Here is a 62803-nt window from a genome sequence, read left to right as displayed (position 1 = left end):
GACCTTGCGCTTGCCAGGCAGGAGCTTATGCCACTGAGCTATATCCCCAGCCCTCCTTATCAAGTCTGAAAGATGACTTGGGGGCTATGTCAGTCTGGATTGGAAGTTGTTTTCTTTTAGGGCTTGAAACACTTCTTTCCAAGCTCTCCTTGACTTTAGGGTTTGTGTTGAGAAGTCTATTGTAAAAATATATGAAATGCTTCATGAATTTGCATGTCTTCCTTGCACATGGGCCAAGCTAATCTTCTCTATATCATTCCAATTTTAGTATATGCACAGCCAAAGCGAATACTAGATTCTGCTTTGTATGTATCTTTCAAATATTGCTTTTTATTGGTCCACCTTCATCTCAGTCCAACAGATTTTTATTTTAGCTGTTATTTGAATACTGGTTGTAAAAATGAAAAAAGAAACTTCCCTGAGGCCTTTTAGTTATAACAAAGATAAAACATGCCATTTTTGAATAATAAACACTAGGATGTACATTCTGTATTTGTTTTGCAGCATACTTTTGGGTTGTTTGTAATGAAAGACAGGAGCTTCCAAAAGGACTGAAAGGTAATTATACTAAAAAAAAGTTAATTTGCAATAAAGAGGAGCAAACTTAAGAAATTCTCAGTCTGAATTAGGACTGAAGCAATAAAGGAACAAAATATTTTCTATTCCAGTTTCTTAAGATGACCAGCTGTTCCATGTTTTGCCGTTTCCATTTTTGCAACATGGGAGCAATCCCATGTAAAGTGTGTTTAAGCGAGATTCTACAAAGCAGTGCAGACAGCTTGCACTTTTTCTATCATTTTATCTGCATGAGACCTGGCAGCACACAGTTATCTGAAGTATTTCAAATGAGCAGGTCTTTCTTACAACTTTTTAGCCGTAGTCACTGGTTGCTGGCTGATACCACAGAATATGTTGAAACAATCAAAACTGCTTCTTTCAACCAAAGTTGGCATCTCTGTTTCTCCTCTGTCTCTCAGCCTATATTCACTTCATAAAAATATGTCCAATTTAAAGTTGGGTTATCTCAGAGAACCAAAGAGATAAAAAAAAAAAAAAACAAACAAAAAAACAAAACAAAAGAAATCTTACTCTTGTGAAAGGGGAAAGGAGACCCTGTAATTAGAAGACAATTTATAAAGTCATTCAACTGACCCAGGGGTTTATCAGGCCACAATTAAGTCTTAGTGAGTTCCCCTCCAACTCAAATTTCTGGGGATTAGGGGCTCTCCCTCTGCTTTCTGGTAAGTGGTTTGAGCCAATTACATTTGACTCTTAAAGGATGTAGGTTGCATACACTTCTGATCAAATGTTTACATGTCTAAGTAACCTAATTTTTAATGATCCAGATAATTTCTGAATCTAGATAATAGTAACAATAGCATTAAATGGGCTTGTATAGCTTACATATAAATACTTTCATATATTATCTAATTTTGATTATAGAAATCTTATGTCTAAAGTGGGAAATAGCTTTATTAGGCCTTTCTGTGAAAAAAAAATTTTTTTTTTTGGCAGTCCTGGGGGTCAAACCCAGGGCCTTTGCATTGAGCTACAGCTCTGGCCCTTTTTAAATTTTTTTTTTAGACAGGGTCTCACTGAGTCTCTAAATTGCCCAGGCTGGGCTTCAAGTCGTGATCCGTCTCAGCCTCCAAGAGTGCTGGGACTATAAGTTGCTGTGTGTGTGTGTGTGTGTGTGTGTGTGTGTGTGTGTGTTTGTGCTCGAACATTGGATGCAGGCTCTTTACAAAAAATTAAGACCCTGCTGCCCCCCTTGAAACTGGGTCACTAAATTGCTAAGCTGTCCAGGATGGGCTCTAACACGTGACTCTTCTGCTTCCTCAGGGAGCTGAGACTACAGGCACTGGTCTCACACCTGGGTGGCTTTTCAGTCTTCTTAGGAAAAATACCACATGGTTAAGTCCCAAATTACAGAAAGTAGCAATTAAGAATGGGAAAGAAATAATTACATGGATAATTGGGAAAGTCTACTTAAGAACCAGGGAGTGGTGACCTACTTTATATTACATTGAAAATCATTAATGTCTTTACTTTGTCCCATAGTCTGCTAGGTTTAAAGGTTTCTAAAGTGGTTAACCATAGGTCCTGCCTTTCAGAACTTTCTATTCAGAAGGGCAAGTCACAGTCTCCTGAACTGGATCCTGAAGAACTGACTAAAATTTACATAGGCAGATGCTCAGAAGAAGAGTGGGTCAAATAATCAGATCAAAGAGAAGGCAAAAGAACATGTGAAACATGGATTTTTTTAGAACTGGAGGAACTGCTCATATTTTTATAATTTAAGATATTTGCATAAACACATTTGAAAATGATGGAAAAGGACTGGAGTTGTAATTCTTCCTCCCACTCTCTCTTTGTAAGTTTTGAATCTATACCTTAGGGGCCACTTTTGAGGAATACTCTTTCTGTAACAGGTGGTTAACAAACCTGTATTCAAGCCATACCAGTGTCACTACCTGGTTGCATGAGGTTGACCAAGTTACTTCTCTGGACGTCACTTTTCCCTCCTCTAAAACAAATCTGACCCAAAGGTCCACCTCACGAGATTTTGTGGGAATGATTTAAAATCAACCCCGTGAAAATATTTCCTCTACCACACATAAGGCGGTTTTATTTCCTCATTCTTTCCAAAAGTCTTGAGATTATGAGACGTGGTCCATCGCGATCCAAAACGCCTTAAAGGTCACCACGAAAGTGTCGCTCACCGGTCGGTGCAGCTTGGCAATGACTGAGCCTACACAGTACACGTTCGTATTCGCCCTCACAGTCTGGCATTTAGGCGTAAGCGGACGCATCCTATGGAGGAAGAACTGCAACGTGCCCACGTCGTGCGTGCTGACGTCCTCACGTCGTGCGTGCTGACGTCCTCGCGTGCGCCGCCGGCCGGAGTCCTCAGGTACTGCGCGTGCGTTGCGGCCCGCTCTGTGTGCGCCGCCTTCCTCGCCCTGAGAGGGCGGGCCTTCCGCTTGGCAGAGGCGGGCACCTCACCTGCGACGCGGGGGTAGCGTTCCTGTGCAGCTCTTCCAACTTTAGTGGGTTGGTTACCTGGGAGTGTAGCGGCGGGACAGTCTTCTCTCCTTTACGAGACACAGTCCTTGTCATGTCGAACTCGCGGCTCAGGGCCCGCCGGGGCGCCGGAGATGGCTCCGGGGCCGCCGGGCGGGACGAGCTGGTGTCGCGGTCCTTGCAGAGCGCAGAGCACTGTCTGGGCGCCCAGGACTTCGGCACCGCGTACGCGCATTACCTCCTGGTGCTCAGCCTGGCGCCGGAGCTGAAGGACGCCGTGAAGGTGAGGTCTCTCCGTGCACCTGCTAGCAGGCCCTCTGTTCTTGTTAAATCAGAACAAAATCAAACAAAAAGCAAAAGCAGGAGGGAGTCCTACATAGGCCCGTGGGTTGTGGCCGCTATTTACTGCTGTTCGTTGTTTACTCTTGAACTAAATTTATTTAGACCCACGACAAGCCTGACTGCTCCACCTTTCAGGCTACTGAGCTTGTTTTTCAGTTGGCATTATGGTGAGGAGCTGTCCTGTCTATTCTGGGTGTTAGCACTTTTCACCACTTTCTCCTTCACCACTCTGGTTCAAGCCTCTGTCATCTGCATGGTGTTTTCAGTAGCTTTTCTGCTGATCTCTGTCTTTCTCAACCTAGCCGGCGTTTTGTAACAGGTGAAGGCATCACTTCTCTATTGTAACACTTACCTCTCACTGAAAATTCCAAAGGTCCTCGAATTGCAAGTGAAGCCTTAGGTAATCCTTTTCCTCACCTGTATTTAATTTAAGCACGCCCGGTCTTCAAGCCTTTGCATTTGTAACCACTGTGTGTAGCAGGAATACTGGGTTCCTTCTAGTTGAATAAAATATATCTAAGCTAAAGTATTCTTTAGTTCATGATACATCTTTAAACGTCAGTAATTGGTTATTTGCAAGTTTTCCTGTTGGAATACTGTACATTTTTTCAAGTAGTTTTAGAATTCAAATTTCTAAAAATGATTTAAATTCACAGTTTTCAGCAGCAGGCTACTGAGCTTGTTTTTCAGTTGGCATTATGGTGAGGAGCTGTCCTATCTATTCTGGGTGTTTAGCAGTGTCCCTGTCCTCTACCTACTAGATGTCAGTAGTGTAGACTTTTACAGTTCACAAAAGGAGATTTCTAACTATATGTTGACACAGTTTTCCCTTCTATAAGCAGCAGTGGATCAACGCAAGTGCTATTTGTTAGTTTTTCTCTTCTATAAACAGGGATAACACCTGTCTTGAAGATATTTAGTGTATATTAATAAATGTGTAAAATGTTCATTGCAGTGCTTGGCACTCAGTATAAGGTTCAGTAACTTATTCTGTTTCCTATAGAACTAAGTTTATATATATATATATATGTGTGTGTATATATATATATATATTTTTTTTTTTAAATGAAAGTCTTGTTTCATGCTACTCCCTCTGTTCCCCATAACCAGAAGCCAGTCACACCAAGCTGCTTATTTTTAGAGCCCCTGGTCCATTTCAAATAGTCTGTTTTTCCTTCACACCCTAGAGTTTTGTTACTTTGCTTTGTCTCTGTAGCAAACCCCATCAGAGTTGAGTTTCAGGTACAACCCTTCTGTATCAAGCAAATGAAGGTGATTAAAAATGTTTGCTGTGTGAGGTGCACCCTCTGAACAGCTCGGCTTTCAGGTAGTAAAAGAATTTACCAACTGTCAGGGAATATAGAAAAGTTAAAAGTGTATTGACACACTACAAGAGACCAGCAGGTGAGTTCCAAGAAAGGAATGTGATGCCGGGGAGAAAGTAGCAACCTTTATGTTTGATTTTAATGTGAGGAGCGGATCTAGAAAGGTCATACCAGGAATGCTTGCATCAGATTATGCTGGTTCTATTTTCCATCTATTTCAGTTCTAAGGATAGCCAGTTGTTGTATGAAGGCTGATGTAATGTCTTTTTGGCCCTTGTTATTTCTAGAAACAATCCTACCAGGTGCAGTTGATAAATATGTAAAGAATAAGGTTTGTGGTCAAGGAAATCAGGAAAGTAAATATTTTATCTACACACACACACACACACACACACACACACACACTTGAAAGGAACTTTTGACATTACACCGGGATGGGGAAGAAATGGTATTTTTAAAGACATATCAGGCAGTTAGAACATCTACTGATGCATACATAATGTGTGTATGCATGTTTGTGTGTGTGTGTTACAAGGTAGAAAATTAATGTTATGCTACAGGCTCAAAACTTAGCTGCATTGTGGCCTTTAAAGAAACAATGATACAATAACCAGGATTCCCCACAATGTTTTATAGGAAAGCTGGGATGTGTAGAGCTTGCCCACTTTCCATGGTATTGTAGTGCAGGGAGATGCACCTGGAGCTTGGGAGATAGAAAGCTATTGTTGTAGTCCCGCAAGTGGTTTCAAGGGCCAGATTAGGTTGTAATAGTAGGGCGGGAGAGGAGGTGAAACTTGTGCTACCTCCCACCTGCATACTGTGGATTGAGCCCAGAGCCTTGGCACTGAGCTACATTATCTAGCTCTTTTTAAACTTTTGTTTTGGTACAGTGATACAGGGTCTTACTAAGTCACTAAGTTGCACAGGCTGGGCTTGAACTTGAAGGTTTCCTGTCCCAGCCTCAGAAAGTTCTGGGATTGCAGGAAAGATTTAAAGATACTGAGTGAGTATTGGCTGGATTTAAAATATTGTATATGGAGTTAGGGTAGCATTAAAAGATGACTTCGTGTTTGAGGTTGAGTGGTACCTTACTTAACATTACATGCTATGAGAAGACTCCTTTTCAATATTGTGTAGTAAATTTCCTTTTACAGTGCCCATGTGAGCATAGGAACAGCATTTGTGGTGTTCATCATGGAGTTCTAGCTCCTTTTCTTTTCTCATTGATTGTTGAGGACATAGTTCAATTTGACTGAATTTGAAAGTGTCTGATTGAGATGACCAGTAGGAAGTTGAATTTATGTGTTTGAGGATCAGAAGAGAAGGACTTAATTAGACGTGTAGATGTAGCACCATTAACAATAGATGATAATGCACTAGGGATAGATGAGAGTAGAGAAGAGGGCCAAGGACAAAATCCTGAAACACAGGAGCCCACAAGGAGGTGGGAGGATGGAGGGAGGGAGAGAGAGGGACAGAGAGGCAGAAGCAAAAAAGAGGTAGGAAAGAATCAGGGTGTGCTATAAGAATGGAAGGAATTTCCATAGTCAGATTAATTCTGCACATTACTGCAGGTAGGTGGTAAAAATAATTTGTGTGTGTGTGTGTATGTATGCAGCAAACATTGCTTACTAAAATTAAATGAAATTTAAGGTGATCATTCAGTAATTGTTAAGTTTCATTTTCTGGAAACTTCAGCTAGTGTTGGATATTCTTTCCATCTTATCTTATTCACTAATTCACTTTTATTTCTTATAAAGGAAACTTTTCAGTATACACTGTTCCAGTGGGCTGAAGAGCTTGATGCCCTCAATCGAATACAAGACTTACTTGGTTGCTATGAGCAGGCCTTGGAACTGTTTCCTGATGATGAAGTGATCTGCAATAGTATGGGGGAACATCTCTTCAGGTTTGTAGTGACTTTAGTAGTAATTGTTCAGAATTATTCTGTATCCTGGATTGGGAATACATTATAGAGTAATTTGAACAGGCAAACTTTAGTATAGGGAACAATTTACAATAAGAAGGGATTGTAGTAATGAGGGCTTTGTCAGTAACAAGTAAGGAGGATGCAGAAGAATATAGAAATAGCACATATAAAATGTGCTGTAATAGCAGACTGAATATTAAATAATAAACTGCCTAAAAATCATTGCTTCTAGGGCTGAGATAAGAGTCTACAAGGAAGAGTTCCCCCTAGTGGACTGAGAGCCTGTCCTTGTTAGAGAAGACAGCCATGGTCCACAGGATGCCAGGGAAGTCACTGGTGCTTTACTGGGGAACTTGAAAATCTGTCTTGTGGAACTTGATGGACTTTTGCCTTTTAGGGTCCCAGAGAAAGCTTCATTTGGGAGGTGTCAAATGAGAGGCACTCTGTTACAAAACCACCCAGTAGAGTGGAGTCCTTGGGGATGCTGCTGGCTGCCACGCCCCTCAGGAGCCTGGTGCTGGAGAAGCCTAAGCACACTGGAAACAGGAAGCAAAACCCTTACTCCTGTTATGTCTCCAGCACTGTGTGCTGACCACTGGAAAAACATTAAAGGGCCAGATATACTTTTCACACAAGCAAAAAGGGTGATTTTGCAGTGTGTTAATAATTGACTATATTAGGGAATCTCTAAGACTATTCCCAGGTTTGCGGATATGCTAGGAGGTCCACAGGACTCAGCATGTATTCATAATCATGGCTTAGATTTGTTACTGTGAGAGAATAGGAAGCAAAATTACCAAAGGGAAAAAGTGCATCGGGCAAAGTCTGAAGGAAACCACGTTCAAGCCTCCTGAGGATGCATTTCCTTTCCCCAGCAACAAGTCATCATAACACTTCTGAAATGTCAACCAGGGAAATTCATTAGAGGTTAGTACCCGGGGGCTGTGCCCTGCCTGGCACATGCCAAAATTCTAGCCTTCCAGAAGGAAAGCAGGTGCCTTGCAGATTGTCCTATTTTCAGTTGTACACATAATAGTGGTCATAATAATGCAAGACTGAGTTTCAGGATAAACAGTGTCACAGAACATTGTAGCTCTGCCCACTTTAGGAATGTAGTACCTGTGTCTTTTTCTGTAACCCTTATCTGAATAGTTACCAATCATTTAGCCAAAAATAACTGTTATTAATTTGCTTTGGGAGATGTAATAGCAAAATTTTTGGTTCAGACATTGATAATTTAGAACAGTGTGAGTATTGCTTTTATTACATTTTGTCCTCATTGTCTAGGACAATAGTTTTTTTTGTTCTGTGCTACTTTTCTCAAAAAGAGTGTACATTCACTCCCCACCAAAATAATCATTGTTCTGAGAAGGATTCCTGAAGTAAATTGGAGCTTTCTTTCATGACATTTATTTGTGAAATAAAAATTATTTAGAGTGTCTTATCTTTACAATCTTCTGTTAGTCTAGTGGCATCAAATTTAAAGAAAATATATTTAAATTGCTAATGAGATGATTTTCCTAGTTAAAAGAAGAAAAGTCATTCTTGCAGTTCCTTGATACACACATGTTGAGTCTTTCAATATGAGATATATTGAGTGGAGTATATAATTTTTATTTATTTATTTTTGTTTTTTTTTCCGGTACTGGGAATTGAACTCACAACCTTGCACTTGCCGGGCAGGTGCTATGCCGCTGAGCTAAATCCCCAGCCCCCAATTATATAATTTTTAGATTAGCCTTGCAATTTAAGGAAATGGATGGTATATTAAATGTTAAACCCAAGGGAAACACAAACTCAGGAAATTAATTAGGAGTATGTTTGGCATTGCTTGAACAGATTGATCATTGATACTTGGAAATATTTTAATATACATTGGTCAGTTAGTCTCAACAAATTGTGATTTTATATAGTATATTTCATACTATGGCAGTTGCATAGTAAGCTCTAGATAATTCTCCCTTCAAAATAACTTAAAATGAATATATGTTAACCTCAACATTTTAACTTTAACCTCAAATATGGGTGCCTATCATTTGATGCAGCATTATTTTTTATTAGAGTGTGGTCCCCTGAGTTCTAGAATGTCTTTTTTGCTTAAACCATACCCAGAATGAATAGTTTGATTTGTTTCTTTAAAATTGACCATGCTTAAAGAATGCTGTGAAATAGTTTGAGTAAAAAGAATTCTAGCTCAATCCTGTTCAAATTACTGATTACAGATAAGTATAGAATTTGAGTGTTTAAAAGTACATATATAGCAGTGATGACATTGCTGGAAATCTAAGCAGATGGTTGGTTGGGAGCTCTCGCCCTGTACAGAGTATAGACTGGTTTGGATGCTGCTGATATCGCATGTTATGTGAGCTACATGGAAACCAGGTGTAGAGCAGCCACATTGGTGTACATGTAATTTAATATTTTAAAAAGGGAGGAAGGGATCGTCACCAGATAGTTTGAGAAACACTGTTCTAGATGATTTGGTAAGTTTTTCTCCCCAAGTTTTTGTTCTCATATCTAATTTAGTATTAATTTTTGAAGTGCCTTGCCTTTGATTTTTTTTTTCCTAATTCTTAAGAACATTTTACAGAACCAAGCTTTACGTTGTTTTTATTAACCTATGGTTCATTCTGACCAGAAATAGAATTTATCCATTAAATCATTCTAGTTGAGACATTCTCAACAATTGAGCAATTTTAAATATTGAGTAATTTTTCACTCATATCAAAAAGTGATGATTATTCTTCCAGTTAACTTGAGATAGAAGCATTAAGTAACAAGAATCTTAGTGTCCTTTAGTCTTAGTGTCCTTAGACTAAATGGTCATCTTTTTGCAGTCATACTTATTTACTGCCTTTAAAAATTAATGAGAATGTGAGTTATAATAACGATGCAATTGGAACAAACTGGTTTGGCAGCAAATACAGCTGACTTAATGACCATTCCACTCAGCTGTTGAGAAAAAAATGCAGGTACATTGGAAAGGAACCTTCTAGCCATGGGCATTGGTATGTGTTATGGAAGGAATGGTTTCCAGGAAGAACTAGTGTTCTAGCAAGTTGGCTAAATGGAAGAGGACTATAAGAGCTTTCTCTATACCTTAACTCAATATTAATTCATACTCACGTACGTGTTAGTGACTTAGGGTACATAAATGTAGTTTGGACTCGGGGAAAAGAAGTCATAGGGGTTGTAGTCCTTGCAGAAATCTTTCCAAAGGAATTAGCCTCTACCTTCTGTGGGCTTTGGCATCCAGGTAAGTGATTCTCAGGCCTGGTGATCGGCATGAACAAAGGCGTTGTAGTTGATGGCATATAGTTGAGTATATTTTATCTTTATCTTTCATTGTCTTATTCCGCTTTAGAATGGGCTTTAGAGATGAAGCAGCTGGGTATTTTCATAAAGCAGTGAAGCTAAACCCTGATTTCAGTGATGCAAAGGAGAATTTTTATCGTGTTGCAAACTGGTTGGTGGAACGCTGGCACTTTATCATGCTTAATGACAGGAAGAGGAATATGATTTATCATGCTGCAATCCAAAAGGCAGTTTCTTTGGGGTCCAAAAGTGTTCTGGACATTGGAGCAGGAACTGGAATTCTGAGGTTAGTTATAATTGTATTTTAATTATATATGCATGTATACTAATGTAAATAAAAGATTTGCTGGATATACTAAATTTTAACATTGGAGTTTTAAAATGGTAGTTATTTCTTATAGTCTTGTTATTGATCATCAGCAACTAATTTTTTTCACTACTTTATTAAGAGCTAATGAACAGTTAAGACTGCTAAGAAAAGTTTGGGATTACTGAAATTTTAAGGAACATATTTTAAGAATATTTTTTGTATTAACATTCCTGTAGAATCTAAAAAGCCTGTTAGTAATCTTCACACCAGTAGTGTCTTAATAGAGTCAGTGTTGTGATTTATTGAATGATTTGTTTCAAGAATATTAGTTCATTTTTGAATGCAGAATTAAGTTAATGAAAAAATCTCAGGTTTAAAGTGTCCTAATTCCATTGAAATTTGGAAAGTTACTATTTTTGGGTTACTATTATTATTTGTGATAGAGCATTTTTTCCCTTTGTAGCATGTTTGCTAAAAAAGCTGGAGCACAAGCAGTGTATGCCTGTGAATTATCCAAAACAATGTATGAACTTGCCTGTGATGTAGTGGCTGCAAACAAGATGGAAGCAGGGATAAAACTCCTACATATGAAGTCACTTGACATACAGATTCCAACACACATTCCTGAAAGGTATTCTACTGTGAAGTGATTTTACTGTTTATAATTTACAGTTTTATTTTTAAAAATTAGGATCTACTTCTAGTTTCTACCCCTAACAAGAGCTCTAACACCCCTATTTTATAAAGGTATAGAATAGTTTAGATAAGAGCCAGATTTTCAAAGTAATGTTGTATGCTCCATGAAAAATATTTAAAGATCTTGAGAAAAATATGTCAGAAAAAGTTAGTAAAAAAACCTTCATTTTAGCAAGTTATCTTATTTTTGTTAATTTCACTGTTCTGATTTGAAAAGATGAATAATTTCATATGATGAATAACTAAAAATTATCCTTAGAAATTAAACATGAACAGATCAGACTCAATGAACTTACTGTATTTTATGTTAATATTCATGTTTAAAATGAAAGCTTTGGCAATATCAGTTTTCAATATATTTTGACATTGTATTGTTCAAATACTTTGAATATGATTCCTGAGTTTTGGTTTTTTAATGTGTTATCTTGTGATCCATATTACAAGGGTGATGGAATTTTAGAACCAGAAGGAATTTAAAAATCATCTGTTCCATGCCAGGTGTGGTAGTATATTCCTGTAATCCCAACACTCTGGGAGACTGAGGCAGGAGGATCAAAAGTGTGAGCCCTGCCTGGACAACTTAGTGAGACCACATCTCACAATAAATATGAAAAGAGCTGAGAATGTAGCCCACGGCAAAGGCCCTGTATTCAGTGCCTGATACAGCCAAAAAACCCCTAGCAAAAACAAAACAAAGAACTGCACACAGAAAAACCAAAATTGGCTCAACATTTTTTTTTTTTTTTTGAGACAGGGTCTTGCCATGTGGTTCAGGCTGCCTTTGAGCTCACTGTGTAACAGAGGCTGGCCTCAAACTCGCAGTGGTCCCTCCTACCTCAGCCTCCTGACTGCAAGGATTACAAGTGGCCTCAACATTATCATTTTAGAGACTTTTGTTTCTCTGTGTCCTCATGAAAGAAGCATATAAGATTTCTAAAGCAGGTGTATGCCCGTTTTAGAAAACAAAAACAAAACCATCCTGAATTGTCTTATTCTTTTCAGGTTGTCTAACAAAATACCATAGACTCAGTGGCTTAAATGAGAACACACACTTATTTTCTCAGGCGAGGGGGTTCTCTTCCTTGCATATGGCCCTCTTCTTGCAGTTTTGTCAGGTGGCTTTTCCTCTGTGAATGACAGTATGATCTCCAGTGTCTCATTCTTTTGGAAGGACACCGGTTTTGTGTTGGTTTAGGGCCTCACTGTGATGACCTCATTTAACCTTAATACTTAAAGGCTCTGTCTTTAACTATAGTCATTTCGGGAGTTGAGGTTTTAACATAAGAATTGTGGGGGACAAAAGTCAGTCCATGCTGTGAATCTAAAGTTACTTTAATTCTGTTTTTATTTTTTTCACAGATAAAATTGTAGACAGTTCTACTGACTTTGAATCAGGAGATATGAATTCTAATTAAAACTCTTACCGATTTTGGCTTTTAGCAGACGACTAGACTTTAAGATGTTAGATTAGATAGTTTGAGATACCTTCCACATTCTCAATATGAACAACTGTAAATACTACTGTATTTTCTTTCTATTCAAACAGTACTGGGTTTAGGCACTGTGAGGGATACAAAAGTTATTCCCGCTCCTCTCGGAGCTGACAGCCTGGCTGGAAGATAAAGAATGGTGGTGAACCTTGGCTTTATCTTTAGGTTACAAAAATGAATGATACTGGCAGTAACAGCTAAAGTAATTCAGAGAAAGGAGAAAATATTTTGGTGTGTTTGCAGGTAGAATTTTCTTGAAATAAGAACGGGCAGAAGGATGGACTGGGCTTTTGTAAAGATCCAAGGGAACTGATAAGTAGGTTCAGTTCACTATAAGAGCAAACTTGGGTAATACGGTATCATAGAAGATAGAAGCTGAATTTGAGAGGGAGGGCTCTCACCCACTTTAAATTTTACTTGTAAATAAAAAAAGTGACAACTGGAAAAGGTAATTGTGATAAGCATGGAGCTGTAGTGATAGGGAATATTCTTAGACCAACTGCTTGGCCTTAAGGAAGGAGCCTGGGAACATTAATGGGTATGAACTCCTGTTGAGGATTTGGGCAGTGAAAGAATAGCTGAAGGAGGCAACACTGCCAAGTGAGTTTGTTTCCTCCTGCCTGCAAACCAAGGAGAAGGAGCCAATGGAGTACAGAGGAGCCTGAGGAGCATTCGAGTTCTTTAAGATTCAGGGGTAGATATTGAAATGAAATGTATTACAACATTTTACCTGTGGATTGTTTCTATAACATATTTATCTCTCTTCTCTCAGCTTTAACATCTTTATATAAATAGCATTACATTTTACTCACTTATGTCTTTAAAAAATCATTCTATAGAGTGTCCCTAGTTGTAACAGAAACTGTCGATGCAGGTTTATTTGGAGAAGGAATTGTGGAGAGTTTGATTCATGCATGGGAGCATTTGCTTTTGCAGCCAAAGGTAAGCAGCACAGAAACACTTCAGTTTGATTAAGAATTCATTTTCTCTTGGGAGATGCAGATAGGAGGATTGAAAGTTTGAGAGGAGCCTCGGCAACTTAATGAAACCCCTGTCTCCAAATTTTAAAATGGGTTAGGGATATAGCTCAGTGGTAGAATGCTTGGCCAACATGGGCGAGGTCCTGGGTTCAATTCCCATTACTACCAAAAAAAAAAACAAAACCCACAAACCCCCCCCCCCATGATTTTTAACAATGTTAATTGAACATCTAGATTGTCTGAAAAGCAATGTGAAATATTTTTCTCTGTCAAGGTACAAATTCTGTAGTTGGAAAGAAATCCACGCCAAAAACATTTAATAGCAACATAATGCAGTGTATACTTGTGTGTCCAAAGGAGGTATAATGGCAAAAAATACTCTTTAAGAAGCAGCTAGGCGTGGTGGTGCATGTCTGTAATTCCAGCACTTGGGAGGTCGAGGCAGGAGAATCTCAGAGTTTGAGGCCAGCCTGGACTACTTAGTTCAAGGCTAGCCTAAACTATATAGCAAGATCTGTCTCAAAAAACCTCAGGAAGGAATTCATAGGAATTGAGGCTACCTTGTGGAAGGACTGATGTAGAATTCTTGAGAATGGTTGTAAAAGGAAAGGAATTTCAGTTTCATAGCCCTCATTGCTTGGAATTCTGCCAAGTCATCAAAAGGGAGTATAGTGATACAGGCTTAGTATAACTTTAAGGGACTTGTTGAGCCCAGTCTGATTGGACAGGACCAACCCTGATGTTTGCATTGAAGTCCTCTGCTGTAACCCCAAATCTTAGATTTATAATATATAATATGTATTACAATGAAAGGATTTTAATGTGTAATAAAGATTCTCTACTTATGGAAAACAATTTATATTTAAAATAACTAGTTAAATGGTAAAAAGAACATTCTTTTGAGTAGACAATGATTACTTTATACATGCAGGCATATCCAGCGGTCTTTTGTTACAGCTCTTTCCCTCTGTCCTTTGTAAAAACATAAATATATATGTATATACATAGTAGTAAAAGTATTTTTTAAGTAAAAAGATGCATAACCTACTCAATTATTATTTTTAAACTTTTTTCTAATTTTCATAGCTTGTCATTATGTACACATTTTTTTCATATCTGTAATAATATTTTTGTTGGTATATTTTCAGATCAAAGGTGAAAGTGGTAATTGTGAGAAGTATGGGAAAGTTATACCAGCAAGTGCTGTTATATTTGGGATGGCAGTAGAGTGTGCAGAGATAAGAAGACATCATAGGTAATATAACTAATAAATATTAAAAAAAAGGGATTTTAAGGAAGAATACTATATGACTGAAAGATTACTTAGTGCATATTTATATTGATGAGGATTTGTACTTTTCTGAGCTTTAAATTCCAGATGTTTAGTCTTATAGATTTCTGCATGTGTTTTAATTTTGTTTTAAAGTAGAGCTCTACAGTTAAAGCCAACTTTTTAATGGAAAGTTAATTTCGGTACAACTTAGCATTTAGTTATATAGTAGGTTCATGTACAAAGATACTAAGTTCAGACTGACTTTAGGTGAAGTTTAAGTAGCAATTTCCAATGTGTGAATACATTATAATTATTTTTCTTGATAGCTTCATTACTATTATAAAGGTAGTTATATTTTTATTGCATGTCACAGGGAGTAGTAGTGTTTAGGTTTGTAGGCTGATCAGAGCAAATTGGATAAATGAGAATTTGCTGGTTAAATATCAGCTTTGTGTAAATAAGTGTATGTTTGTATAAGTTCAGTGTTTTTTCTTTTTTTTTTTTTGTCTTTTTCAGACAGGGTCTCACTATGTAGTTCAGGCTGGTCTTGAGCTCACTTTGTAGTGCTCCTCTTGCCTCAGCCTCCCCAGTGGTGGGATTACAGGCGTGTGCTACCACACCCAGCTAATTTGTTTCACAATATGAGTAAATATACTTGCAAGTTTGTCCATGTGAATAGAATTGGTTCATGATCTCTTTTTTTTTTTTTTTTTGCTTTTTTTGGATTTTTAGATGGGGTTTCATAATGTTGTTCAAACTGTTCTTGAACTCACTATGTAGCCCAGGCTGGCCTTGAATTTGAGGCGATCCTCCTGCCTCAATCTACCACTGGAGTGCTGGGATTACAGGCATGCACCACCATACCTGGCTTGGTTCATGATTTCTTAAAATCAGTTTCCTAATGTTGTAAGTTTAGAATTTTAGGTTTTTCCACATTTCTGCATTGAAGAGCCAGATAAACATCTTTGTTCTCATGTATTTTTGGACTTTTGTCTTTATTATTTTCTTAGGATAAGTTCTTTGATAAGAGATTGCTGAGTTAATGGGTGGTACATTTCTAAAGCTACTTAAACACATTGTTGCATTACCCACCAGAAGTGAGGTGGTATCTCTTTGAGATTCCTCCTTGTGTTTTATAGGAAAACTCCTAAAATTGTTTGCATAAGCAAAACAGAAATCTGGGGCTGGTATCTATCATTTTGAAAAAGGATAACTTCATCATTGATGTGTTTTTGTAGCTGACTGTACAAAAGAAGCACCAAAGGAGCTTTTGTACATTTGGTTGAGTTGTCTGTGTGAGTGAGGCCCTGTGTCCTCCTTCTGCCCCTCAAAATTCAACAGTTTGGGTTGGGGACTGTGAAGAAATGTGCTATAAAGATATGTGTGAGTGATACCGTTTTATCTGCTAGAAACATTTATAAGTTATTATTCTAAAAATTTCCATTTGGATCCTAATGAATTGAATCTAACGCTCACCCAAATAAGCAAATAGTTAAAAATAACTGAGAAAACTATGAAACTTGAGTTACTAGATATAAAAAGTTAGAAGTAAAGTCAGGAATATATTGATGCAGAGAAAAACACATCAGTGCAACACAATAAAGAATCTAGATACAGACCTTTGAAATTATATGGTCTGTGTAATATGATATAGATGTGTTATTTCAGATCAGTGGGGAGAAGGTGAACTGTTTAGTAAATGGAGATGGTATGCATCATTTGCGGAGAAAAGTTAGATCCTTTTCATTCTAGATGAATTGAACATCTAAGTGAAAGAATCCATTAAATGATGAATGCTTTTCAAAGCAAAATACATAGTATAGGCTCCAGAAATCATGAAAGATATTTGACCTCTTTTTTTTTTTTTTTAAATTAAACATCAGACTAGTGAAAGATACAGTGTTACAAAGTTAAAAGACAAGGGAAAAAGTGAGATGCAACTTTTACAACAAAGTATGAATATAATTATGTATTAGTCAGAAATTGAAATTAAAATCCATCTACTGATAACCTTTTTAATTGCTTACAGTAGCAAACATTAAACATCATTGATATCCTGTTGGGGAAAATTTACACACTATTCATACATTCTAGTAGCTCACTTTGACATCCTCTAACAAGAATAGAGATGTTTATTATCGTCCTCAGCATAGCAACTCCCCATCTGGGGTCTGTCCTGACAAACATGCATATATGTGTGTGATGGTATGTGGTTAAGGTTGTTGACTGTAATACTGTAATTGAACAAAACTAAGAAGTTATCTAAATGTTTATTAACAGGAAAATATTTTAAAAAATATAACTATGTCACCCAGTGCAGTATTACACAAGTGTCTGCAAGAATTAGTTAATATGTATATATAGTCAGTGGTATAGTATTCATGTGAGAAAGGTACAGCATAGTCCCAGCAGCAGTGAATGTATCCAGCACCCAGATCCTGGTTTCTAAAAGACATCTCTCACCAAAGGGAACTGTAGGTCCTTAGAGAAGTGGTTTGTTCCAGGACTCGGACAGGATCGATTCAAGGTGATTCTGGAATATCTCTTATCAGAAAGTAAGCAAGTACTTTAAAAATAAAATACTATGGGATATGTTTAAAGGACACAGGAGCATGCTTGCAGTGTCTGGACACAGCTAGGAAAATGTAAGCACCAAGATAAATAAGGGCTAACATTTAAGGGTTAGAATCCATTAAATAACCCACAAATGTGACTAGTAATAAGCAGATTGCCTGAGATGAGATGAGAGAGGTTAGAATATTTTTCTATTACAGAGTGGCTGTTTCTCTCCCTTTCCTCATTGCTGAGACAAGGAAACCTGACACCTGCAACTTCAAAGAGGCGAGGTTTATATTGGCTCATAGTTTCCGAGGTTTTAGTCCATAGCGGGCTCCAAAGAGAAACAGCATGTGGAAAGGTCCCTTGTGGAGGAAAGCTCATGTCACAGTGGCCAGAAAACAGGAGAGGGAGGACACAAGGACAAGAACTATACTCTTCTGGGTCATGCCCCCAGTGACCTGCCTCCCGCCAGGCCCCTCCTCCTAATGGCACTCTGAACTGCTGAACTTGTCAGAAGATGAAGCACTAGTGAGTATAGTGCCCCTAGATCCAGGCACTTCCTCACAGTCCCTCCTCTGAACTCATGAGGCTTTGGGGGGTACTTCTGATCTAAACCATAACAGTGGTATTGCGAAATGGTCATAAAGTGTTTTTTTAATGTAAATTTTTTGATGCAGACATTTTAATAGCAAGTGCATAGACCATAAATTAATGGTTCTGTGAGTTCTCATGAAGTTGATACACCTGTCTACGGAGGAATCAGGTCAAAGACCAGAACATTACCACCACCACCACTGTAGGAAAAGACCACCCCAGAAAGAAATCCCTTCCTGTAACTAGTGTCCTACTCCCCCAAGACTGGCCACTATCCTGATGTCCAATGTGGTATGTTAGTGTTGCCCCTTTTGTGAATCATATAGTTTGATTTTAGTGGGCATGAATCATATAGTTTGATTTTAGTGGGCATGCATCCATACGCCTGGGTTCTTTTGTCCAACTGTATATTTTGTTATATATAGTTTATTCATTCTCATTGCTGAATAATAATAGCCCATTGTATGAGTATACCATAATACATTTGTCCATTTTACATTTGTCTGGTTGGTGGATATTTAGGTTATGTCAGTTAGCTATGTGAAGCAATAGAGCTACAAACATCTTACATATTCTTTTATCGATAATATGTATGAATTTCTGCTGGCTGTTTTCCCAGAGGTGGAAATGCCAAGCACTGTGAGGCTTCTATATGTAGAGTGAATCTGGTATCGGCGTGCTCACCTTGAGTAGGTACCCTAGACAGTCTCCCAAAGGGCTCTTACTGCTAGTATGAGACTGTTCTTACCAACACATGATGTTGACTGTTGACTGTTTTATTTTTCTGCTCCTGTGGGTTGTGCATTATGCATTGTGAGTTTTATTTCATTACCCAGATGATTACTGAAGCCAAGCAACTTTTCACATGCTCACTGGCTGTCTTCTGATGTGCTTATCTTTTGCTCATTTTTATTTGTGTTTTATTAGTTTGTAGAAATTAAAAAATAATGTACTTGGATATGAGCCTTTTGTTAAATATGTGTTCTACAAATATTCTTTCAGTGACTTGTATTTTCACTTGTACAGTGTCCTTATGTGAGCGGTTCTTAATTTTAATGCAGGCCCATTATTTTCCTTTATTGTTAGTGAGTGTGTATGTGTGTGTAATTTAAGAAGCCTTTGCTGGTGAGATCTTATTTCATTTTTATGTTTATGTTCCTCTGCACTCAATATTAGATGGTGTTACTTGATTCTTAGAAAACTTTTCTTCTTTTGCCTCTCACCAGAGTGGGTAGTAAGGACATTGCTGGTATTCATTTGCCAACAAATATGAAATTTCAGAGTCCTGCCTATTCTTCAATAGATACTGAAGAAACGGTAGAACCTTATACAACTGAAAAGATGAGTCGAGTTCCTGGAGGATATTTGGCTCTGACAGAATGCTTTGAAATTATGAAGGTAGACTTCAACAATCTTCAGGTAAAAACAAAAAGTTTGATTACTATTTTCAAGCTTTACATCTCATGAATTCCTTAAAATAATCCATAGGATGGTCTTACAAGTTTGGGTGAGTTTCTACTTAAGAATATGTAAAAAAATTGTTAAAGGGAATTAGAATTCCTTCTGAAAAGTATTCACTTATTTAAGTAGAAATAAAAACTCCCTAAGATTTGTTGGGAATGGATACTGTGCCTTTTATGTATATCTTAAGGTGAAGAAAGTATGGCTCACATTAAATAATTTTGGCCAAATTTTTCAGCATGTAAATGCAGAGGCAAGCATTCTAACCAGTCTGCCATTTTTTTCCCTATGTCATGGTGCCTTTTCAAATTGACAGTATTTTGTTGAAATGAACAGTCATTCAAATCTCAGGGTTGTATTTGTTTTAGGTGACCAGCCATCCCAATTTGCCCAGGACTGAGGGGTCCTTGAGAAAAGACTTAGTTTTAAAACTAGAAAAGTCACGAGAAAAGCAGGGTAGGTTGATCAATATACACATTTGTAATGTGTATATTGATAGGTGGTAGAAAACAATGCTGTATCAAGAAAGTGCTCAAAGAAATGGAGAAAGTTACATAGATTCCTTTTCTGAAGGTCTTTAAGGGTTAGCCGGGCATGGTGGCACATGCCTGTAATCCCAGCACTTGGGAGGTTGAGGCAGGAGGATCGTTGTGAGTTCGAGACCTGCCTGGGCTACAAAGTGAGCTCAAGGCCAGCCTGAACTGCATAGCAAGACCCTGTCTCAAAAAGACAAAAACAAACAAACAAAAGGTTAGATGTTAAAATACACTTGTTTTAGATGAACCTGCCTGGGAGCAGAAAACTTTGAAGGTCTTTTTAGCTAAAGTTTCTAAAATTAAAGACATTTTCTCCTGCTAGTTAATACAAGGTTATTCTTGAGAGGGTCTGCAACTAACTTAGTAATCTGGCATTGCTTACTAATTGCCCTGAGCTTGAAGACCTTCCCTTACCTGGCATAACATTCCAGTAGGAAAGCAGCTGCTAATTACTCCAAATCTGTCCTTTTATTATTTCAAGCATTGTTATGTTAATTTATTATTGCCCCCATCTTATTAAGATTTTAATTTTAAAAATAATGTCTGCTTTTTTATACTTTCAAGTAATATGGAAGACTAGAAATGAAAAGATTCCATTTGTGCTTCTTTCTCCAGGTCACCAGTTCGAAGGGCTTTTTTTTTTCAGACTTGCTTTTCTGTTCTGCAAATACATATTGAAAAAAAAAAAAAATCATCCTATTACCCTGCCAGTTGCCTTTGTCTCCAGCAATATATCGTGGACTTCTTGCTGTGTCAGTAGTTTGTATTGGCCTCACTCTGTTAACCAAGCGTGTGCTGTCCCAGTTCACCAGGTCAGAGCTTCCCATCCAGTGCCGTAGGTGGTTGTGGGTATGCCAACGTGTTGATTCCCTGTGGGTGCTGCACAGAACCGAGCACTTCAGAAAAGGACAGTGGTATGATACGAAGGCATGTGAATATATAATTTATAAAATCCTCTTATTCCTTTTATATTTTTTCTCAGGAATTAAAAAGTCTTGCAACCAAAAAACCCGATAAGCTTGGTGTTCCTGTCACGAAAGAAGGCACACTCGATGCTATTGTAGTTTGGTTTGTGCTCCAGCTTGATGATGAACACAGTTTGTCCACAAGTCCTAGTGAGGAAACGTGTTGGGAGCAGGCTGTGTACCCTGTGCAAGAACTTACAGGTACATCTTGTCTGATTTTGTATTTTTCTTTCAAACTTGTTGCTTTAATCCGCTAAGCATTTGAATCAGGCTCAAAATAACATTACTTTGGGTATGAAGTTTTCAGTCAAGATAGGTTGGTTCAGTCTTTCAAAATTTTATTTTTCTTTTTCAAAAGCATTCTTTAGAAACACAACACACATCCTTTTAAAACACAACTCTGTTGCATACCCTTCAGAAATATTTATCTTTGAATCGTTAAATGGGAAAAACTGAAATTTAAAGATACCCTTAACTTTTTCTAGTTATGAATAGATGAAAGAAATGCCGGTCCATTTTTAAATGGAAAGCAGCGGAAAAGGGATGTTCTTAACCCTTGGAGAATCTGGTGACATCTGTGTCACCCCAGGTAATAAAAATGTACACACTAAAATAAGTACAAAACTGTGATTTCAGGGGAGTTCTATATTAAAGATATTTTTGTATGGAAATTTTTAAAATAGCTATTTGGTAAGATTCAGTAAATTTTTTTTTTTTTTGGTTTTTCTCTAGTACCAGGAACCGAACTCATGACCTTGCACTTGCCAGGCAGGTGCTTTGCCACTGAGCTAAATCCCTAGCCCTAAGATTCAGTAAATTCACAGCTGTTTAGTTATCTAGAAAAAACCTTTTCAAACTGGAAGGTAAGACATTTTTGTTGAGTCTCTGGCAGGGTCATTAAATCTGCCACTTAGTGACTCCCTGCTGGCCAGCCTTGCTGGTCATTTCCTAGAGCTTTTGTATATCATATGTAAAACAGGACTGCAGTACAAATGATAGGTATAAAATGCCTACCTTTAGTGATTAGTATTCAGTGACATTTTATTTTTTAATTTTAATTTTATTTTATTTTTTATTTTTTTTTATTTTTATTTTTTATTTTTTTTTTGGTTTTTCTCCGGTACCGGGAACCGAACTCACGACCTTGCGCTTGCCAGGCAGGCGCTTTTGCCGCTGAGCTAAATCCCCAGCCCCTCAGTGACATTTTAAAATCTGTATTTATACTAACTCTCTTATAGCCACTTAAATGTCCTTTTTTTTTTTAATCCTGAGAGAAAGGGTATTTTAAAGCTTGTATTTTTAAATGGTTCTAGAACAGGTGAGAAGTATTTGCAATTATACATTTATACATTAAAGTCTTACCACATGTGAAAGCTCCTAGAAAGGAGCATGGTATAGTCTTTATTTTAAATCTTAGTCCATCCTTAAATTTTGAAATTCATAAACGTGTGAGTAACATAATGGTTAAGAAATGTTAATGACAGCATTCTGTTGAATGCTGTTCTCTTTAGTCCTGTTCTCTTCAGAATTTCTCTTTAAGAATGCTTCTGTAAGGTAAAGTGGAGTGTGTTACTGATCTCTGAATTTTATCTATCTTTGTTTTTGTTAGCTTAAATACAAAGGATAATACAGAATCCCCTGCAGTAACTCTATTCCAGGCCCCTCAACTCTCCCCTCCTGATTTGGTGACATTGGACATTTGATGATACTTACTGATTGCAATAAAAAACAGAAGAAAAAGAAAAAGAAATACTGTTAGTCTTAGGATTCAGTAGTAGAGCTGTTGAATATTTTCATTGTGCTAAAAGTTAAGGGAATCTTTAACTTTCCATTTTTTCTGAGTAAAGGGGTGTGTGTGTGTATTAAAGTAACACGTAATCTTTCTTGTAGCGATTTAAAGATTAGGGAATTAGGTGGGATGGAGATTTCTGTGTGATCCTCAGGCATATTACACTCTATATTAATCAGTTGCTTTTTCCTTTCTTACTAATGAAGATTATAGGGTAAAGCCTGGGGCCCATGTTACAATGGAAGTATCTTGTCAAGACTGTTACCTCAGAATCCAGAGTATCAGTGTTTTGGATTTGGAACATAAAATGGAAGTTTCAAAAAGTTGTACCAAGGATAAAGACTTACTGTCTTTAGGAAATGAGGCTGAACTCTGTAGCGCTCTGGCGAACCTTCAGACCAGTAAATCAGAAGGTGCAGAGCAGACATGTGTGTTGGAACCCACAGAAATTGCTTTACTTAACAACATACCATATCATGAAGGCTTTAAAATGGCAATGAGAAAAGTGTTGTCTTCATTGACCCCAGAGAAATTGTGTCAGGTCATGGATGAGATGAGCTCTGAAACTGGACAGAATACTACTACCGCGAGAACCCCTGAACCTTTCTATGTGCTGGATGTGTCTGAAGGCTTCTCTATTCTGCCTATAATTGCGGGGACACTTGGGCAGGTGAAGTCTTACAGTTCTGTGGAGAAAGACCAACATCGGATTGCTCTAGACCTCATCTCGGAAGCCAGTCACTTTCCTAAAGAAACACTTGAGTTTTGGCTGAGACATGTGGAGGATGAATCTGCTGTCTTGCAAAGGCCTAAGTCAGACAAATTGTGGAGCATAATTATATTGGATGTCATTGAGCCATCTGGGCTCATTCAGCAGGAAATAATGGAAAAAGCTGCAATATCCAGGTAAAAAAAAATAGAAATTTTGGATTTTGGAGTTCTAATGTGAAATTCTTTTAGCTCTTTAGTGATACAACCATAAAAATCAATCAAGATCATTGTATATTCCTTGAGCATTGCTTTTCAGGAATTGTGACTTCACACCTTTCTTTTGTGTGTATGTTATTACTGAATATTTTGTCCATAAAGTAATCCCTGCACTGTAGGTGTGAAGAGGTTAGCCTGCCTTTGGATTTGGATATCTTGTGTAGAATATAGGGAATTAGGTTTAGATGTATAAAAACAGATAGGATGACATTTCTGGATAAGAAAGGAAAAAAAAATCAAACTTCATCTGTTATGGTTTGTCTCCAGATGTCCCCCCAGAACCTCATATAGTTGTGGAGGGAGCTTTTTGGAGGCATCTGAAGCTAGAGTTTGTGACTGATTCATTGTCTAGTGCTGGGATTATGGGTGTGAGTGCTATACACCTACGCTAAAGGTTGGTGGCTTACATACAATATGAGGGACAGAAAGAGTCTTCTCTTGTACTTTTCCCTTTTTGCTCTTGTTGCTTTTGCTGTCATCTGCTGCCATGAACTGTTGCCCCTCTGTCATACCACTCTGCCTTGGAGCCAGCCAATTATGGACAAACTGTGAGCTAAATAAATCTTTCCTTCCTTAATTTTGGGCATCAGGTATTTGTCTCAGCAGTGAGAGAAAAGTAACAAGACATCTTTATGATGTAAGAAACATAGCTCACATTTGATGGCATATTATATCAGAATGCTTCTTAGGAATAAATCTTAGTCTTCTTGGATCTTAAAATCTTTTCTCCTTAAAGCTATTTTTCCTTTGGTTTAAGCAGCTTGATGTAAACTTGCCCCTAATATTTAGTATTGAAATCGGACATTAGTATGGAGAACGGCTGAAGTATGTATACATTTTTTGGCAGAGACTGTGTGTGTGTGTGTGTGTGTGTGTGTGTGTGTGTAAGAGTGAGAGAGAGAGGTTTAAAGCCAGGGCCTTTGCACTGAGCTACACCCCCAGTCCTTTCTTATTTTTATTTTGAGACAGGGTCTTTATAAGTTGCCAAGTTGCCAAGGCTGGGCTTGAATCCTTCTGCTTCAGCCTCCAGAATGCTGGGATTATACACATGCCCTCATGCTCAGCTGACTTAATTTTAAGCTTAAAGACTGCAAGAGTTTTCATACTTTTATGCAGATTTTCTAGTTGTTTATTTTTTATTGCTTTTCTTTTTGAGAATAGGTTATAGGCATCATACCCTTTTACTACTAAATAACTGAGTATTTTTTAAGAACAAAAAATTTGCTTACAGGACTATAGCAAATGATTAGAATCAGGGAGTTAACCTTGATATGATACTATTTATTTATTTATTTTTTTTTGGTTTTTCTCCGGTACCAGGAACCGAACTCACAACCTTGCGCTTGCCAGGCAGGCGCTTTTGCCGCTGAGCTAAATCCCCAGCCCCATATGATACTATTTATTTCACAATGCATATTTAGATTTTCTCAGTTGATCTGCTATACTTTACAAATCTTTTTTTCACCCAGTCTAGACTCAAAGGCAGGATCATGTTGCATGTAGGCATCTGATTCCTTTAGGTAATTAATCTGGAGCAGTTCTTTACCCTTTGTCTTTTCCCTCTCTTCTCTCCTCTCACCTCTTTTCTCTCTTCTCTTTTCACACCAGGGCTAGAACTTGGAGGCAACACTAAGCTTCTTCATTGCCCTCTCCTGCTTAATGTACCATGAACTTTAAAGTGTTTAATAATTCATATTTGATTTCACCATCACCATATACACATACACCACTTTTATTACAGTTAGGATATAAAAGTTTTCATTCTATATGTATGAATTCCATTTACCATTTTCTAACTGACCCAAATACATGTTTAAAAATGCATAAAAATTTAGAATTTAACTAGTATTTTAGATTACTAAGTTACACTTTAATAACTGCTTGGATATTTATTTATTTATTTATCTATCTTTTTGAGACAAGGTCTTACTATACAGTTCAGGCTGGCCTCAAGCTCACTTTGTAGCCCAGGCTGGTCTCAAACTTGCAACGATCCTCCTGCCTCAGCCTCCCGAGTGCTGGGATTATGGCTTTTCTCCCACTTAGTTCTAAGGAAGCGTTTTGCATTTTGTTGCCATGTGTTGTCATTATAATTTAGTCATCATTATTTAAATATTTTTAAGGGGTTAAGAAATTGAGACATAGTAATTGGTTTAGTAAAAGCACGGAGAGTTAATAAGTAAATTCAAGAGCAGAAGTGTCAAAGTAGTTTTGAGAAATGTTACTCTAGTTTGTCGAGTTTTTAATTATCTATTTAGGGAAATCACATAGCACAGAATTTTCAAAATTTGTACAGATTATTTTTTAGCTATGTAGATTGTTGAGATGTTCCATCCTTTGGTGCAAGACCTTTGCACTGAGCTGCACGCCACCTCCACCCTTTCCCTTTTCTAAAAATTTAAGACAAGTTCTCACTAAGTCATGGTATTGTGCAGGCTGGGCCTCAACTTGTGATCTTTCTGGCTTTGGCTTCCAGAGTGCTGGGATCACAGACATGCACCATGCCTAACTTAGTCCTGTACTGTTACAAATAGATCCATACATAAATATTTGACTTAGGCATAAAACGTTAGTATAAAAGAGAGAAAGCCCACCTGTGCGTAGTATACTGTTCTGGAAATTCAAGGTTCAAGTTCAAGGTTCAAGTAGGAACCAGCCTGGAATATTTGTAAAGAGAAGAGATTTGATGTTTGACTGTAAACATGGCCAACAAAAAGTTAATTTGGTTTAAAGCACCTTAGTGTGCCTTCCATTTATGCTTCATTGGATGGCATAGGAGGTTCACCCAACTCTTCCTCAACTCCCACATGGCAGGAGTGAGAAACAGGCTACATGGTAGACAGGGGAGCTAACTTAGCTTCCTGAAGGAATGGATTCTGTCATGGCACAGCCTCCAGGTCTCAGCAAAAAGCATTGGTTACAAGTTTCCACGCACTCCAGGATTCTCTCAGGTGGTGTATCTTGTCACCAGGCACTTCCTGTTCATTTTCTCATGTAGATGCAGTCTGTGTGGGAAAAGGTTTTTAGCTTTCCGTAGGTGGTATTGCTGATTAATGTACAAATGGAAATGGAAATGGGATTTCCTGGAAATCTCTTGGTGGGATTTCCAGGAAGATGAAGGAGAAAATGTTTTGCTACATTTGCTTTGATTCTTCCCTTGAAGGATTTTGAAAAAGTTCTAGATATCCTGTCCTTTTACCCTTGATACTTTGTATTTCCTAAGAACAAGACATTCATTTATATAATCACTGAGCCGTTATCACAATCAGAAAATGGACATGGATGTAATATTTCCGTTTGTCACAGTGTCTTCCATAGCTTTTTTGTAACCGGTCCAGACTCAAACCAGATCATATAGTGCATTTAGTTTTCATGTCTCCGTTTCTTTTATTCTGACAATGCTTCAGTTTTTCATGACATAAACAGTTTTGAAGAGTATAGGGCTTTTATGGTATAGAATGTTCTTCACATTTTCTTATGAGGTCCACATTAGCCATTTTAGAGAAGAATGAATACCATAGAAGTTTCATCACCATTTGGAGTCACGAAGTGTTGCTTTATCCCATTATTATTAATGTTAGTTAGATCTCTTGGTTTAAATTTTCCACACTTCACTGGAGTTTTCACAATAAATTGCTATTTTCTCCTTTATTTTTTATTGTCATTTATGGGGGTAATCTATTTTGAGACTATGTAAATACCTTTTTCCTAAAATCATACTTCCACCTGCGGTAGGTTGAGGATCCTTACCTGAAATGCTTGGGACCAGAAGTATTTAGATGTTTTTTAAAAGTTTGGAATATTCACACTTATATGAGAGACCTTGGTGATAGTACCAATCTCTACACATGAAATTCATTCATATTTTATATACACCTTATGTACACAATAAGGTAACCGTATACAGTATTTTCAGTGTACTTGCATTTTGCGTAGAACGTGTACATGAGGTCAGGTGTAGAATTTTCTAAACATGGCATTCTATTGACCCTCATCTGGAGCATTTCAGATTTTGGATTTCTGGGTAGGGATGGTTGTAGTTTTTGTATTCGTTAATGGCTCTTGGCTGCATTGAGAGATATATTCCCATCCAGCTAACTGATTATTTTTCTCTTTCACAGATCAGCAGTCACTTTTTGAGTTGTTGAAAAATTATTTTCAGTGGTCTACATTGTGAACTTACCAACCAAGAACAATACACATCCCATTAGACTGCCCTTTAATTCATGATTCTTAGTTATTGATAGTTGTAAGTTGCAGGAAATCAAGTAGCTTTAAAAAATATGTAATCTCTTTTGTTGGGAGTGTGTTCTGGGGGTTGAATGAGCTACGTCCCCAGCCTTTTTTTTGAGACAGGTTCTTGCTGGATTTAACTTTATTCATGATCCTCCTGCCTCAGCCTCCCAGAGTGTAGGGATTATAGGTCTGTGCCACCCTGCCTGGCAAAAAATATTTATCCTTGTTTAGGTGTTTACTACAACCTGGAGGGAAGATCTTTCCTCAGTATGTGCTGATGTTTGGGATGCTTGTGGAATCACAGATGCTGGTGGAAGAGAATGCTGTTCAAGGAACAGAACGTACTCTTGGGTTGAACATAGCACCTTTTATCAACCAGTTTCAGGTAAGTGTCGGAAAAGAGAAGTTCTGTCTGGATGCTCTTCTCTACCTTTTCTCTGTTTAGTTTTAATCACAATGTGTATGGGTGAAAATCACCCCAAGGGTTGGAGTCAGTTTGTGGATTCCCCAGTCACTGTTACAAATGCAAAGTAGGGCACTAGGTTTTTGTTTTGTGAAAAGGGTTTCTCCTTGTTTGAAAAAGAAGCACCCAGATTTGTGTTCTAAGTGGAACTTTACCTTGAGACCTCAGGTTGGCACCTGGTAGATGTGACAGCCAAAGTCCAGGGTCTAGCAGTGATGGTGAACCTTTTAGAGCCTTCAGTGATACAAACAGCCCACTGTGGCAAGTGTGTCATAGGTTCGCCACCACTGGTTCAGTCCATCCAACTGCAGCAAGCAGCAACATAAATGCCTAGGAAAACGGAACTTTGGGCAAAGAGGTTAGTTTCAGTTTGGGAAACAAGGAGCTTGGATTTATAAACAAGGCGAAACTCATCTGTACTTCGCTTCTGTACAAATCTGTGAGTTTAAAATTGAAGTGGTGGGGAGCCTAGGGAACAGGTTTGGGGATGGAGATGGGAAGCAGGTGGGATATTACCGTATAGGCTAAAGCAGAATTTGGTAGGTGTGCTATTGAGTACAGAGGTAAAGAACTGATATCTAAAACTTTTATCTAAAGCCTATAAGTAGTAAGGTCTTGAATATGCATGTTAGATCTTTCTTGAAGGGTACCTACTGAAGTACACATCATCTGTGGAACTACTTTTTAAAGAATTAAGAGTTAATCTTAGTGTTTCTGGGGGCTTAGTAAGGAGAATACACTTACAAGAAGACAGAGAATTTTAAATTATTTGTATGGCCCCAAAATATTGCCCATCTTTGTCATAGTTTCTCTTGATCCTGGCATCAGCCCTTCTTTAATTCTCCTATGCTCTATATCTTGATTCAGTCCCATTTCATATCTTCCTTAAGTGTTTATATCTTTACATAGCTCTTCATACATTTTAAGTGTAAATTTCTCTTCACCCTTGGAAGGCCGTATCTTGGTCAAATCATCACTTTGTGTTCTCTATGTCAGCGCCGCGTAGTTGGTCACCACTACCGTGGTCTCACTTCCATTCTTGACCACTTACTCAGCAAGAGGAGCTCTATACTCTTTCCTGGTTGGCCACTATAAATGTTGCCAAGGCGGAGAATCCCTGCCTTACAGAAATAAACTTTTTCAGATGAAATATATTTTGTTGAATTTGACACCTTTGTGAAACAATATTGTTTCTTAGTTCATAACCAAATCCTATGTTTAAAATTTTTTGGAGCCATTTGGCTTCAGTAAAAATTTATTCTGCTGTCATCCAAGTGTAAGATGTACCATGGAAACCATAACAGAGTACCTGACCTGCTTAGAGCTTGGTTTGTTATTCTTCCTGCAAAACAAACAAGGAAGGCCCTGTGCTTTAGGCTGACGTGGGAATGTAAATGAGGCTGAGGCAGGTACAAATCAGAAAGAAATACAGTGATCGCTGACTACAAACAGAATGTGTAAAAGTGGGAAATTTTACACTTTTTCTAGGTGCCTATACGTGTATTTTTGGACCTGTCCTCGTTGCCCTGTGTACCTTTAAGCAAGCCAGTGGAACTCTTAAGACTAGATTTAATGACTCCGTATCTGCACACATCCAACAGAGAAGTAAAGGTACAGACAACATGCAAAATGATTGTGCTTATTCACAACAATTATCTTAAACTTGGTATTACTGTATATACCTTTAAAGACTTCCTTTGAAGGTTTAAAATTTTTTTTTGAAAAATATGTAAGAATGGATTTGAATAAATATTAGAGAATAAAGTAGATTAATATTTCAATCAGGTAACTAAATGTATTTTTAAAATTTTTACTTAAAATTGACTAAACAGAAAAAGAAGATATACTCCAAGTCTATTCTATTTACCCTGAAGAAATCTTTGTAATTTCTTAATTTCCATAGGTACACATTTGTAAAGCTGGACAAGTGACTGCTATTCCCTTCTGGTATCATATGTACCTTGATGACGAGATTTGGTTGGATACATCAAGTGAAGCCTCCCACTGGAAACAAGCGGCAGTTGTTCTAGAGAATCCCATCCAGGTTGAAGTGGGAGAGGAACTCGTTCTTAGTGTCCAGCATCACAAGAGCAATGTCAGCATCACTGTCAAACAATGAGGAGCAGCTTTCTACTGAAAACATCATTTAGACCATCAAGTACAAAATTCCTGTTTGAATTGCTGGGCTTATAGTCATCAAATGTATAAAATCTAATTCTTTGTAATGATCGGATATTTTTCAAAAGTGACATTAAGAAAGCACATGCAAAAGATTCTAAATTAAATAGCGTTATTTTTATATTATTGCTGCAAACTTGTTTTCTGGAAAAGGATACATCATTAGTTTTTCAAATTAGTAAACCACGTTTCTTTATAGAGATTTTAAATCAGTAAGTAAAGCAATGTTATAATTTTTTAGGCATCTTGACTTACAATTGGGAGACATTTAACAGAAGGCCTCCACAAAAGACTTGGGATTATGCTTACCTGTAAATCCCAACCCTACTTCTTTTAAGTACTCAGAATGTACTTAAAGACTAAGAGTTGGGAAGAAATACATCATTAGGAGGCATTTTTTTTCTGATCTGTTTCAGTACAGAAAAATTAAAAGGCTAATAAAATTAAAAGACTAATTCAAACCAGTATGTTTGACTTGGATGCAAAATAAGAAAGAAGGAAAGAAAAGAAATCCCACTTCAATAGACTTTCAAAATAGGGAAATAAAACTGTCATACCTTTTATATTCTGTAAATGTTTTATAAGCCACAGAGATGTTTCTTTGTTCTGTTTGTTCTCATTCTCTCTATTCCTGCATTACCCAGCTTCTTTTAAATAAATTTTAGTTTATACTTAAGATACATAACGTGTTATGGTGTACATACAGATAAAAAGGTTGTAAGAGTGATGTTAACATCCATCATATTACATTTATGCATTTTTAAAATTTTTGTGGTAACAGCTAAAATAACATTTACCATAACTCTGACACACAGTACAATTTTATTACCTGTTATCCTTTGTCTTAGTTACTTTTCTCACTGCTGAGATAAAATACCTGACACCGAAAGTTGAGAGAAAAGTTTATTTAGCTCAGTTTGTAGAGATTTCAGTACATAGTTTGCTGGCTCCAAGGCAGGGTGGCATGGCAGAGGGATACTGCAGAGGAAACAGTTCATGGCAGGCAGAAGGCAGCAACGAAAGCAAAGACCCTCTTTCTGTCCCTTATGTATTGAGGCTGCCCACCATTCAGGCAGGTAGCACTCACACCTGTCCTAGCATCACGTCCTTGATCCAAGCATCAGCCACCTCTGAAAGCCCCATGTATGACTGCACAAGCCTTTGTGGGAACATCTAAATATAAGCTATAACATCTTTATCTTGTACATTAGATCTCCAGACTTATCTTACACATCTGCTTTGTATTTTCTGACCTATAACTTTCTATTTCTTACCCACTGCCAGTAATCTTTCTCAGCCATTGTTTTGTTTTCTATCTTTGTGTATTTCAATTTTCCAATGATAAGACTGCATTCTCTTTTAAAGAATGAATAATATTTATTGTACATATACACTATAGTTTCTTAATATATTCATCCATGAATAGATGCTTAAGTTTTTCCATCCCGTCTCTGTTTTAAACAGTGATGCATGTATATGAAGTGCAGGTCCCTTTACGGGTGGTGATTTCATCTCCTTTGAGTGTAGGCCCATTTTTATTTTTAGAAAGTTTCATACTTTCCATAATGACTACCAGTTCCATCAGCAGTGTATAAGAGTTTCCTTTTCTCCACACCTTTTGTAGCACTTTTATAATAGCCATCTGTCTTTCAGCCTTTTATAATAGCCATCCTAGCAGGTGAGGGAGGTAGTATCTCGTAATGGTTTTGATTTGTATTTTCTTGATGATTAATGATATTGAACATGTTTTCATATACTTGTTGGCCATCTTATGCCTTTTGCCATATTTAACAAAGTTGTTTTTCTATTATTGAGGTATATGAATTTTTATAAACTTTATATATTAACTCCTTATAATATTGTTTGCAAATATTTTCTCCCAGTTTGTAATTTGTTGTGTATACCATTTTAGTTTGAGGTATAGTTTCCCTCAGTGTGTCATCAAGGGATTGGTTCCAGACCTTCCCTTGCAAATGAAAACCTGTGGATTACTATTTGTATAATTCAAGTTATCTTTAGTTACAACATCTACATAGTATAAATTGTGTAAATAATTATACTCTGTTGCTTAGGGAATGATGGTATATGTTCAGTACAAGATGCCATTTTTTTCCCCCCAATATTTTTGACCTAGGATTGGTTGAATCTTTATGTGGAATGGATGAACAGAAGGTTTACTCTAGTCCCATTTGTTTTCATGGCCCAAGCTTTTATATAATATCTTAGAAAACCATTGCTAAGGCCAGTGTCCAGGAACTTTCCATCTCTGTTTTCTTCTGCGAGTTCTGTAGTTTTAGTTTCTGCTTTTTCTTTTAGGGTTCTATACTGAGAAGAGTTTCTGGTGTACAAAGGTCCAATTTCATGCTTTTCGCATGTGGAAATCTGGTGTTCCCAGCATAACTTTTTTTTAACAGTAGCTGTTTCATTAATGGTAGGAAGATTCAAGCTCTGCAGAGTGAGTTTGAGCCAAGTAAAAGTAGAAAAAGGAGTACATTCTATAGGGTTGAGGGTGAGCCACCACGCAACGGAGAACACAGTGGTCTCCCAGCATAATTTTTTGAAAAGACTTCTCTCTCCTTGTATCTCCTTGGTGCCTGTGTCAAACATTATTTGACTATATATGTTTGGTTTTATTTCTGGGCTCCCATCACTGGTCCATGTGTGTTTTTATGCCATACCACAGTGTTTTGATTACAACAGCTTTGCTATATAATTTCAGTTTTTGAGGTAATGTCTTCCTGTGTAGCCCAGGTTGGTCTTGAATGCCTGGGCTCAACTGATCTTCCCACTTCAGTCTTCTAAGTGAGCTGGGTCTACAAACTTTTGGACCACACACTTGACTTACAATTTTGGATAAGGAGATGTGATGCCTCCAGTTATTTTGTTGGAATTATTTTGATAAGGGGAATTGTAGTATTTTTTTTTGTATGGAGAATACCAATTGGGATTTTGATAGGGATTGCACTGAATTTGTGTGTAGCTTTGAGTCATGTGGATGTTTTCAGTTACTCTTCCAATTCATGAGCACAGGGTATCCTTCCATTTGTTCGTCTTTTTTTAAATGTGTGTCTTCAACTCCATCAGTTTTAGTTTTTCAGTGTTCATTAACGTTTTATAGTTTTTCTGTAATAGTTTTAACTATCACCTCAATTAAATTTACTCCTAAGTATTTTTTGATGCTATCGTATGGAATTATTTTCTTGATTTTTTTTTCAGTTAGGTTGTAATTTGTATATGAAAATGCTACTGATTTTTGTATCTTGCAACTTTACCGAGTTCATTTATTAGTTGTAACACTTTTCTGTGGAATCTCTGGGTTTTTAAAAATATGTATTACCCAGCTTTCCTTCCTGTAGAACTGTTTAATTTATAATGGTGGACAGAATAAAGTCTGTACCTTAATTACTGTGAATATTATACATATATATAAAATGAATGTGGGTTTGCACAAATACGTAAAGCAAAAGTTTTGAGAAACAACTCATCCTTGCTATCTGCAACATACTGTGTCACTTTCTGTCTTTTTATAAAATGTGAAACATGACCCTAAGGGTTGTGATTACCAGTTTAGTACAATCCCCTCTCAAGTAAGTTTCTCTGAAATAATAATTATGCTTCTGGTTACTATTTTAATGAATAATTAAGACAGTTCAGCCAAGATTATTTATATTTCCTGCCACTTCTAACAGTATTGAAAAAAATTTTTGTTAGAGCCTTGTTTTATGTTTAAATGATCAATATAAAGAGTTGCAGAAAATAAATGATAAATTCTTATTTATTGAAAGACATCTAGTATCCAGTTAAGAAACAGAGGAGTGTTAGGTAAGCTCATATGGCACATAATTAAGTTCCACTAGCTCATATATCTGAATTATGCTTTCTGTCCAGAGCATTATAATCATGCAGCAGTGGTAAGAAGCATTTTTTATGTCCATCCTCTTGATAAAGAAATGTATTATCAGAAGCATTTTGTTGGATTCATTTTCTACCATCTCAGTATGCAACACACTCTAATGTTATGGAATCAAGCCTAAGTCTAGGAAATTTGGACTGATTACTTATGATATACAAAATCCAGTAGTTGTACCTGGCTTTTTACCTGTCTTTGTCTTGAAATTTTCCATCATTATGGCTTGTCCTAAGCCCAATATCCTGATCCATGGGATTCCAGGTGGTGAAGTAACATGGATATAGCACAGTTTGCTTCTGCACATTGTTCAGGAGATAACAGATTTATCTGAAAGCTCTTTCTTCGCTTCTGTAGTGTCATTGAGTATTCCATCAGGTATATTAGCTGTAGTATGTATAGTCTGAGGAGTCACTGTGTGTCCAAATCCTTGGTAGTGACCCATGGGGGAAGGTGGCATAGAAGAGGCAACAGAAATTGCATCTTGAGATGATGATGAGAGTAAGCTTGTATGTTCATTTTGATCTTGATCCTCTGGAAAAAATTTCTTCCTAGCATGTCCCCTGACTGTCCGTCCTTTAAAGTAATAAAAAGGTTTCCACATTATGCCGGCTATTTTTTAACACAATAAACTAACCATTTTAAATATAAGCTCCCCACACTTGACCATTTTCCCCTAAATCTGAAAAGCCTGTACCATAGTATTGCTCTGAACAGCCTTTTCATTGCCATTTCATTTATTCATCTTATATAATGAATAAATGGCCCCAGTGGGAGAAATAAAATAACCAAATTATTTGGAAGAATTAAATGGCTGGTACTCACCAACGTTCCTTACTTGTTCTGAAATATCGTCTGCGATGTCTGAAACGTCCCACATGGCAAGAAAGGAATCAAAGCACGAGCCCTCTTCTGCTTCTTGGACATATGGTTTGTATGAAAATGTGTAGTGATGAGCAATTGCGGCCAGGAACATCTCAATACAGATAATAAAGTCCTACAACAACAAAAATAGCAGCCATCTTTGGGCTTAAATCTACTTTGCTAAATTGCTCTTTCTCCAAGTACTTCGAAAAAGTATTTGTTTCAGTAGCTGTGTCTTTTCATATTTTTCTTTTTTCCCAAATTATTTTTTTACCTTTTGAAATAATTTGAATGTTTATATTACCTAAGTCAAGTATTTCTTAGCAAAGTACACTATTCTCAGTCTGCCACTCAGAGACTAAAGGAAGAAAGCAGAAAGAGAGATGGACCCTGAAGACCAAAGTCCGGGTTTTGTCTCTGCTTCTGCTACAAAGCAGTACTTCTGGCCAGTTTGTCTAGGATTCCTGTTCCCTCACCCGCAGGGTGAGTGCAGTAGTTCTAGCACCATAGCCTGCACGCTAGTAGTTTAGTGGAGATTTGTAAAAAAAAACACTTAAAAATGAAAGTTCTGTTGAGTTCAGACAGCGCGCTACTTACCTGGAGTCCTGTGGCCACCTCTTCTACAGTTTGCCACTCCCATGTGTGCTTCTCAGAAATAACGCCAACTTTTACCAACAAAGCAATGACTACTGCTTGCCTATATGTTGGGAAAAGGTAAACGCCAAATCTACATCAAGCATAAAATAAGCAGTTGTTTTAAAAATGTCATTTAAAAAATTTAAAACCCCAGTGCAACCTGCAGACTACCACCACATTACCCTTCCAGCCTCTTCCCAAAGCAACTGTGCAGATTAAATACCTGTACTTGCTTTACAAATGTACAAATATAATACAGTTTTACAGAGGAATTTTGACTATGGATTCTCAGAACGCTTTACTTAGTTTACATATATTTGTTTTGAAAGTATGCATAAATAATTACATTTCAAGTCATTCTCATACATAGACAATGCCTAACACATTGTACAGTAGGTATTTAAGGATATACTCAGATTTTGTTTACACTTGTATTAATTATTCAGACTTTTTAAGGAAAAAACACTACTAATTTTGACAGCAGTGTCGTATAAACTCTTGGAGCTACAGACAAACTCAGAAAGGGTCTGACTCCAAGACAGCAAATCATGTTGAGCATTTTAAGCATATCTAGGCATAATGTCCCAGGTTAATTCTTAAAAAAATTTTTTTCTGTGTGTGGTACTAGGAATTGAACCTAAAGCCCCCATTCCCAGGCTGTTTTTACTTTTTAAGAAAGGGTCCTGATAAGTTGCTGAGGCCAGCCTCAAACTTGCAGTCCTCCTGCCTCAGCCTCCTGAGTAGCCAGGATCGTGTGTGCCACCACACTCAGCCTCACATTAATTTCAACAGATGGACAAGCATTCAGAAACCTTAAAAACATTCACTTCAATGCTACTTTAAAAGTGAAAAACTTGGGCCAGGGATATAGCTCAGTGGCACAAGCAACTGCCTGGCAAGTGCAAGGTCCTAAGTTCAATTCCTGGTACCGAAAAAAAAAAAGTGAAAAACTTAGATATAAAAGGTTGGTTAAAAAGTTGTACCTATACAACAGAATACTAAGCAAAAACAAAAATCCCCAAAACAACAAAATTATATTTCTCTTCACAAAAGGACTGTAACTATAATAACATACATTGTTCTCTAAGTTTTTATACTATAAAATCACTTCTGTGCAGTTTTACATACATGTATACCAAAATGTTAGTCATTTTTTCTGGCAAGAGGAATTCATGAATAATTTTCCTTTCCTTTTTTTGGGTAGTGCAAGTGCTTTGCCGCTGAGCTAAATCCCCAGCCCCTGGTGTATCTGTTTTAGTTGTTTCTGGAATGCCCTCTATTCTGCCCTTTTTACTAAGCTGAAACCATGCATTACTGTCTTGTTTTAAAGAGTATTTCCTGATGAACACTTTCCATATCATTAAATATACTACATCATGCTTTCTCCCAAACTGCATAGTATTATATTATGACAGGAGCATGATTTATTTTAATGATTCTATCAGTGTTGAGATAATTAGGTTATTTAAAAACTTTTTAATACATGTGACAGTGGTCATCTGATTATTTCCTTATGGAAATCCTAGAAGGGCTAAAAGGATGGACTTTGTTTCAAGTAAGAAGAGACATTTTAATCCATCTTCTGCAGTAAGATTCCTTTAAAAATTGTTTTACTGCCTTTTAGAAAAACAACATTTAAAGCCAGGGATACAGCTCAGTGGCATAGCGCCTGTCTGGCAAGCTCAAGGTCCTGCGTTCGATTCCCCGTACAAAAAAAACCCAAAACAAACCATAGAGAAATAACATTTAAGGGAAAGCAACACTTACCAAAAAGACACAAAAACCACCAATTTTACACAAAGAAATTTGCCAACAGGGTGGATAGGACTCAGTTCTTCCTTGAGTACTTTATAAAATAACAGAAGGCAATACATGGCGAACTGCAAAGAAGATTAACATTTCAACTTCTTAGCAAGAATAATGAAGATTAAATTATAAACCAAAGACTTGCTACAGAGCAATATTTTAGGCAAATTTTTCTAGGCCTTATTACTCTATTTGTAGATTAAAAACAGGCTTTTAACATTTGCTGTAGATGAATATCTAGAACAGGAAAGTTTTCAAAAGAGACATGTAACACCTTCCCTGAAAATGCTGAGTGTTCATTTACAGTGGTTCATAAAGGGAAGAATCAATAAATGACAGACATAAATGGAAGAAAAGGTTCTGGTTCAGCCAGAATAAATCTATGATGTCTTTTAAATACTAATAAACACTAGTTTTTTGTTTTTAAGGGTTTAGCTTATTAGTCTGTTTTATATAACACTATGTATATTAAGGCAGTACCTTAAAAATGTGGTTTCAATAAAATTGAGATCATGAAATCAGAAAATAAAGAATTAAGGCAATTTTTCTTGAGGGTGGTATTTTAGTCTAGGTGAATTAACTTTAAAATGAACGTTTAAGATTTTAGAACTCAATTATAACAATGTAGTGTAGTATCTGAATAGGAAAACCAGTTTCCTAATGTTTATTTTTTCCATTAAGACAGTATTTCAGAATAGAAAGCAATAAGGAAAGACAGTTATTCAGACTCCTATCAACCGTTCCTTTGTACCTATACACTTGTGTTTTTTTCCTTATTTTTTTAAACACAGCTGCAGATCAAACTCAGTATCTGACTTGTACTCAATAAGCTCTCTACACTGAGCTACAGCCTCAAATATAAGCTGGTTTTTAAAATAGATGCCATGAACTAAATATACAACTTTGCATATTTTATAAAGACTATTCTAAAGAACTAATATTTTGGCCAATGGAAAGACCATAATAGATTTAAATAGTTTCTATCACTAGGCTTTGAGTTGTTTCCATGCTTTTGCTACAAATATTAGGCTTTATATTCAAAGCAAATACATCTAACCATTTATTTAGAATAATCCCAGCACTTGGAAGGCTAAGCCAAGTAGACTGCTACAAGTAGCCAGCCTACGCTACATAACGCATTCAAGGCCAACCTGAACTACATACAGTGAGCTCAAAAACCAAAAATAAGAACAACAAAAAACAGAGTACCTGCCTGGAAAAAGAATTACTGGTCACAAGAAGATGAACATGTGGAAAAGCTTTTGGACAGGTAGCCATTTAATTTTTATTACAAAGCTCTAGTACGATGCACTGCACCTAAATTATTATTCTGCTGAAAGCATTAAGCAATGATTTTAAGTCAAACGCATGTTCTTTAAATCCACAGGATCAAATAGTTATCAGAACACTTCAGTTTCTAGAATTGTGAAGGTCTTAATTGCCTTTGATTCCAACTATGTAATATCAGAGAATTTTATTATCACATTTTTATTTAAACCTGGGCTGTTGGACACCAATTCGACAGCTTCTTTTACAGAATATGCCCAGTGTGTGTGTGTCTTTCCTTCTGGTGTTACTTAGGGGGCACTGCTTTTATTTATGACATACCCACAAAACTATGCAATGAGAATCAGAGATAAATAAACAGATACAATTAACAGGTCAGAGGATGAGCCACTATACAACAAAGATGTCAATGTATTTTCATACACTGTATAATGGTATATAATTTTTAAAAAATTTTTTTGTATAAATTTCAAGTTGAAAAAAGCAATTAAGCTTTATTCCAAGAAACTATGCCTAAAAATATTTAACTACAGAGGTTAACTTTTAATTATGAGTATTTACTTACCAATTGCGACATATTATTTAATATAACCAGGTAAGTCCAAGCATTTGAAAAGCTAAAATTTCCTTCATCATATATACCGACCAGTTCACAGATTCTATAAAACATGGTAAAATGGGACAATTTTATGATTAAACTATGTATGAAAATATAATAACAGCAATACTTAAACTCAGAAGTCAGTTTATTTGAATAACCATACAGAAAATCACTTGGCTTTGGTCACAGATGATTCAAAATTAAAGTATTTTTCTGGAAATGTTACCAGGATTATTCTGCCAACTTGAAGGAAATACAAAAATAAGACCAATACATTGAAACAGAAAGATTAATCATCAACTTCAAAAAAACTATGCCTGATTTTGAAAAGGCTGGCTGTTGAACATATGTGTTTTTAAGTATACCTCAGTTTTCCCCCTAAATTATCTTAGAGGTTAGTACAAAGAGCCAGTCCCTTCAAGTAAATTTCACGCTAAGGATTGAGTTGTACACTCATCCAGTTTCTAAGCTGCAAGAAATAAAGCACACCTTCATAAAGAGATCTTCATAAATAATTCCTTGCTCAAAGGAAATATACAAAGAATTCTTTTTTTAACCTGTCTTTCTATCTTTCCTTTGTGAGACAGAGAATGTCAGTAAGGACTAAGAGATAAGACATACAATCTACCTGGTTTGATTACTTGACGTTCTTCAACTTTTAGGAAAGTTTTACAGGTAGCTTAATAATATCCTGTGTTCACCTCAAGTTGTAAAAACGTTGACAGTGTTTAAAGAAAAATAGGACTTTATATGGATAGTGCTCCCAATATGTTCTAACGTAACTATGTACCAAGTAAACTTATGCAGTCAGCCTGAAGTTGCATGCTTTAACTTTATGCAAAGCTGTGGGAGCGTTCACATGTGTAAAAGCACATTTTTGAAAGTGCTTCATTCATGAGGATGTAAATCCTGCTGACTCTGCCTGTGAACAGTCATTTATCTTCACAGAGTAAGGCTTTTATATACTGAGATTTTTCTAGCAGGCTAGGCTTATTCTATTAACAATTCACACTTTTTTTCTACTCAGTTTCTACTTCAGGGTACAAGGATTTAAAATGGGGCCTGTAGGGTCTGTGTACTTACAGAGCGACGACGGTGGTGACTGGCCTGACAACTGTGTACTGCAGCACACCCAGTTTGCACCTAAACAGCAACACCCTGCAAGAGAAAAGGAACTTAGCATCTCACTCCTTAGACAGCATCCAAACATCCTCAAATTAAAATCACTTTGATAAACGATACCATATTTATATTTAACACCTTCAATTTAGTCATTCTGAATGGCAGTGGGGGAAGGACGTGGATGGCAGCAAATCATCTAAATACCACTTTAAAAATTATTCTACAAGAATATCACCTGAAAGATCTCGCTTTTCATATAGTCTGGAGTTCCAGAATAGTGCCACACAGAACAAAAAGGGCAGAGGTGGGTCCCTGCTACAGTTTGCATCGGAAATGTGAGCAAAGGCCCATTATGTTGAAGAGTTGGTTCCTGGCCTGTGGCCTGTGGCCTGCGGCCTGCAGCACTGCTGGGAAGTGGTGGCATCTTTAGAAGGTACAGCCTAGAGGAAAGAAGTCAGGTCACAGTGAGGGAGATTCCTTAACGGGAAGGCTGGGACTCTGGCCTCTTCTGTTTCCTGGCTGCCATGAGGTGAAGTGGCCTCTTCCGCCACATGCTCACAGCATGGTGTTATGCTGCCACCATCCGGAGCAGCGACCCTGGGCTGAAACCGCTGCAACTGTGAGCCGAAGTAAGGCTTTTCCCCTGGTAAGTTGTTTACCTCAGCTATTGTGTCACATGACAAAAAGCTTACTAACACAGTCTCTGTGTTTTTCTGGAACAAAAGTTGAGTAACAAATTTTGTGTGTGCGTGCGTGCGTGTGTGTGTGCACGCACACGTGAATGCATATTTAAAAGGTATTTATATTTAGGATTCAGTTTCAAATTTAGAATTTAAACATGAAAAGGAGTGTCACTGCTTAGATATTCTGAAAAGACAAAACAAACAGCCTACATAAAACAGATTTTATTCTGTTGCTGGGTTCACTCAGTGTAGGACTGACTCACAAGGAATAGCAAACAAACAGAAGAGACCCCAGACAGCTACCAAAACAAGTCCTGAGAACCATGTAAAGGCCCCTTCAAAACTTACACCAAGTTGCTTTGAAGGCAAACACCTACTTAGTACCTTTGTCAGGAGAACTGGTTGAAGGACCATACCTAGACTGAGAAGGTAGCGAATGTGCTGCACAACCTTAAGGTGTCAGAACGGTAGGCCAAATAAGAACTACTGGAATTTCCTAAGCCAAGAGCCTTCTCTGTGCTAAGGTAGCTCCTTGCATGTTCAACTAGAGTCCCCTGTGCTGGTGGCGGGTGGGCTAAGAGCTGCACTGGGCTCTGCTGTGTTTTAGGTCTTCCTCAAAGGTGCAGACGGGCTTGGTCCCCAGGATGGTGGAGAACTTTTAACAAGTGGGACCTACTGGAAGGTCCTGTGGTCACCTGTGGGCAGCCCGTGGAGAGAACTGGGAGACACCAGTCTCTCTGGCTTCTGGTCTGGAGATGGGATACGACTGCTCCCTACTACTCAGGCTCCTGTGAATGGTGTGAGGGGGAGCTCTCCAGAGTCCGGTTAGACTTTGTATATATTGTAAACAGTGTGATCCACATATACAGTAAATGTTTATAAAGAATTTATTATAGTAAAAGATACATAAATCTCCCTCAAAATACTCCCCCTCATTTCAAAAAACACACTTACCCATCATTTTTACCACGTTCTGAAGCAGTTCTGGAAGTCCTTTTTCCTGACTACAAGGTGGGATCAAAATGCTGCTGATCACCATCCAATTGAAAGACCGGCTCATAAAAACATTACAGTGAGTCCTCCTCCACCTTACTCAGCAAATCAGAGGCATCATGTAACTTCTAGCTCTTCCCCAAAGTCAAAATGACCATGAAAGGGAAACATTCTGAATCGATTCAGGACATCAAGGCAGCCACAAACAGCGCATCTAAAGACATCCACAAAAGAGGACTTCCAGAAAGCACTGCTTCAGAAAGTGGTAAGAATGACATAAGTGTGTTCAAAGCAAGGAGGAGTAGTTTGATGGGGATTAAGGGTAATGCATCTTTTATGGTAATAATTAAAAAACTAAACACTCACAGTATGTTTTGACCACTCCTCCTGTAAGCAAACATAAGAATAGCTGAGATAGCAGGGTTTGGGCACTTGCCCTATACCTTAAAGTTTATAAATAAGCTATAAAAGCTAATACATGAAACTGGTTAATGAACAGAAAAGTTAATAAAACAGAAGAAGACCAGAAACACACCCACACATATGGAAAGGTAGTATAGGACAGGTGCCAACATCAGTCAGTAAGGTGAAAGGGAGAGAATGGTGCTAGGGCAGTTAGCTAAAAGAATAAAGTGAAACTGCATTTTTAGCTCATGCAACACACACACACACACACACACACCCACACACCCACACAGACACACATTCTCTCTCTCTCAACTGCTGGTGGATTAAATATTAAGTCTCAAAGGTAAAACTTTGAAATGTTTAAAAGAAAAGCTTTTTAAACATTTTTTCCTAGCTAATGTTTTTATAATATTTGAAAATGTTTTTATAATCCTGGGCTAAGGATGAATTCTTTTTTTTTTTTTTGGTTTTTCTCCGGTACCAGGAACCGAACTCACGACCTTGCGCTTGCCAGGCAAGCGCTTTTGCAGCTGAGCTAAATCCCCAGCCCCAGGATGAATTTTTGAACAAGACCCCAAAGGGTCTAAATACAAAATAAGATTGAGAAATTCAACTACATTAATATTCAAAAGAAATGTTTATCAAAAGATCCAGTGAACGTGGCAAAGCATGTCAAAAGCAAGTTACAACACATCAAAGAATACGTTGCAAATTTTTAAAGATCCCATATAACTCCAGAAGACTGGCAGCCCATTAGGAAAAAGAAGAATCACACACACTCCTCTGAAAGGCAAGAACAAGTGACTAACATGAAAAGATGCTCAACGGGATTACTAATCAGGGGAATCCAGCTGAAGCCCACAGTGCTGTACCACTGCATATCCTCTCGACAGGCAAACATAAAGAAGTCTGGGTAATTCCAAAGGTAAGCAAAGAGGTGATCAATAGGACTCTCTCACGGGGTTGGTAGAGCGTAATTTAATACACTTCAGAAAACCATTTGCCACTAACTTGCAAAGCTGAACTAAACTGAAAAGACCTGGCATACCCCTGTCAAGGTATACACCTAGAACAATGCTGTTCAAACTGTGAAGTTCAAGGTAGTGGGCTGTGACCACTTAAAAACAAGAGAAAGGGAAGAATAATGAGATACTAAGGGTTAGTACTACTTAGTAAAAACATCTGCTTCAGTTATGGAAGTACGAACGTACTGAGTCACTAAGTTTCTCCCACCTCTGTGAGCTACCTAGCAAATCTTGAAAGTTCATTAAAAGAAAACTGATTGTGCTCAGGACCAATTTGCAGAAATCAGAGTATAAAAAGGAGACTGCTTTTATTCTTTACCAACTGCAAACCTTCCATAGTGCTTGACTCTTAAAGCTAAAATATTATGCTCAATTATCCTGAACAGCACTGCCTGATTAATTATCAAATAAAATACCTATTATCAATTGGAGGTGAATAACCTAAAATGTGTTTATACACACAGAAGAAAGTTTCATTACTACTAAGCTATAGTAATTGTTTGGTAACCATTTAATGTTTTTTCAAAGGCAAGAAAACCCCTGTTATATTATGGGTACATTGCTAGGTCACATTATTCAATTAGCAATTGTCAAAATTCAAGTCTCAGTTAAAAATGAACCCAATGCATACAGATTTAACAAGAACACGTGTAATATATAGTTAGGAACAAATCATGTGCAGAGGCACAGAATATGAGAATTTTGAGCAGGATCATCTATAAAAGATTTGAGTACCAGTTCAGGTTATTTTTTTAATTTTCTTTTTTTTTCAGGTTCTCTATTAATAGAAGAGATCTGATCAAAGCCACGCTGCCACTGCTACCACCATATATACTAGGCTACTGCAATCTCTTATTTCTCCCCCTTCCAATTTAGTTCACAAAAACACATCATTATTGAAAAATCTGGACACCAGTTCTTTTTATATCATCCCGTAACAGCTTGTCTTCTGACAGGTCTTTGATGACCGCACTTGAGACAGGTTTCTTTGAGCCCTCTTCTTGAGCAGATCTCACGCTTGGGCACTGTCCTTGGTCTGCTTTCAGTCAGTCTAGGCAGGAATCCTGAGTCACCCCCACTCCCCTGACATGGAAGCTCCGCCATGAGTCAAGTCTGTCCTCACTCACCCTGGGTGTCTCAGCAAGAATCCCGTTGGCTTTTACCAAAAATCCTAGTACGTCAGTTCAGCAAGGTTCCTCCTTTCATGTCACCTCTTAGTAATTGTGCATCCATGGATTCCTCAATCTGCTCTTTAGCTACAAATCTCTATTTGCCCTTTTATTTGGAATCGAGCTTAGTACCTCCTGTGTAGTATTTCTTCCTCATCCCCAATCTACAGAGTCTATCCCCACCCATATTATTGTCCTCAAGCCCTCCTGTTCTCTTTCACTGTACTTTCTGAAATCAGTAGCTGTTTATATCTTCACTAACTTCTGACCCTCCTAATCAAACTAAGTTCCTGAGGTCTCTCTGTTGTACGTACCACACTATTTTTTGTACTGGCACTTACTAGGTGATCAATACATTTTTACCGAATAAACACACAAGCGGCTTATTATTTTTAAAAAGCCAAGTAATTCCTTATCTCAAGCGTGTAAGAACAATGTGAAGAATGTCACACATATGGTTCTGCACTGTACAGGAGGCAACGCAGCCATGCCCACGTTTATGTCTAAACTGATTCCTATGGCTCCGCATCACTCTGTCTTCTTTAGCTTGTAACTTCCCTGCTCCCCCTCTGACAGTGGTCAAGTTTTACTGGTTCTTCAGTTGCATTTTCTTCTTGTTTTTCTTTTTCTTATTCTCTGTCTTTTTCTTTCTTATTCTTTTTATTGCTATTTCATCCCTTTTTTCACAAATGGACTATCAGAACTTCCTAGTGTTTCCTTGCTGAAACACCCAGTGGTCCCTACATGTAATAAATGCAATCTTAACCTCAATTTACATTTGAAAATGAGAGGTCTAAATGACACAGGCTTGTTTTTTTTACTATCTATATGAACATGTAATAGGGCAAACTAAATATGTTACTAGAATAAGCACTGCTGTTTGTCGCTCCTGTTTCATATCATCTGCTGTTTTTCCACCTAGATTATCTTCTCCGTGTGTCTTTTAACTAGTTTGTGAATTTTGCAGAAAATCTGCAGAACTTGATTCCCAATTGTATAAGGATGTTGGTTAAATGAGTTCTAAGGTTTTCTCCTGCAGTGCACCGTTGAGCTTTTATATTTGGATGAACAATGTAAAAAACACTAACATGCAGATTATAAAAATATGTTTTGTTACTCTTCAAATGTGACTATGAACTACACCAGGGGAGGGACTCGGTCTTCTTCCTTTTGCCCTGCTCCACCTTGCAGAGAACTGAATGGTAATAAAGAATTGATTAAATAAAACTAAAACAGAAAAGAATCAAGCCAAACATACTTACTCTCCCATAGCCCATGGTGGACAGCAACATAAAGGAGGGAAATGTTTCTGTGGGTCTTTGGCTTCAAGGATTAATACCAGATTTGGATATCGATTAGTTAGATAATTGGTGAGGAATATCATGAAGTTGTAAATGACATAAGCTTCATAGCATTCTCTGCAGGTATCCACATATATTGCAATCCTGGGATATTTCAGAGCTACCCACTATGAAAAAGCACAGAAGTTAAAAATAGTTGAAGCTTATACAAAATTACCACTCTAATTCATGGTATTCAAAATAAGCTACTTGAGATGTCTTGCCACATACTTACATTAAATGCTCTATAGTTTATCATTATAATGGCTAGCAGATAATCTGTGAATTGTGTGTACATGTTCTACCACTGAGCTATATCCTAAGCTCTCAGAAACTAATTTTCTAAAGCAATAAACAGTCTATGGCCATACCACCCTGAATGCGCCTGATCTCATCAAAAGCAATAAACATCTTGCACAAAGATAAATAAAAAGATAAGTGTTTGGGGGTAAATAACATGAGCTAAGCTAAACTGAGTTCTGAAATGTAATCTGAAAATTTTCTTGATATGGGCATAGAAAATATTGCTATAGACATTTTCTTTATATCTAATCAAATTAGAGCAGTAGCTATAACCATTGGGTAATGTACAAAAGTTTTGAATTAAATGAAAGATTAATAAATAAAAAAGGTTATAATGTACAGTCAACTATCCCTACCAAGAATCTGTGGGTTCTACCAAACCTAGATAAAAATATTTGCAACAATGAAATGAGAAGTGCTCCATCTGTACTAAACATGTACAGATTTTGGGGTCATTATCTGCTCAACAATAAAGCATAAGGACCATTCACATAGCATTTGCAGGTGCTGTAGGTGAGGGATGATGGGTATTACAGGTGTCAGGCATCACAGGTCACCTAGAGAGGATGGATGGTATACAGAGCACTAAACACCCGTGGGAGGCCGTGCGCAGGTCACACGCTGACACTGCCTATTTTACATGAAGAAGCTGAGCATCAGCACATTCGGTATCTCTGTCGGTACCAAAGTAAAACGGTAATTTAAAGTATTATGTTCGTTAAAGAACTAAGAACGACTAATCTGAAAATTTAAAAATTCAGCTAAGAGTGACAGGCTTTTGAAAATTTAAAATATATGCAGTTTTCATTTTCTATTATCATACTTTATCTTATCAACATTAAAAAAAGGGAATCTTTTTGTTTTTATTAAACTCACTGTCAATAACATACTTTCATGACCTGAAGCATTCTATAACAAGCAGTATCATCAAACAAATTCTTAGCTAGTGAAATAAAATGAAACGTACTTACACTATCTAAACTGTATATGGGTACCATCCAAAGAACCCTGTTTGGAAAGCAAAGAATACATTTTAAACATTTTCTGTTACGTTTATGATAGAAGCCAACACAGCATCAGGAGAATCAAAATAGAAGCGGAACCTTATGATCGGCTTCTGTAGCTCAGGCTGTGTGTAATGCACGAGGTGCTGCAGGATCCCCCACAGCGAGATAGGGACCGTCAGCAGCAGAAAGATTCCAGCAATAAACCAAGCCTTGGTGTGTATTCCAACCTTGAGAAACAAAGGAGCACATTAGCAGAGATCGTGATTTATAACTAGACTCAATAAAATGTTTACTTCCTAAATTTTCATTTGATTACAAATGAAGCTCAATATTTTCTTTTCTTTTTGAGGCTAGGGTCTCGCTATGCATTTCAGGCTGACCTTAAACTCACTTTGTAGCTCAGGCTGGCCTCAAACTTGCAGTGATCCTCCTCCTTCAACCTCTGAAGTGCTGGGATTACAGGCATTTGTCACCATGCCCAGCTCAACATTTTCTAAAGGATTGATGGCTATTTTTATTTTATCTTCAAAATAAACAACCTATTGTGTTTTCTGGAGGGAAAGGGCATATTTTTCCTCAAGGGGTTGAGCATTTTCCCTCAACAAGCCTTTTACGACAGGTTTTTATATATCAACATCATGCCATTCTTCCAGCTCATTCTTTGCCCTTTTTTTGACTGCTGCATTTGAAGATGTACACAAGCCTTGACATTTTCTGTAAGTTAAATCTAAATAACTTCTAATGGTTTATTCCTTTTGCTTCCACGCACACAAAGTTAAAAATCTACTAACATTTTCTTCCCATGTTACAGCAAAACATTTTTTCCCCCTGTACTGGGAATTGAACCCCAGGGCCCTTGCCCTCAGCTATACTCCCAGACCTTTTTCAAACTTTTGAGATAGGGTCTTGCTAAGTTGCTAAATTAAACAGGCTGGGCTCAAACTTCTGATCCTTCTGCCTCAACCTCCCAGAGTTCTGGGATTACAGGCTTTCCCCACCGTGCGTGGCTTTTACTGTGAAGCATGTTAGTAACCTGCCACATGAAAACAACAGTGAACACTGGGGTTATTGGTCTAAGTTCTTTACATAAACTCTCCCACTTGGTAACTAGGTTACACCACTATCCAAGCAAATTGGAACATATACTACTTTTCATGTACAAGATATCAACTTAGGATTTTATCATTTTAAAATTCCTTAATGTCCTTACTGGGTAAATACCTGATCAATATTTTATTTTAAGAGCTGTTTCTAAAAATACACTTGGAGTCATCTCATCTTAAAGTACAGCAGAAGGAAGCTGTATTTATTTCTGGTAAAAAAAAAACCCCAAATTTATCTGAACCTCTGTTCTCTTCTGAGGGACTCCAGGGAATGAATTTCATACTAACTTGTAATCCTACCTTAAAAAGAGTGAATCCTCTTTTTGTTTTTCTAAAGGAAAAATGGTATTGACTTTTTGGTCTTAAAAGGGTTTGGTTTGCACAGTTAAAATTAAGATAAAACTAAAGTCTACAATTTTAACTTCACTGTTTTGAACAAGATTTTCCCAACTTGGAGCCAAAGGTTAAAGAGATAGAAAACAAAAGTATGGAGAACAACTGTGTTTTTACAGCAATAACTTTCTACAATAAAATGTGCAGAAAACGTGAAAAGTGTAGAAAAGTGAAAAGATATGAAGAGGTGAAGATTCCAAATAGAATATAGGGGCACTCGTTTTCCAGGCCTTTTTGCCTTCCTCAATTTCATTTAAAATAGAAGTTTCACTTACAAAAAACTGACACTCTACAATGATCTCAGAAAATAAAAAGCATGTTCTAGTTTCTCCGGTACAATGTGACCCTTAAGAACAGAAATGCAAGCAGTTTCAATGTCCACAGTTGTTTTTAATGATTGTGTTGGTGCCAAAAAGTAGAACTGGACGGTAGAGGAGAACTAGATGGTAGAGGAGAACTAGATGGTAAAGGAGGATGGTGAGCTTGTGACTAATGAAGGCCAAGCATCCTCACGAAGCTTAGGGAAGGAAGTTCTTTCTCCAACCATCATAAAACAGGCGGCTGGAGGAAGGAGCCGTCACAGTACAGTCAGGTGGAATTTAAAAAAACCTTGCACCCCACAGTCAGTATCACTTTGACACAGCATCTTGATATGGCAATTTAGTTTCCAAAAAGCATCTGTCCACATTAATGTCATTAATTCGAATTATGATTTTTATAGTAGTTTTGATTTTAAAGCTGTGCTTAAGAAATTTATTTTATGGGTATTTAAGCAACATTATAAAATAAGTCAGTATCACGTCTGTAGAAATTAATACAATAATTAAATATATATTTACCTCAACGATTTATTCAGTTTTGAGGCACAGGGATACAAAGACACCACTAACATTATTCCTAAACTTGTCTCTTTTATGGTCACAAAATGAGGAGGAAGATAGGAGTAGATATTTTTTCTAAAGAAATTTGAGGAAAGAAGGAAAGAAAAAAACCATTAAAGACAAGCATCGAGGAGTAAATTAACTCTCCCTCGGCCAAAAACTTCAAATCGAGTGGAGATGAGTAAGGACAGCAGATTCCAGGCCCTCCTCCTGCTGGTCAGACAGCAGAACATCCAGAGTGAGGGGCCACAGTGAAAAGAATAATGAGCAATGTACAGTCAATGACACATGCTCAGTCAAGTCACACAAGGAGGGAAATGTTTCAGTAGTACAGACGGTCACCTTGCGCCCCAATAAACCAGTACCTGGCCCAAGATGAGCATGAGATGAACTATATAAACCTCTTTTGTCATCTCACTTCCCAAGGACTTCTCACCAAGTGAGCATTGTGATTCTAGTATTCAAAGGACAGGCATTTTTCCTGCAAAATGTCCGTAAGTGTAAGTCAAAGTGCATGTAGCACGTCACTGGCACATGTGATGTTGCCTTAGATATCCAACTGAGAGCTTTATTCCATCTGAGCTGCTATTGCACAAGAAAAGAATTCCAAGCCAATGCAATACTGACACTGATCATTTAAAAGAACGACAGTAGTAACTTGACCTATTGAGCACCCATTCTTGCTGGGCACAGTGTGAAGGGCTTTAGAGACACACACACAAAGGTTAGTGGACGATGAGAAGAACGGTAAGAATATTGTACATAAACCCCTTCGCACAACGTCACTTTGGCCAAGAATCTCTGCCTCGGTTTTCACTTCTGTAAAATGAAGTTACTTCCTGTTCTTTGAAGTTATTAAGAAGATGAAATGAAATCATAGCTGTGGCTGAACCCTGGGGATGTGCTACAGTCAGTGTCTGTAAAACTGAAGACAAATTACAAGAAAAATAACCCTTTCCATAGGCTCACACTCCTCTCCCCCTGTTATACTATTCATTGCTCAGGCCCCTTCACTCAATATTCCCAAAACAAACGTGAACAGAAAACACATCTTCCTCTCCTAAATCCTCTTTTGCACCTATATTCATTCCCCAGACAGCTCCGTGCCGCTGTCACCGCTTATACCTCCACTGAGACTGTTACTGAGACCACCAGCGGCCTTGCCATTTATGAGAAACAATGGGAATGATGGCAGCAGCAATGGTCATTGTTCACTATGTCCTCCTGGAAACTGCTGGCAGTCACTTTCCAACTGGCTGCCATGTTGTCTTCTTTGCAAACGCCTAGTTTTCTCTTTGACCTCTAAATATTGGTGCTAGGCACTTTGCCATTTCTTCTTTTTCTCTTTTATAATCCTGTCCATCTTCATGGCCTTCAATACTATCTCCACTCTGACAACTGTGCTGTGGACTGAAGTCTTCCCATCCTCCCATTCGTATGTTGAAACTGTAACCCATAATGTGACTGCTTCTACTTGGAAATAATGCCTTTAGGAAGCCATTTAGGTTAAACGTGGTCATAAGTATGCAGTGCTATTCCAATATGGTTGGTTGGCGGCCTTATAAGATGAAGAGACACCAGAGGGTTCTCTGTCTACCATGAAAGGACAAAGCAAGAACTCAGCCATCTACAACCCAAGGGAGACCTCCCCTAGATGTCAGCCATGCTGGCAATTTGACACTTGATTCCAAAATAGTTTCAAGAACTGTGAAATAGCCAGGTATGGTGGCACACACCTATAATCCCAGTACTCAGGAGGCTGAGGCGGGAGGATTGTCATGAGTTCAAGGCCAGCCTGAAAGACTCAGTCTCAAAAAAACAAACAAAAAACCCCCCAAACTGTGAGACAATAAATTTCCATTCTGAAAGCCACTCAATTTATGATATTTTCTTATGAATGACAGAGCTGATTAAGACAAACCATTATGTTTACATCCGTAGAGCAAACCTTTCTGAGCTCTACACTTGCATATCCAACTGCATATCTGACATGCTCATTTGACTGTCACTCATTACACTAAATGTCCATGGTGGGACTGAATTTCTCCCAAACTTGTTTCTAGCCCTCAATTTTCCATCTCAGTAACTGACACCTCCATTCATTCAGTTGTTCCAGCCCCAAAAGTTGGAATCATCTTTGACTGCTTTCGCCCTTTCTCTCAGTGTCTTCTCCCCAATCCAATCTACTATCGAGTGCTATCTGTTCACTTCCAAGGATGCTTAAAATCCAGCTTCTACTTTCACTTCTACTGTCCTGATCTGGACCACGCACGCGATCAGGCACTGACTCTCTCGGCAGCACAGAAGACTTCCCCATTTCACTTCCACCTACTTAGCTACACTGGCACAGTGGTCTTCTGAGGTTGCGTAGTAAGACTGTCCACCCTGATAACTTCTCAGACCTATTTTAGTTTCCTCCATAGTATTTTATTTTAATTTTTTTGGTCACTGCATTTGTCTCTTTATGTTAAGTTCCAAGAAGGTAGGTGTCCCTTTTTTTTTGTTTGTTTTTCTTGGTAGTGGTGATTGAACCCACAGCCTGCCTCATTCTCCCCGAGTGCTGCAATTACAGGTATGTGCCACCACCGATGTGTCAGCAAGGTGTCACATTTTTATACCTCTCACTATGTAGTGTACAAAGTCTGACTAATCACTGGGACTTAATCTGCATTTTAACTCAAGCACTGGTCCTTTGAGCACAAGGAGGGAGAGGAGACTAAAACAGATACAGTATGTAGTGGTAGATGATGATAAGTCCCAGGAAGAAAAATAAAGCAGAGAAAGGGATATGAAAAGTTGAGAACAGGAAGCTTGCACTGTGACGAGTATCGAGGTGACATTTTTGGTAAAGATCTGGACAGAAATTAGTATTATTTGCAGGAAGGCCATCCCACAAAGGGGAAGTGAAAAGGCTCTAAGGAAGGAGCAGGCCCAGCACGTAGGAACAAGCTAGTGTTGCAGAAGTCCAGGACTTGAAGAGAGACAGTCTAAGGGAAAGTGCTGCCAGATCACATTGGGCCTTGATGATTATAGTTAAAAATAATGGCTTTTACTACAAAACTAGGAGACTAAAAAACGAGGACACCCACAATGTGATTAAAGTGTTAGCTTGACACTCAGTAGCTAAAGGCAACCTAAATATTGCTAGATGCTTCCTTTGTTAAAAGAAACATTTAATGCCGTAGATTGTTACACACCCTTTAAAAATAACTATATTGGCTATGCCAGTATGAGAAAGTATCACAATAATTTAAGAAACAACCACAAAATAAATATATATTATGCTATTTCACTATTTAAAAATTATTTCTATAATAAAGGGCCTAAAACAACCATAGTCCTGTCAGCTTGTAAAATAAGTGCTTCTCAGTGGCTTTCACTAGCTCAGAGCTTAAAGTTCATTATACATTTTTATAAACTACCTTAGGTAAGTATTTACTTTGGTCTTTTCTGGCTTGTATTACTTTACAATATAAAAACGACATAAGCAATATACAAGGGCCTTTTTGCAAAGCCTTTTTGTTTTGGTTAAGGGTTAATTTCAAAAGTAAAAACAACAAAGTCAAACTAGAATACTTTAATTTGGCAAAGTAGTTAAAAGCTAAAGAATTCAATACGTGGATTTCCAGGTGGTTTATCTGATCCAGTTGAGTCCAAGATCTGAACATCGGATCAGACTTCAGGAATAAAATTAATAACTTTCAGGGGATTGGTGAATATTGGCAGAACAAAGCACTCCTAGGCAGCTACATTGAAATACTCGAACTATTTTGTCCACCGGGTTCCACCTCTCCATCTGTAGCATCATTTAAAGACCGCAGACAAGAAGTCATACAGGTTTATGCCCAACGTGTGGGCTTATTTACAGGAGGGCATGTTCAGATACCAAGTATGGGTGTCTGGAGTGGAGATGCGGGAGGAGTGTCTCTTTCCCAAGCTTAGATAGAAGAGTAGCGACTGTACAGGGCCTCTTACCTCCAGCTTCTGTAATTCCCACACGCACAAGGGAACCGCAACGACTATGGACACCAGGTAGATGACCACAGCTAAAGGTCGAATCCACTGTCTCCAGTTCCTCCAAGTACACGTGCAAGGCATGTTTCCTCATAAATCAGCTCCTCGTACCAAGGAAAAGGAGCTCGGAGAAGACTGTAACGGGGAGCTCTGTCCTCTGGTTTTCCCAACTCGCAGACTACGGAGAAAGCTGGCGGGCGACTTTACCAAAAGATCAAGCCGTCTTCTCGGCCGAAGCTGTGCTTTCTGCGGCTGTAACTGCGGCCGCTCAAGGTGCTACCAGCGAGCAGCGCGGGCAGCATCCTTCCTTTCTCAACCCACACCTGTCTGATCCTGCGGCTGGAGAGTCCCGGAGCGGGCTCGCTACTCTCATCTGGGGATCACTCAGAGATCCTCTTGCACCATGGCCTGGAGGAGACTGGCGCTGACCGAGACCGGCCTCTAGCTACCTGAGCAGCTCGGTAGCTCCCTGCTCGCTCCCTCTTTTGTCTGGGGATCGAGCTTCCCGCCTCCTACACTTGTAGGCGTCTTTTCGCCTACTCTGCAGATAGATAAGGCTCTGGGATTTAATCACTACCTAGCACGGGACAAGCGATAAGGTGGCACCCAAGGCCAAACCAGAACGGCGGGTTCTCTTCCGCTTCCGCCTTTGCCGTTTGGGGCAGGTGATTCGTCCTCAGCTTGAACCTGGGCCCGCCCCATCCGCTTGCTCTTCCCTCTCTGATTGGTCATGTGCGAGGGGCGGGACCACTGCCAGACACACCGATGTTAGTGGAAGGAAAAAGGTGGAGGGTGTTGGAATTGCGGCGGGTTCTCTTCAGATGTGGGCGTGGGCGCTACTTGGAATGCAAAGACAGCGAAGCAGAAACTTCTGCCTAGTTTTCAACGGTGCTAAAAGCTAGCGCCTTAAGAAGTTATTTCTTAATTTTAGAGGCAATCGCAAACATAGAGTTTCCGCTTTTGGAACTTGTTTTAAAAAGTTGCATTCATTTAAGATTCAAAAGGGTTTGACATTCTGACAGGTAGCTTATGCACTCAAAGCTGTTAGGTCTATAGATTTGTAGAGAAAATAAAAGCCAAGTGGGATCTTAAAGCCTATATAAACTAATAGAGCAAACAAAAACCTATTTTTTCAGATATAAAAATGTGTCCTACAGTACAATGGTCATTTTCTGGGGACAGACACTCTACTAAGAATTTTACTTATATTAGTTTAATAATCATTAAACGTGAAAATCTTTTTAACATGTTCATGTTAAAAATGAAGTTCAGTGACTTGGGAAAAAAGTTTTTTGAGTATTTCACATCATTTTGTTCAGTGGGTCTTATGATTCAGAGTGGCTCATGAGCTAAGAATTGTTTTTGCTTTTTTTTAATTGTAAAATATACAGAATTTGCCAAAAAATGTATACACACTTCAGGAAAAGAAAAACTTCTATTAAGTACATATTCTCCTTATTTAACACCTGCAGACTTTTATCTATAGGCACCCTAAAGTGTGTCAAATATCGCATAAAATCCATGACATTGTAGAGCCTTAGAGAAGAAATTGAGACTGCACGTGCAATAATCTCAATGGGCACTTTGACCAAGGTTACCCGAGCACCAGTTTGCAGTACTAATAAATGCCTGGAAGCTAATGGCCACCACTATAGTGTCCTTTGGCCAAAATTTTTCTCTAAAAAAATTTGTCAAAAATTTAAAATCTCCCAGGGTGTTTCTGTGAGCTTTGTTAATCTGTGGCTATATGGCAAAGTGAGGTGCCCAAGAATGTTGTGGATTTATAGCAGCATTCCTGGGTCACTTTTCAGAAACTAGCAACAGTGACAGCTTCTTGATTTGACTTACTAAGTCCTGTTATTGGCAGATAGCTCTGCCATCAACTAACTAATCATACCCTGGATGAAGGTCTGAGGGATACCTCTTCATTAAGCAATGGAGAAGGGGTGTATTTTTAAGAAATATCATTATGAACACCTATTAATTGTATAAATTAATGGGATTCACTGTGCTATCTCCATAAATATAGATCATGCATCAATAATGTTCATTCTTCTTATGCCTACTCTCTCCTTCCTTCTCCCCCCCTTCCTTCACTCCCTTCCCAATCTCTTGTAGTGTGTGTGTGGGATCCCTTTGTGACTGTTTTGACTTCCAGGAAGAAAGACTGTGAGATGCTGCAAAAATTGTATTTCCTGATTATAGTAGGAAAATGGGATTCTGAATGGGTAGAGGTTAAGTGGTGGAACTTAGCAGACAAAGGCAAGTTTAGATACATTTAGTACAATGTGTCACAAGGAATAGGAGTGTTTTGAAAGGAAGTAGATGGACAGCTTACTGAGGTTCTTTGTTGTACAGCAGAGGAATACTTTTAGGTTTGCAGGGCAGTAACTAGTTAGACAATGCTGCTAGGATTCATAGCTTACCATAGCTAAGTCAGTGTATAGTTAATGCCCCTCTACCCAGTGAAAGCCAGGTACTTGAAGAACCCTGCAGTGCAGCAATTTGTACATATGGTGGATTTCCTCCCAAGTCTTCCACAGATGGACCAGGGGCTATTTATTCAGGGGACTGTACCCTGGGAAAAGAAAAATACCCAGACCTTGGCACTGTTACATACACCAAAGTTGGGACATATGAATAATCAAGTGTTACACAAAATCCTGTTATACCGTGTACAGGTACAAATTTCCTATGATGCATATTATCCTATGTATGTCTAAAATGTACCAATAAAATAAAGATTTAAAAAAATAAAATAAAATCTTGGCCCAAATTCTTCTCTCAGTAGGTTGAGTGGGACCACAGGCTTATCTTGTGTTTATTTTCCAAGTAAAATCAGGAACTATGAAGGAGCAAGTAGCCAATGTTATGTACTTTTCTTCTGAGGGTCCATTGCTGGCAAGACCACCAGCCCTCTGTGCTCCATAGGGCTGCCCATCCCAAAGCAGCCCTGTAGAGCACAGAGAGCTGGTGGTCTGGTTTATTTGGCTAAATAAAACATGCAAACTAGGATATAAGGCTGATCAAGGTTATGTCAGACATGGGATTCACAGGTGCTGTGGTGATCACAAATACCCAGTAGCAGTACATTGTACCATCCACAGCAAAGGACATGCTGTGTTAGATGAGCCATTCTGGATTTCAGTAACAACAAAGGCCATATTTGGGAATGTTGCACCAACATATTTATGAGAAAACCCATAGGCCTTCATTTTTAGGTAAGTGTTAGAACAAGAACAAGCTCTATAGCTGATCCAGGGTAGGAGGCAGCTGACATATCACTTGGGTCTTATGACCTAGCAGATCAAGTAGTACTGGTGTTTGGAGACTGCCAATCCACAAAGAAAATTCTTTCTGTTTGGGAGAAGGCCATACTGTAGTTATTCTTCATTTGAAAAACTATTCTCAGCTTGCTACAGAGTCCTTGTAGAAACTAAACACCTGATTGTGGAAGTCCAAGTGACTAGACAACCTAAACCACCCCTCCCAAGCTAGCTATATAATTATTGAGCCATAAAACCATAGCATTCCACTATAAAACAGAACCAGTAATTACAAGTCTTGGCTCTAGAAGACCCGAAAAACAGCAATAAACTGCATAAGCCAGTGGCTCAGGCTCACATCTTAGTTTTGACTTGAGGTCAGTTCAGATATACTCCCACTTGACACCTGAAGTATTAGTCACTACGGATGCTTTATATTTATAAGATATAGGGAGTTGAGAGAGAAAACAACTAAAGAACATTCTCCATGTTGAAAATTGAGGAACTCTGTTCTCATGATTGTTGAGGAGAAATGAAAGTACAACCCATAGGCAAGGTGTCTGTCCAGTAGGCTGTGTGAATGGTGTGTGATACTGCAAGTCTTAATCAGCCCCAGCACTGAGTCACAGGGGTGAGGGGCTAATAAGCATCTAGTCCTCTGCTTCCCTAAAAGATTTTGTTTTGCTGTATTCATTCATGAGGGGCCAAATGGTTCTGGTCAGTATGTTTTGAGGAAAGTCACATATGTGACTTCCAGGCTCAAATATTTAATTACTGGTGTAAAGTCTCTAGCACTCTCTTTTCTTCAGAAAATATGCTAACTGGAGTAGGTGAACTAATTGTAGAGAAACAGAAACCTGGATTCGGTGGGTCTACACTAAAAGAAGTAAAAGTACTAGTTTCTTTAGTATGATGTAGAGGAAATATGGATACAAGAGTATATTTTTCATGTATAGCCTACCCAGGCACTTAGCCTCTCATTTTAGCTCCCTAAGAAGGGGCTCAGAGAAAAACACTGGTAAAAGAGGTGCCACCATAACTGGACATGGTGGGCATGGCTGTGATCCCAGCTAGTGGCAGGTGGAGGGAGGAGGATTACAAGTTTGAGCTCCTGTCTTAAAGAAAAAGAAAGGAAAGGAAAGGAAAGGAAAGGAAAGGAAAGGAAAGGAAAGGAAAGGAAAGGAAAGGAAAAAGAAAAGAAAAGAAAAAAGGAAAGGAAAGGAAAGGAAAGCAAAGCAAAGCAAAGCAAAGCAAAGCAAAGCAAAGCAAAGAAAAGAAAAGAAAAGGGATAAGATGGAGCAGTAGAGTGCTTGCCTAGAATATGAAGCCCTGGGTTCAATCCCCAGTGCTGAGGAAAAAGGTTTCCACCATCCTGGAGGGAATTCAGTGTAATTGTAGCTGCTATTGGGAAGCTGCATAGTCAGTACAGATCACTTGTGCAATGGGAGGACTCAGACATAAAGGCAGCAGGCATAATATCAAATTTACATGACTTTGGGATGGTAGCTAGCTGAGGTCGGAGCCATTAGACTGTTAAGAATTGTCTTGGGAAAAAAAATAAAAAAATAACTGTCTTGGGTTTTCATTTTGTTTGCAAGCTACTATAGTTTGCAAGTTGAATGTTCCTCCAAAGGCTCATGTTTAGTAGGCTTGGTCATTTCCACAGTGGTGATGTTGGGAGGTGGCCACTGGGAGGTGCTTAGGTCACTGGGGGAATGTCCCTGAAGGAGATTGTAGGACACTGGTACCTTTTTCTTCCTCTCTTTTGCTTTCTAGCTATGAGGTGAGCTGTCTGCTCTGCTTCATGTTCTCTATCGTTGCTACTCAGCACCTCTACCAGAGGCCTAAAAACAATAGATCTGCTTGGTGATGGATTGCTTATAACAGGGACTCTCTAAAACCATGAGGAGAAATAAACGTTTTGTCTCTATACGTTATCTTATGTATTTTTTATAGTGACAGAAAGCTGACAAACACAAAAGCTAGCAGTTGTAGATAGTGGCAGAAGACATGAGACATCTGGCTCAGAGACAGAGGACTTTTTATTTTTTGCATTTAAAATATTTTATTAGTACAGGTTTGTGATACATAATGAATACAGGACTATTTAACTCCCAGGGAAGCAGGTGATATGATCTTCCAGTTGCATTTGTTGCCTTTGCCTTCCAAGTCCCAAGGAGTTGGCCTGTTGAGGAGAAGCCTGCATATATGCTATATATAAGTGGATTTGCATCAAACCTGAGAAATTAACATCCTCCCTCTGCTGTAATGACCTGTAAGCAAACCTACCCTACATTCCCTGAAGAGAGACACTGTCTTTATGAACTTTGTTAGAAAATAAATGTGCTCTCTTCCTGAGAGTTAGATGCTAACTCTAATCAGTATTGTATCCTCTTTTTTCCTGGGGAATTGAACCTACGAAGTACCAAGCTACATTCCCAGCCCTTTGAAAAATTTTATTTTGAAACAGGGTCTCTATAAGTTGCCTGAGCTGCCCTCAGACTTACAATCTTCATGCCCCAGCATCCTGAATAGCTAGAATTACAGGTGTGCCACCAGCTGAGTGCTGCATAAATATCCTTAAAAAGACAGTGTAGAACAAAAGTAGACAGCAAGCGTGTAGAAATGCCAAGGTATTATGGTTTAGATAGTCACAGTGTATGACCCATGGTGGAATAAAGGATGAATGATTACTTGGAGGAGTTGTCTCAAGGCTAAGCAGTGTTTCTTAGAGAAAGGGGAAAGGACAGTGGCAAGACACAACATATTTACTAATTTAAACTTTTGGTATTTATCAGTTTGGTTCTCATATAGCCTGTCTGCTTTTGCCCTGCAGTTTAATTACTTCTCATAGAGCCTAAGCACTTTTGTCCCCACAGTTTAACCATTCACTCCTTAGCCAAGTCCCCCACATTAGATATAAAATATCCCCCAGAGAGGAGTCTCATGTATTTGGAGGGTGATTGGATCATGGGGGGAGGCTATACTCACCAGTGGAGTCATCTACTGATGAGTTCAGTAGGCTAATATGCTATTAGGATATGGGGCCTGCCTCGAAGTAGGGCCCTGAGGCATAACCTGGATTGAACCTATTCTTGTCTCTGGATCCTCCCTTTTCTCTCTGTTGTCTGGCTGCCGTGGGTTGAGCACCTTTTCATCTTCCTTGTCCTTCTGCTATTCTGTTTCTGCTTTAGTCCTTAGTGGACTTAGGATAGTAGTCAGCACAGGACAGAGCATGCCTTCTTATCAAGCATGGGCTAAGGACTACCTTCCCATCATTCTCTAAGGGCCCTAGTTGTGCCCAGGGATCTGCCTCTAACTCCAAAACAATAACCACAGTCAAAGTAGTCACCATAAACCAATTCCTGGGGAGCACCCCAACTCAATGTACAGGTGCAGAAACACCTCAAAATGTCTGAAAGTAACCTTCAGCTGTGGACAGAATCATTATCTTCCCATCCATATAGGTTGCATACCATGGATACAATTATAACAGTGTATTGTAGGTATGGTCACAGGTTGACTCAGAGGACATGACTCAGCATGAGCTGTCAGAAAAGCCTAGGACAGCCCTCTGGGGGGAATTGGACTCTCGTGATCAGAAATGACAGACACCTCCATTCATACCATTGGGGCTTATACTAGTTCCCTTTCTGGGGTGAGCTGGCTCCTCTTGAGTGTACTATCATTTCAATAAATATTGCCTGCTGTTCTTCTGTATGTGTGTGACTGTGAGGTAGGAAATTAGGGCAGGGCAGGCTGGCTGGAAAACAAAATTTAACTTGCTAGTTATGAAAATCCAGAAAGGAGGCTGAAAACAGGATATAACCTTATCTGGAATGGATGTGACCTGTCAATCATGACCAGGATGTATAGGCAGAGGAGCTTCTTATGGGCCAAATCTGAAAGAGAATAAAAGATGGTGGCCATTAACTTCACTGTTACTGTGATCTTGCTGTTCTGCAGTCTTTCTGTTTCCGTAGCAGCCTGTCCTGCTTGTGGGAGGTATCACTTCTTTCTCTTCTTTTTTCTTTTCTTCTTTTCTTCTCTCTTCTTCAATCTGTCCTTTTATTCTGTTAGTTTGAATAAATGTTTGAGCTTAACTGTTTGTCAGTGGTCCTGGCTCATTCTTTGGGTGAAACAGAAAGACATAGAATCACTGAATATCATACTATCCAGCAACAACTGGCCTAATTCTTTGTTCATGACACAAAAACCTGGTCCCTTGGGACTCATGAGCACCCTGGTAACCAGCATCATGGTAACAGACTAAGACTGTGAACCAAAGTAAACTTCTTTTCCTTTAAATTCTGGGTGTTGGATACTTTGCACCAGTGATGGGAAAGTAACGAAGAATTTCGTCTTAATAAGAATTAAACTAGATAACTCTGGGAAGTTTTGGGAAGAGGATCACAAGTTCAAGCCCAGCCTGGGTAACTTCAGAACTGCCTCAAAAAAAGTTTTTTTAAATTTTTGTTTTAGTTTTCTTTTAAATAAAAGAGCTGATGATGTAGCTCTGTGCAAAGACCTTGGGTTAAACATCCAGTACTACTAGGTAACTAGATTTACTTCCCTTATATTACCAAAAAAATTCTGTATTTGATAGGTAAAGGCCTAGTTTAGCCAAGTTGTTTTTCTCTCCCCAAGATAGCTCATAAATCCAGATTCATTTTTTTAAAAAAAGTGAGGCCACATACCCTTGAAGAAGGGCTCAGGGATAGTATCAACTGCATGTTCCCCTTGGGTTTATCAAGGAAAATATGCACAGGATAAAAACAAATAGCCAGATTGCTTTGTTACTATCAAACAATTATTTTGCTTGAAAGCCAATTGCCAACCAATTCTAAGCAGTGATTACTGACCATATGCTTCAGTCAAGGTTTCAGTGGAAAACACATAACAGTTTAGTTATTTGAGGATACTTTAACAGAAGAACTGCTTATAACAGGGTATGCAAGGAGTATGGATATCTTTTTGGCAAAGAGGAGGCAGTTGCTGTTAGAATGTGGGAAAAGACAGGCTGTGTGCATGGTTCATCAGAAAAAAGCTGTGTGCTTCTGTGGAGGCTGCGCCCAAAATGGAGAGCTCTACAATTAATTGATCTCACTCTCCTCTCTTCCTCTAATCACCCATTCATACCCCTTGTTGGCCAAACCTAGCGAAAACCAAAAGACAAGTGAACCTGTTCACGTAGAGAAACTAGGTAGTCTCCAGGGCGTGGAGCCTGGCAGAGAAGGGAAAAGGATGGATTTGCTGAGATAAACAGAAGAAATTCAACCCAATATCATAGTGAAACCAAAGGTATTCAAAATAATACTTTAATTTAAAATATTCTAATTCCTCATGCTTCCATTATTGCATTTTTCTTTTATTGTTAATATGAGAAGAAACAAGCTAGATATCGGGTATTTGGGACATAGATCTGCCTACATTTTACATTACACAATGTTGTTCATTTTTATTCTGCACCTATATAAATATTGAGGACTTACATATTACTTGGTAGTATCCCTCTACCACATCATCATCACTTCTGTTTTAT

The 62803-nt window shown here is 38.2% G+C and overlaps 2 protein-coding genes across 2 annotated transcripts; one reads left to right on the top strand and one right to left on the bottom strand.

Moving 5' to 3' along the window:
- The first annotated feature begins 2898 nt into the window (after positions 1-2898).
- Prmt9 (protein arginine methyltransferase 9) lies at positions 2899-31133 on the top strand. The gene is made up of 12 exons (XM_005386669.2): positions 2899-3307; positions 6452-6600; positions 9986-10222; positions 10710-10877; positions 13272-13374; positions 14561-14667; positions 19065-19257; positions 20818-21001; positions 22796-23495; positions 28044-28197; positions 29764-29886; positions 30179-31133. Exons 1-12 carry the CDS (start codon positions 3119-3121, stop codon positions 30392-30394), a joined length of 2523 nt encoding a protein of 840 aa, XP_005386726.1. The 5' UTR covers positions 2899-3118; the 3' UTR covers positions 30395-31133.
- A 3067-nt stretch (positions 31134-34200) lies between these two features.
- Positions 34201-54635, bottom strand: Tmem184c (transmembrane protein 184C). The gene is made up of 10 exons (XM_005386668.2): positions 53957-54635; positions 47701-47831; positions 47569-47605; positions 46217-46422; positions 40638-40712; positions 39519-39612; positions 37628-37740; positions 35822-35921; positions 35186-35357; positions 34201-34936 (listed from the first exon to the last, which is right to left on the bottom strand). Exons 1-10 carry the CDS (start codon positions 54077-54079, stop codon positions 34671-34673), a joined length of 1317 nt encoding a protein of 438 aa, XP_005386725.1. The 5' UTR covers positions 54080-54635; the 3' UTR covers positions 34201-34670.
- Between the last annotated feature and the right edge of the window lie 8168 nt (positions 54636-62803).

Source organism: Chinchilla lanigera, unplaced genomic scaffold, assembly GCF_000276665.1.
Source record: "Chinchilla lanigera isolate Chin_1 unplaced genomic scaffold, ChiLan1.0 scaffold00027, whole genome shotgun sequence".
Lineage (NCBI taxonomy): Eukaryota > Metazoa > Chordata > Mammalia > Rodentia > Chinchillidae > Chinchilla > Chinchilla lanigera.
Note: the sequence above shows the minus strand (reverse complement) of the source record. Positions and strands in the feature narration are given on the sequence as shown.

Excerpts from the sequence above, each read along its gene's own strand:
- Prmt9 (XM_005386669.2), top strand. The coding sequence starts at position 3,119 with ATGTCGAACTCGCGGCTCAGGGCCCGCCGGGGCGCCGGAGATGGCTCC. Across the intron at positions 10,878-13,271 it reads CCAACACACATTCCTGAAAG|AGTGTCCCTAGTTGTAACAG; the intron begins GTATTCTACTGT and ends ATCATTCTATAG. Across the intron at positions 14,668-19,064 it reads GAGATAAGAAGACATCATAG|AGTGGGTAGTAAGGACATTG; the intron begins GTAATATAACTA and ends GCCTCTCACCAG.
- Tmem184c (XM_005386668.2), bottom strand. The coding sequence starts at position 54,079 with ATGCCTTGCACGTGTACTTGGAGGAACTGGAGACAGTGGATTCGACCT. Across the intron at positions 47,606-47,700 it reads CTACAGAAGCCGATCATAAG|GGTTCTTTGGATGGTACCCA; the intron begins GTTCCGCTTCTA and ends CTTTCCAAACAG. Across the intron at positions 35,922-37,627 it reads GTGGTTTTTGTGTCTTTTTG|GCAAGCAGTAGTCATTGCTT; the intron begins GTAAGTGTTGCT and ends CCCAACATATAG.